Genomic DNA, 72,089 nt, shown 5'->3' with positions numbered 1-72,089 from the left:
ATTATTGAAGGCCAACATAGTTTATTTTGATTTCGTATGCAGTTACTTTGAAAACAGCCACATGTGTTCATATTGTCTCATTATGTGTTTTTCTGGCTCTGAAAGCGTCATATTTGACGGTCTGATGCAGCGACTGTCACTATTTAAGATTCAGCTGTGGTGATTTACCAAACTATGTTAGAATGACAATTCCACTTTAGAAACATTCATTTAAGCGTATTATTGAAGGCCAACATTTTTTTTTTTTTGATTTCGTATGCAGTTACTTTGAAAACAGCCACATGTGTTCATGTTGTCTCATTATGTGTTTCTCTGGCTCTGAAAGCGTCTGATTACAACGAATGTCACTATTTAAGATTCAGCTGTGGTGATTTACCAAACTATGTTAGAATGACAATTCCACTTTAGAAACATTCATTTTTGCATATTATTGAAGGCCAACATAGTTTATTTTGATTTCGTATGCAGTTACTTTGAAAACAGCCACATGTGTTCATATTGTCTCATTATGTGTTTTTCTGGCTCTGAAAGCGTCATATTTGACGGTCTGATGCATCGAATGTCACTATTTAAGATTCAGCTGTGGTGATTTACCAAACTATGTTAGAATGACAATTCCACTTTAGAAACATTCATTTATGCATATTATTGTAGGCCAACATAGTTTATTTTGATTTCGTATGCAGTTACTTTGAAAACAGCCACATGTGTTCATATTGTCTCATTATGTGTTTTTCTGGCTCTGAAAGCGTCATATTTGACGGTCTGATGCAGCGAATGTCACTATTTAAGATTCAGCTGTGGTGATTTACCAAACTATGTTAGAATGACAGTTCCACTTTAGAAACATTCATTTATGCATATTATTGAAGGCCAACATAGGTTATTTTGATTTCGTATGCAGTTACTTTGAAAACAGCCACATGTGTTCATATTGTCTCATTATGTGTTTCTCTGGCTCTGAAAGCGTCTGATTACAACGAATGTCACTATTTAAGATTCAGCTGTGGTGATTTACCAAACTATGTTAGAATGACAATTCCACTTTAGAAACATTCATTTATGCATATTATTGAAGGCCAACATAGTTTATTTTGATTTTGTATGCAGTTACTTTGAAAACAGCCACATGTGTTCATATTGTCTCATTATGTGTTTCTCTGGCTCTGAAAGCGTCTGATTACAACGAATGTCACTATTTAAGATTCAGCTGTGGTGATTTACCAAACTATGTTAGAATGACAATTCCACTTTAGAAACATTCATTTTTGCATATTATTGAAGGCCAACATAGTTTATTTTGATTTCGTATGCAGTTACTTTGAAAACAGCCACATGTGTTCATATTGTCTCATTATGTGTTTTTCTGGCTCTTAAAGCGTCAATTTTGACGGTCTGATGCAGCGAAAGTCACTATTTAAGATTCAGCTGTGGTGATGTATCAAACTATGTCAGAATGACAATTCCACTTTAGAAACATTCACTTGTGCATAGCGTTGAAGGACAACATAATTTATTTTGATTCCGTATGCATTTACTGTGAAAAAAAGAACATGTGTTCATATTATCTTATTATGTGTTTTTCTCGCTTTGAAGCGTCAATTTTGACGGTCTAATGTAACGAATGTCATTATTTAAGATTCAGCTGTGGTGATGTATCAAACTATGTCAGAATGACAATTCCACTTTAGAAACATTCAGTTGTGCATAGTGTTGAAGGACAACATAGTTTTATTTTGATTCCGTATGCATTTACTGTGAAAAAAGGAACATGTGTTCATATTACTATTTATGTGCTTTTCACGCTCTGTAGCGTCAATTTTGACGGTCTAATGTAACGAATGTCATTATTTAAGATTCAGCTGTGGTGATGTATCAAACTATGTCAGAATGACAATTCCACTTTAGAAACATTCAGTTGTGCATATTATTGAAGGACAACATAGTTTATTTTGATTCTGTATGCAGTTACTGTGAAAACAGCCACGTGTTCATATTGTCTTATTATGTCTTTTTCTGGCTCTGAAAGCGTTAATTTTGACGGTCTGATGCAGCGAATGTCACTATTTAAGATTCAGCTATGGTGATTTACCAAACTATGTTAGAATGACAATTCCACTTTAGAAACATTCATTTATGCATATTATTGAAGGCCAACATAGTTTATTTTGATTCCGTATGTAGTTACTTTGAAAACAGCCACATGTGTTCATATTGTCTCATTATGTGTTTTTCTGGCTCTTAAAGCGTCAATTTTGACGGTCTGATGCAGCGAATGTCACTATTTAAGATTCAGCTGTGGTGATGTATCAAACTATGTCAGAATGACAATTCCACTTTAGAAACATTCACTTGTGCATAGCGTTGAAGGACAACATAATTTATTTTGATTCCGTATGCATTTACTGTGAAAAAAAGAACATGTGTTCATATTATCTTATTATGTGTTTTTCTCGCTTTGAAGCGTCAATTTTGACGGTCTAATGTAACGAATGTCATTATTTAAGATTCAGCTGTGGTGATGTATCAAACTATGTCAGAATGACAATTCCACTTTAGAAACATTCAGTTGTGCATAGTGTTGAAGGACAACATAGTTTTATTTTGATTCCGTATGCATTTACTGTGAAAAAAGGAACATGTGTTCATATTACTATTTATGTGCTTTTCACGCTCTGTAGCGTCAATTTTGACGGTCTAATGTAACGAATGTCATTATTTAAGATTCAGCTGTGGTGATGTATCAAACTATGTCAGAATGACAATTCCACTTTAGAAACATTCAGTTGTGCATAGTGTTGAAGGACAACATAGTTTATTTTGATTCCGTATGCATTTACTGTGAAAAAAGGAACATGTGTTCATATTACTGTTTATGTGCTTTTCGCGCTCTGTAGCGTCAATTTTGACGGTCTAATGTAACGAATGTCATTATTTAAGATTCAGCTGTGGTGATTTACCAAACTATGTTAGAATGACAATTCCACTTTAGAAACATTCATTTATGCATATTATTGAAGGCCAACATAGTTTATTTTGATTTCGTATGCAGTTACTTTGAAAACAGCCACATGTGTTCATATTGTCTCATTATGTGTTTTTCTGGCTCTTAAAGCGTCAATTTTGACGGTCTGATGCAGCGAATGTCACTATTTAAGATTCAGCTGTGGTGATGTATCAAACTATGTCAGAATGACAATTCCACTTTAGAAACATTCACTTGTGCATAGCGTTGAAGGACAACATAATTTATTTTGATTCCGTATGCATTTACTGTGAAAAAAGAACATGTGTTCATATTATCTTATTATGTGTTTTTCTCGCTTTGAAGCGTCAATTTTGACGGTCTAATGTAACGAATGTCATTATTTAAGATTCAGCTGTGGTGATGTATCAAACTATGTCAGAATGACAATTCCACTTTAGAAACATTCAGTTGTGCATAGTGTTGAAGGACAACATAGTTTTATTTTGATTCCGTATGCATTTACTGTGAAAAAAGGAACATGTGTTCATGTTACTATTTATGTGCTTTTCACGCTCTGTAGCGTCAATTTTGACGGTCTAATGTAACGAATGTCATTATTTAAGATTCAGCTGTGGTGATGTATCAAACTATGTCAGAATGACAATTCCACTTTAGAAACATTCAGTTGTGCATAGTGTTGAAGGACAACATAGTTTATTTTGATTCCGTATGCATTTACTGTGAAAAAAGGAACATGTGTTCATATTACTGTTTATGTGCTTTTCGCGCTCTGTAGCGTCAATTTTGACGGTCTAATGTAACGAATGTCATTATTTAAGATTCAGCTGTGGTGATGTATCAAACTATGTTAGAATGACAATTCCACTTTAGAAACATTCAGTTGTGCATAGTGTTGAAGGACAACATAATTTATTTTGATTCCGTATGCATTTACTGTGAAAAAAGGAACATGTGTTCATATTACTGTTTATGTGTTTTTCTCGCTTTGAAGCGTCAATTTTGACGGTCTAATGCAGCGAAAGTCACTATTTAAGATTCAGCTGTAGTGATGTATCAAACTATGTCAGAATGACAATTCCACTTTAGAAACATTCAATTGTGCATAGTGTTGAAGGACAACATAATTTATTTTGATTCCGTATGCATTTACTGTGAAAAAAGGAACATGTGTTGATATTATCTTATTATGTGTTTTTCTCGCTTTGAAGCGTCAATTTTGACGGTCTAATGTAACGAATGTCATTATTTAAGATTCAGCTGTGGTGATGTATCAAACTATGTCAGAATGACAATTCCACTTTAGAAACATTCATTTTTGCATATTATTGAAGGCCAACATAGTTTATTTTGATTTCGTATGCAGTTACTTTGAAAACAGCCACATGTGTTCATATTGTCTCATTATGTGTTTTTCTGGCTCTTAAAGCGTCAATTTTGACGGTCTGATGCAGCGAATGTCACTATTTAAGATTCAGCTGTGGTGATGTATCAAACTATGTCAGAATGACAATTCCACTTTAGAAACATTCACTTGTGCATAGCGTTGAAGGACAACATAATTTATTTTGATTCCGTATGCATTTACTGTGAAAAAAGGAACATGTGTTCATATTACTATTTATGTGCTTTTCACGCTCTGTAGCGTCAATTTTGACGGTCTAATGTAACGAATGTCATTATTTAAGATTCAGCTGTGGTGATGTATCAAACTATGTTAGAATGACAATTCCACTTTAGAAACATTCAGTTGTGCATAGTGTTGAAGGACAACATAATTTATTTTGATTCCGTATGCATTTACTGTGAAAAAAGGAACATGTGTTCATATTACTGTTTATGTGTTTTTCTCGCTTTGAAGCGTCAATTTTGACGGTCTAATGCAGCGAAAGTCACTATTTAAGATTCAGCTGTAGTGATGTATCAAACTATGTCAGAATGACAATTCCACTTTAGAAACATTCAATTGTGCATAGTGTTGAAGGACAACATAATTTATTTTGATTCCGTATGCATTTACTGTGAAAAAAGGAACATGTGTTGATATTATCTTATTATGTGTTTTTCTCGCTTTGAAGCGTCAATTTTGACGGTCTAATGTAACGAATGTCATTATTTAAGATTCAGCTGTGGTGATGTATCAAACTATGTCAGAATGACAATTCCACTTTAGAAACATTCAGTTGTGCATAGTGTTAAAGGACAACATAGTTTTATTTTGATTCCGTATGCATTTACTGTGAAAAAAGGAACATGTGTTCATATTACTATTTATGTGCTTTTCACGCTCTGTAGCGTCAATTTTGACGGTCTAATGTAACGAATGTCATTATTTAAGATTCAGCTGTGGTGATTTACCAAACTATGTTAGAATGACAATTCCACTTCAGAAACATTCATTTATGCATATTATTGAAGGACAACATAGTTTATTTTGATTCTGTATGCAGTTACTGTGAAAACAGCCACGTGTTCATATTGTCTTATTATGTCTTTTTCTGGCTCTGAAAGCGTTAATTTTGACGGTCTGATGCAGCGAATGTCACTATTTAAGATTCAGCTGTGGTGATGTATCAAACTATGTCAGAATGACAATTCCACTTTAGAAACATTCATTTATGCATATTATTGTAGGCCAACATAGTTTATTTTGATTTCGTATGCAGTTACTTTGAAAACAGCCACATGTGTTCATATTGTCTCATTATGTGTTTTTCTGGCTCTGAAAGCGTCATATTTGACGGTCTGATGCAGCGAATGTCACTATTTAAGATTCAGCTGTGGTGATTTACCAAACTATGTTAGAATGACAGTTCCACTTTAGAAACATTCATTTATGCATATTATTGAAGGCCAACATAGGTTATTTTGATTTCGTATGCAGTTACTTTGAAAACAGCCACATGTGTTCATATTGTCTCATTATGTGTTTCTCTGGCTCTGAAAGCGTCTGATTACAACGAATGTCACTATTTAAGATTCAGCTGTGGTGATTTACCAAACTATGTTAGAATGACAATTCCACTTTAGAAACATTCATTTATGCATATTATTGAAGGCCAACATAGTTTATTTTGATTTTGTATGCAGTTACTTTGAAAACAGCCACATGTGTTCATATTGTCTCATTATGTGTTTCTCTGGCTCTGAAAGCGTCTGATTACAACGAATGTCACTATTTAAGATTCAGCTGTGGTGATTTACCAAACTATGTTAGAATGACAATTCCACTTTAGAAACATTCATTTTTGCATATTATTGAAGGACAACATAGTTTATTTTGATTCCGTATGCATTTACTGTGAAAAAAGGAACATGTGTTCATATTACTGTTTATGTGCTTTTCGCGCTCTGTAGCGTCAATTTTGACGGTCTAATGTAACGAATGTCATTATTTAAGATTCAGCTGTGGTGATTTACCAAACTATGTTAGAATGACAATTCCACTTTAGAAACATTCATTTATGCATATTATTGAAGGCCAACATAGTTTATTTTGATTTCGTATGCAGTTACTTTGAAAACAGCCACATGTGTTCATATTGTCTCATTATGTGTTTTTCTGGCTCTTAAAGCGTCAATTTTGACGGTCTGATGCAGCGAATGTCACTATTTAAGATTCAGCTGTGGTGATGTATCAAACTATGTCAGAATGACAATTCCACTTTAGAAACATTCACTTGTGCATAGCGTTGAAGGACAACATAATTTATTTTGATTCCGTATGCATTTACTGTGAAAAAAGAACATGTGTTCATATTATCTTATTATGTGTTTTTCTCGCTTTGAAGCGTCAATTTTGACGGTCTAATGTAACGAATGTCATTATTTAAGATTCAGCTGTGGTGATGTATCAAACTATGTCAGAATGACAATTCCACTTTAGAAACATTCAGTTGTGCATAGTGTTGAAGGACAACATAGTTTTATTTTGATTCCGTATGCATTTACTGTGAAAAAAGGAACATGTGTTCATGTTACTATTTATGTGCTTTTCACGCTCTGTAGCGTCAATTTTGACGGTCTAATGTAACGAATGTCATTATTTAAGATTCAGCTGTGGTGATGTATCAAACTATGTCAGAATGACAATTCCACTTTAGAAACATTCAGTTGTGCATAGTGTTGAAGGACAACATAGTTTATTTTGATTCCGTATGCATTTACTGTGAAAAAAGGAACATGTGTTCATATTACTGTTTATGTGCTTTTCGCGCTCTGTAGCGTCAATTTTGACGGTCTAATGTAACGAATGTCATTATTTAAGATTCAGCTGTGGTGATGTATCAAACTATGTTAGAATGACAATTCCACTTTAGAAACATTCAGTTGTGCATAGTGTTGAAGGACAACATAATTTATTTTGATTCCGTATGCATTTACTGTGAAAAAAGGAACATGTGTTCATATTACTGTTTATGTGTTTTTCTCGCTTTGAAGCGTCAATTTTGACGGTCTAATGCAGCGAAAGTCACTATTTAAGATTCAGCTGTAGTGATGTATCAAACTATGTCAGAATGACAATTCCACTTTAGAAACATTCAATTGTGCATAGTGTTGAAGGACAACATAATTTATTTTGATTCCGTATGCATTTACTGTGAAAAAAGGAACATGTGTTGATATTATCTTATTATGTGTTTTTCTCGCTTTGAAGCGTCAATTTTGACGGTCTAATGTAACGAATGTCATTATTTAAGATTCAGCTGTGGTGATGTATCAAACTATGTCAGAATGACAATTCCACTTTAGAAACATTCATTTTTGCATATTATTGAAGGCCAACATAGTTTATTTTGATTTCGTATGCAGTTACTTTGAAAACAGCCACATGTGTTCATATTGTCTCATTATGTGTTTTTCTGGCTCTTAAAGCGTCAATTTTGACGGTCTGATGCAGCGAATGTCACTATTTAAGATTCAGCTGTGGTGATGTATCAAACTATGTCAGAATGACAATTCCACTTTAGAAACATTCACTTGTGCATAGCGTTGAAGGACAACATAATTTATTTTGATTCCGTATGCATTTACTGTGAAAAAAGGAACATGTGTTCATATTACTATTTATGTGCTTTTCACGCTCTGTAGCGTCAATTTTGACGGTCTAATGTAACGAATGTCATTATTTAAGATTCAGCTGTGGTGATGTATCAAACTATGTTAGAATGACAATTCCACTTTAGAAACATTCAGTTGTGCATAGTGTTGAAGGACAACATAATTTATTTTGATTCCGTATGCATTTACTGTGAAAAAAGGAACATGTGTTCATATTACTGTTTATGTGTTTTTCTCGCTTTGAAGCGTCAATTTTGACGGTCTAATGCAGCGAAAGTCACTATTTAAGATTCAGCTGTAGTGATGTATCAAACTATGTCAGAATGACAATTCCACTTTAGAAACATTCAATTGTGCATAGTGTTGAAGGACAACATAATTTATTTTGATTCCGTATGCATTTACTGTGAAAAAAGGAACATGTGTTGATATTATCTTATTATGTGTTTTTCTCGCTTTGAAGCGTCAATTTTGACGGTCTAATGTAACGAATGTCATTATTTAAGATTCAGCTGTGGTGATGTATCAAACTATGTCAGAATGACAATTCCACTTTAGAAACATTCAGTTGTGCATAGTGTTAAAGGACAACATAGTTTTATTTTGATTCCGTATGCATTTACTGTGAAAAAAGGAACATGTGTTCATATTACTATTTATGTGCTTTTCACGCTCTGTAGCGTCAATTTTGACGGTCTAATGTAACGAATGTCATTATTTAAGATTCAGCTGTGGTGATTTACCAAACTATGTTAGAATGACAATTCCACTTCAGAAACATTCATTTATGCATATTATTGAAGGACAACATAGTTTATTTTGATTCTGTATGCAGTTACTGTGAAAACAGCCACGTGTTCATATTGTCTTATTATGTCTTTTTCTGGCTCTGAAAGCGTTAATTTTGACGGTCTGATGCAGCGAATGTCACTATTTAAGATTCAGCTGTGGTGATGTATCAAACTATGTCAGAATGACAATTCCACTTTAGAAACATTCATTTATGCATATTATTGTAGGCCAACATAGTTTATTTTGATTTCGTATGCAGTTACTTTGAAAACAGCCACATGTGTTCATATTGTCTCATTATGTGTTTTTCTGGCTCTGAAAGCGTCATATTTGACGGTCTGATGCAGCGAATGTCACTATTTAAGATTCAGCTGTGGTGATTTACCAAACTATGTTAGAATGACAGTTCCACTTTAGAAACATTCATTTATGCATATTATTGAAGGCCAACATAGGTTATTTTGATTTCGTATGCAGTTACTTTGAAAACAGCCACATGTGTTCATATTGTCTCATTATGTGTTTCTCTGGCTCTGAAAGCGTCTGATTACAACGAATGTCACTATTTAAGATTCAGCTGTGGTGATTTACCAAACTATGTTAGAATGACAATTCCACTTTAGAAACATTCATTTATGCATATTATTGAAGGCCAACATAGTTTATTTTGATTTTGTATGCAGTTACTTTGAAAACAGCCACATGTGTTCATATTGTCTCATTATGTGTTTCTCTGGCTCTGAAAGCGTCTGATTACAACGAATGTCACTATTTAAGATTCAGCTGTGGTGATTTACCAAACTATGTTAGAATGACAATTCCACTTTAGAAACATTCATTTTTGCATATTATTGAAGGACAACATAGTTTATTTTGATTCCGTATGCATTTACTGTGAAAAAAGGAACATGTGTTCATATTACTGTTTATGTGCTTTTCGCGCTCTGTAGCGTCAATTTTGACGGTCTAATGTAACGAATGTCATTATTTAAGATTCAGCTGTGGTGATTTACCAAACTATGTTAGAATGACAATTCCACTTTAGAAACATTCATTTATGCATATTATTGAAGGCCAACATAGTTTATTTTGATTTCGTATGCAGTTACTTTGAAAACAGCCACATGTGTTCATATTGTCTCATTATGTGTTTTTCTGGCTCTTAAAGCGTCAATTTTGACGGTCTGATGCAGCGAATGTCACTATTTAAGATTCAGCTGTGGTGATGTATCAAACTATGTCAGAATGACAATTCCACTTTAGAAACATTCACTTGTGCATAGCGTTGAAGGACAACATAATTTATTTTGATTCCGTATGCATTTACTGTGAAAAAAGAACATGTGTTCATATTATCTTATTATGTGTTTTTCTCGCTTTGAAGCGTCAATTTTGACGGTCTAATGTAACGAATGTCATTATTTAAGATTCAGCTGTGGTGATGTATCAAACTATGTCAGAATGACAATTCCACTTTAGAAACATTCAGTTGTGCATAGTGTTGAAGGACAACATAGTTTTATTTTGATTCCGTATGCATTTACTGTGAAAAAAGGAACATGTGTTCATGTTACTATTTATGTGCTTTTCACGCTCTGTAGCGTCAATTTTGACGGTCTAATGTAACGAATGTCATTATTTAAGATTCAGCTGTGGTGATGTATCAAACTATGTCAGAATGACAATTCCACTTTAGAAACATTCAGTTGTGCATAGTGTTGAAGGACAACATAGTTTATTTTGATTCCGTATGCATTTACTGTGAAAAAAGGAACATGTGTTCATATTACTGTTTATGTGCTTTTCGCGCTCTGTAGCGTCAATTTTGACGGTCTAATGTAACGAATGTCATTATTTAAGATTCAGCTGTGGTGATGTATCAAACTATGTTAGAATGACAATTCCACTTTAGAAACATTCAGTTGTGCATAGTGTTGAAGGACAACATAATTTATTTTGATTCCGTATGCATTTACTGTGAAAAAAGGAACATGTGTTCATATTACTGTTTATGTGTTTTTCTCGCTTTGAAGCGTCAATTTTGACGGTCTAATGCAGCGAAAGTCACTATTTAAGATTCAGCTGTAGTGATGTATCAAACTATGTCAGAATGACAATTCCACTTTAGAAACATTCAATTGTGCATAGTGTTGAAGGACAACATAATTTATTTTGATTCCGTATGCATTTACTGTGAAAAAAGGAACATGTGTTGATATTATCTTATTATGTGTTTTTCTCGCTTTGAAGCGTCAATTTTGACGGTCTAATGTAACGAATGTCATTATTTAAGATTCAGCTGTGGTGATGTATCAAACTATGTCAGAATGACAATTCCACTTTAGAAACATTCATTTTTGCATATTATTGAAGGCCAACATAGTTTATTTTGATTTCGTATGCAGTTACTTTGAAAACAGCCACATGTGTTCATATTGTCTCATTATGTGTTTTTCTGGCTCTTAAAGCGTCAATTTTGACGGTCTGATGCAGCGAATGTCACTATTTAAGATTCAGCTGTGGTGATGTATCAAACTATGTCAGAATGACAATTCCACTTTAGAAACATTCACTTGTGCATAGCGTTGAAGGACAACATAATTTATTTTGATTCCGTATGCATTTACTGTGAAAAAAGGAACATGTGTTCATATTACTATTTATGTGCTTTTCACGCTCTGTAGCGTCAATTTTGACGGTCTAATGTAACGAATGTCATTATTTAAGATTCAGCTGTGGTGATGTATCAAACTATGTTAGAATGACAATTCCACTTTAGAAACATTCAGTTGTGCATAGTGTTGAAGGACAACATAATTTATTTTGATTCCGTATGCATTTACTGTGAAAAAAGGAACATGTGTTCATATTACTGTTTATGTGTTTTTCTCGCTTTGAAGCGTCAATTTTGACGGTCTAATGCAGCGAAAGTCACTATTTAAGATTCAGCTGTAGTGATGTATCAAACTATGTCAGAATGACAATTCCACTTTAGAAACATTCAATTGTGCATAGTGTTGAAGGACAACATAATTTATTTTGATTCCGTATGCATTTACTGTGAAAAAAGGAACATGTGTTGATATTATCTTATTATGTGTTTTTCTCGCTTTGAAGCGTCAATTTTGACGGTCTAATGTAACGAATGTCATTATTTAAGATTCAGCTGTGGTGATGTATCAAACTATGTCAGAATGACAATTCCACTTTAGAAACATTCAGTTGTGCATAGTGTTAAAGGACAACATAGTTTTATTTTGATTCCGTATGCATTTACTGTGAAAAAAGGAACATGTGTTCATATTACTATTTATGTGCTTTTCACGCTCTGTAGCGTCAATTTTGACGGTCTAATGTAACGAATGTCATTATTTAAGATTCAGCTGTGGTGATTTACCAAACTATGTTAGAATGACAATTCCACTTCAGAAACATTCATTTATGCATATTATTGAAGGACAACATAGTTTATTTTGATTCTGTATGCAGTTACTGTGAAAACAGCCACGTGTTCATATTGTCTTATTATGTCTTTTTCTGGCTCTGAAAGCGTTAATTTTGACGGTCTGATGCAGCGAATGTCACTATTTAAGATTCAGCTGTGGTGATGTATCAAACTATGTCAGAATGACAATTCCACTTTAGAAACATTCATTTATGCATATTATTGTAGGCCAACATAGTTTATTTTGATTTCGTATGCAGTTACTTTGAAAACAGCCACATGTGTTCATGTTGTCTCATTATGTGTTTTTCTGGCTCTGAAAGCGTCATATTTGACGGTCTGATGCAGCGAATGTCACTATTTAAGATTCAGCTGTGGTGATTTACCAAACTATGTTAGAATGACAGTTCCACTTTAGAAACATTCATTTATGCATATTATTGAAGGCCAACATAGGTTATTTTGATTTCGTATGCAGTTACTTTGAAAACAGCCACATGTGTTCATATTGTCTCATTATGTGTTTCTCTGGCTCTGAAAGCGTCTGATTACAACGAATGTCACTATTTAAGATTCAGCTGTGGTGATTTACCAAACTATGTTAGAATGACAATTCCACTTTAGAAACATTCATTTATGCATATTATTGAAGGCCAACATAGTTTATTTTGATTTTGTATGCAGTTACTTTGAAAACAGCCACATGTGTTCATATTGTCTCATTATGTGTTTCTCTGGCTCTGAAAGCGTCTGATTACAACGAATGTCACTATTTAAGATTCAGCTGTGGTGATTTACCAAACTATGTTAGAATGACAATTCCACTTTAGAAACATTCATTTTTGCATATTATTGAAGGACAACATAGTTTATTTTGATTCCGTATGCATTTACTGTGAAAAAAGGAACATGTGTTCATATTACTGTTTATGTGCTTTTCGCGCTCTGTAGCGTCAATTTTGACGGTCTAATGTAACGAATGTCATTATTTAAGATTCAGCTGTGGTGATTTACCAAACTATGTTAGAATGACAATTCCACTTTAGAAACATTCATTTATGCATATTATTGAAGGCCAACATAGTTTATTTTGATTTCGTATGCAGTTACTTTGAAAACAGCCACATGTGTTCATATTGTCTCATTATGTGTTTTTCTGGCTCTTAAAGCGTCAATTTTGACGGTCTGATGCAGCGAATGTCACTATTTAAGATTCAGCTGTGGTGATGTATCAAACTATGTCAGAATGACAATTCCACTTTAGAAACATTCACTTGTGCATAGCGTTGAAGGACAACATAATTTATTTTGATTCCGTATGCATTTACTGTGAAAAAAGAACATGTGTTCATATTATCTTATTATGTGTTTTTCTCGCTTTGAAGCGTCAATTTTGACGGTCTAATGTAACGAATGTCATTATTTAAGATTCAGCTGTGGTGATGTATCAAACTATGTCAGAATGACAATTCCACTTTAGAAACATTCAGTTGTGCATAGTGTTGAAGGACAACATAGTTTTATTTTGATTCCGTATGCATTTACTGTGAAAAAAGGAACATGTGTTCATGTTACTATTTATGTGCTTTTCACGCTCTGTAGCGTCAATTTTGACGGTCTAATGTAACGAATGTCATTATTTAAGATTCAGCTGTGGTGATGTATCAAACTATGTCAGAATGACAATTCCACTTTAGAAACATTCAGTTGTGCATAGTGTTGAAGGACAACATAGTTTATTTTGATTCCGTATGCATTTACTGTGAAAAAAGGAACATGTGTTCATATTACTGTTTATGTGCTTTTCGCGCTCTGTAGCGTCAATTTTGACGGTCTAATGTAACGAATGTCATTATTTAAGATTCAGCTGTGGTGATGTATCAAACTATGTTAGAATGACAATTCCACTTTAGAAACATTCAGTTGTGCATAGTGTTGAAGGACAACATAATTTATTTTGATTCCGTATGCATTTACTGTGAAAAAAGGAACATGTGTTCATATTACTGTTTATGTGTTTTTCTCGCTTTGAAGCGTCAATTTTGACGGTCTAATGCAGCGAAAGTCACTATTTAAGATTCAGCTGTAGTGATGTATCAAACTATGTCAGAATGACAATTCCACTTTAGAAACATTCAATTGTGCATAGTGTTGAAGGACAACATAATTTATTTTGATTCCGTATGCATTTACTGTGAAAAAAGGAACATGTGTTGATATTATCTTATTATGTGTTTTTCTCGCTTTGAAGCGTCAATTTTGACGGTCTAATGTAACGAATGTCATTATTTAAGATTCAGCTGTGGTGATGTATCAAACTATGTCAGAATGACAATTCCACTTTAGAAACATTCATTTTTGCATATTATTGAAGGCCAACATAGTTTATTTTGATTTCGTATGCAGTTACTTTGAAAACAGCCACATGTGTTCATATTGTCTCATTATGTGTTTTTCTGGCTCTTAAAGCGTCAATTTTGACGGTCTGATGCAGCGAATGTCACTATTTAAGATTCAGCTGTGGTGATGTATCAAACTATGTCAGAATGACAATTCCACTTTAGAAACATTCACTTGTGCATAGCGTTGAAGGACAACATAATTTATTTTGATTCCGTATGCATTTACTGTGAAAAAAGGAACATGTGTTCATATTACTATTTATGTGCTTTTCACGCTCTGTAGCGTCAATTTTGACGGTCTAATGTAACGAATGTCATTATTTAAGATTCAGCTGTGGTGATGTATCAAACTATGTTAGAATGACAATTCCACTTTAGAAACATTCAGTTGTGCATAGTGTTGAAGGACAACATAATTTATTTTGATTCCGTATGCATTTACTGTGAAAAAAGGAACATGTGTTCATATTACTGTTTATGTGTTTTTCTCGCTTTGAAGCGTCAATTTTGACGGTCTAATGCAGCGAAAGTCACTATTTAAGATTCAGCTGTAGTGATGTATCAAACTATGTCAGAATGACAATTCCACTTTAGAAACATTCAATTGTGCATAGTGTTGAAGGACAACATAATTTATTTTGATTCCGTATGCATTTACTGTGAAAAAAGGAACATGTGTTGATATTATCTTATTATGTGTTTTTCTCGCTTTGAAGCGTCAATTTTGACGGTCTAATGTAACGAATGTCATTATTTAAGATTCAGCTGTGGTGATGTATCAAACTATGTCAGAATGACAATTCCACTTTAGAAACATTCAGTTGTGCATAGTGTTAAAGGACAACATAGTTTTATTTTGATTCCGTATGCATTTACTGTGAAAAAAGGAACATGTGTTCATATTACTATTTATGTGCTTTTCACGCTCTGTAGCGTCAATTTTGACGGTCTAATGTAACGAATGTCATTATTTAAGATTCAGCTGTGGTGATTTACCAAACTATGTTAGAATGACAATTCCACTTCAGAAACATTCATTTATGCATATTATTGAAGGACAACATAGTTTATTTTGATTCTGTATGCAGTTACTGTGAAAACAGCCACGTGTTCATATTGTCTTATTATGTCTTTTTCTGGCTCTGAAAGCGTTAATTTTGACGGTCTGATGCAGCGAATGTCACTATTTAAGATTCAGCTGTGGTGATGTATCAAACTATGTCAGAATGACAATTCCACTTTAGAAACATTCATTTATGCATATTATTGTAGGCCAACATAGTTTATTTTGATTTCGTATGCAGTTACTTTGAAAACAGCCACATGTGTTCATATTGTCTCATTATGTGTTTTTCTGGCTCTGAAAGCGTCATATTTGACGGTCTGATGCAGCGAATGTCACTATTTAAGATTCAGCTGTGGTGATTTACCAAACTATGTTAGAATGACAGTTCCACTTTAGAAACATTCATTTATGCATATTATTGAAGGCCAACATAGGTTATTTTGATTTCGTATGCAGTTACTTTGAAAACAGCCACATGTGTTCATATTGTCTCATTATGTGTTTCTCTGGCTCTGAAAGCGTCTGATTACAACGAATGTCACTATTTAAGATTCAGCTGTGGTGATTTACCAAACTATGTTAGAATGACAATTCCACTTTAGAAACATTCATTTATGCATATTATTGAAGGCCAACATAGTTTATTTTGATTTTGTATGCAGTTACTTTGAAAACAGCCACATGTGTTCATATTGTCTCATTATGTGTTTCTCTGGCTCTGAAAGCGTCTGATTACAACGAATGTCACTATTTAAGATTCAGCTGTGGTGATTTACCAAACTATGTTAGAATGACAATTCCACTTTAGAAACATTCATTTTTGCATATTATTGAAGGCCAACATAGTTTATTTTGATTTCGTATGCAGTTACTTTGAAAACAGCCACATGTGTTCATATTGTCTCATTATGTGTTTTTCTGGCTCTTAAAGCGTCAATTTTGACGGTCTGATGCAGCGAATGTCACTATTTAAGATTCAGCTGTGGTGATGTATCAAACTATGTCAGAATGACAATTCCACTTTAGAAACATTCACTTGTGCATAGCGTTGAAGGACAACATAATTTATTTTGATTCCGTATGCATTTACTGTGAAAAAAAGAACATGTGTTCATATTATCTTATTATGTGTTTTTCTCGCTTTGAAGCGTCAATTTTGACGGTCTAATGTAACGAATGTCATTATTTAAGATTCAGCTGTGGTGATGTATCAAACTATGTCAGAATGACAATTCCACTTTAGAAACATTCAGTTGTGCATAGTGTTGAAGGACAACATAGTTTTATTTTGATTCCGTATGCATTTACTGTGAAAAAAGGAACATGTGTTCATATTACTATTTATGTGCTTTTCACGCTCTGTAGCGTCAATTTTGACGGTCTAATGTAACGAATGTCATTATTTAAGATTCAGCTGTGGTGATGTATCAAACTATGTCAGAATGACAATTCCACTTTAGAAACATTCAGTTGTGCATAGTGTTGAAGGACAACATAGTTTATTTTGATTCCGTATGCATTTACTGTGAAAAAAGGAACATGTGTTCATATTACTGTTTATGTGCTTTTCGCGCTCTGTAGCGTCAATTTTGACGGTCTAATGTAACGAATGTCATTATTTAAGATTCAGCTGTGGTGATTTACCAAACTATGTTAGAATGACAATTCCACTTTAGAAACATTCATTTATGCATATTATTGAAGGCCAACATAGTTTATTTTGATTTCGTATGCAGTTACTTTGAAAACAGCCACATGTGTTCATATTGTCTCATTATGTGTTTTTCTGGCTCTTAAAGCGTCAATTTTGACGGTCTGATGCAGCGAATGTCACTATTTAAGATTCAGCTGTGGTGATGTATCAAACTATGTCAGAATGACAATTCCACTTTAGAAACATTCACTTGTGCATAGCGTTGAAGGACAACATAATTTATTTTGATTCCGTATGCATTTACTGTGAAAAAAGAACATGTGTTCATATTATCTTATTATGTGTTTTTCTCGCTTTGAAGCGTCAATTTTGACGGTCTAATGTAACGAATGTCATTATTTAAGATTCAGCTGTGGTGATGTATCAAACTATGTCAGAATGACAATTCCACTTTAGAAACATTCAGTTGTGCATAGTGTTGAAGGACAACATAGTTTTATTTTGATTCCGTATGCATTTACTGTGAAAAAAGGAACATGTGTTCATGTTACTATTTATGTGCTTTTCACGCTCTGTAGCGTCAATTTTGACGGTCTAATGTAACGAATGTCATTATTTAAGATTCAGCTGTGGTGATGTATCAAACTATGTCAGAATGACAATTCCACTTTAGAAACATTCAGTTGTGCATAGTGTTGAAGGACAACATAGTTTATTTTGATTCCGTATGCATTTACTGTGAAAAAAGGAACATGTGTTCATATTACTGTTTATGTGCTTTTCGCGCTCTGTAGCGTCAATTTTGACGGTCTAATGTAACGAATGTCATTATTTAAGATTCAGCTGTGGTGATGTATCAAACTATGTTAGAATGACAATTCCACTTTAGAAACATTCAGTTGTGCATAGTGTTGAAGGACAACATAATTTATTTTGATTCCGTATGCATTTACTGTGAAAAAAGGAACATGTGTTCATATTACTGTTTATGTGTTTTTCTCGCTTTGAAGCGTCAATTTTGACGGTCTAATGCAGCGAAAGTCACTATTTAAGATTCAGCTGTAGTGATGTATCAAACTATGTCAGAATGACAATTCCACTTTAGAAACATTCAATTGTGCATAGTGTTGAAGGACAACATAATTTATTTTGATTCCGTATGCATTTACTGTGAAAAAAGGAACATGTGTTGATATTATCTTATTATGTGTTTTTCTCGCTTTGAAGCGTCAATTTTGACGGTCTAATGTAACGAATGTCATTATTTAAGATTCAGCTGTGGTGATGTATCAAACTATGTCAGAATGACAATTCCACTTTAGAAACATTCATTTTTGCATATTATTGAAGGCCAACATAGTTTATTTTGATTTCGTATGCAGTTACTTTGAAAACAGCCACATGTGTTCATATTGTCTCATTATGTGTTTTTCTGGCTCTTAAAGCGTCAATTTTGACGGTCTGATGCAGCGAATGTCACTATTTAAGATTCAGCTGTGGTGATGTATCAAACTATGTCAGAATGACAATTCCACTTTAGAAACATTCACTTGTGCATAGCGTTGAAGGACAACATAATTTATTTTGATTCCGTATGCATTTACTGTGAAAAAAGGAACATGTGTTCATATTACTATTTATGTGCTTTTCACGCTCTGTAGCGTCAATTTTGACGGTCTAATGTAACGAATGTCATTATTTAAGATTCAGCTGTGGTGATGTATCAAACTATGTTAGAATGACAATTCCACTTTAGAAACATTCAGTTGTGCATAGTGTTGAAGGACAACATAATTTATTTTGATTCCGTATGCATTTACTGTGAAAAAAGGAACATGTGTTCATATTACTGTTTATGTGCTTTTCGCGCTCTGTAGCGTCAATTTTGACGGTCTAATGTAACGAATGTCATTATTTAAGATTCAGCTGTGGTGATTTACCAAACTATGTTAGAATGACAATTCCACTTTAGAAACATTCATTTATGCATATTATTGAAGGCCAACATAGTTTATTTTGATTTCGTATGCAGTTACTTTGAAAACAGCCACATGTGTTCATATTGTCTCATTATGTGTTTTTCTGGCTCTTAAAGCGTCAATTTTGACGGTCTGATGCAGCGAATGTCACTATTTAAGATTCAGCTGTGGTGATGTATCAAACTATGTCAGAATGACAATTCCACTTTAGAAACATTCACTTGTGCATAGCGTTGAAGGACAACATAATTTATTTTGATTCCGTATGCATTTACTGTGAAAAAAGAACATGTGTTCATATTATCTTATTATGTGTTTTTCTCGCTTTGAAGCGTCAATTTTGACGGTCTAATGTAACGAATGTCATTATTTAAGATTCAGCTGTGGTGATGTATCAAACTATGTCAGAATGACAATTCCACTTTAGAAACATTCAGTTGTGCATAGTGTTGAAGGACAACATAGTTTTATTTTGATTCCGTATGCATTTACTGTGAAAAAAGGAACATGTGTTCATGTTACTATTTATGTGCTTTTCACGCTCTGTAGCGTCAATTTTGACGGTCTAATGTAACGAATGTCATTATTTAAGATTCAGCTGTGGTGATGTATCAAACTATGTCAGAATGACAATTCCACTTTAGAAACATTCAGTTGTGCATAGTGTTGAAGGACAACATAGTTTATTTTGATTCCGTATGCATTTACTGTGAAAAAAGGAACATGTGTTCATATTACTGTTTATGTGCTTTTCGCGCTCTGTAGCGTCAATTTTGACGGTCTAATGTAACGAATGTCATTATTTAAGATTCAGCTGTGGTGATGTATCAAACTATGTTAGAATGACAATTCCACTTTAGAAACATTCAGTTGTGCATAGTGTTGAAGGACAACATAATTTATTTTGATTCCGTATGCATTTACTGTGAAAAAAGGAACATGTGTTCATATTACTGTTTATGTGTTTTTCTCGCTTTGAAGCGTCAATTTTGACGGTCTAATGCAGCGAAAGTCACTATTTAAGATTCAGCTGTAGTGATGTATCAAACTATGTCAGAATGACAATTCCACTTTAGAAACATTCAATTGTGCATAGTGTTGAAGGACAACATAATTTATTTTGATTCCGTATGCATTTACTGTGAAAAAAGGAACATGTGTTGATATTATCTTATTATGTGTTTTTCTCGCTTTGAAGCGTCAATTTTGACGGTCTAATGTAACGAATGTCATTATTTAAGATTCAGCTGTGGTGATGTATCAAACTATGTCAGAATGACAATTCCACTTTAGAAACATTCAGTTGTGCATAGTGTTAAAGGACAACATAGTTTTATTTTGATTCCGTATGCATTTACTGTGAAAAAAGGAACATGTGTTCATATTACTATTTATGTGCTTTTCACGCTCTGTAGCGTCAATTTTGACGGTCTAATGTAACGAATGTCATTATTTAAGATTCAGCTGTGGTGATTTACCAAACTATGTTAGAATGACAATTCCACTTCAGAAACATTCATTTATGCATATTATTGAAGGACAACATAGTTTATTTTGATTCTGTATGCAGTTACTGTGAAAACAGCCACGTGTTCATATTGTCTTATTATGTCTTTTTCTGGCTCTGAAAGCGTTAATTTTGACGGTCTGATGCAGCGAATGTCACTATTTAAGATTCAGCTGTGGTGATGTATCAAACTATGTCAGAATGACAATTCCACTTTAGAAACATTCATTTATGCATATTATTGTAGGCCAACATAGTTTATTTTGATTTCGTATGCAGTTACTTTGAAAACAGCCACATGTGTTCATATTGTCTCATTATGTGTTTTTCTGGCTCTGAAAGCGTCATATTTGACGGTCTGATGCAGCGAATGTCACTATTTAAGATTCAGCTGTGGTGATTTACCAAACTATGTTAGAATGACAGTTCCACTTTAGAAACATTCATTTATGCATATTATTGAAGGCCAACATAGGTTATTTTGATTTCGTATGCAGTTACTTTGAAAACAGCCACATGTGTTCATATTGTCTCATTATGTGTTTCTCTGGCTCTGAAAGCGTCTGATTACAACGAATGTCACTATTTAAGATTCAGCTGTGGTGATTTACCAAACTATGTTAGAATGACAATTCCACTTTAGAAACATTCATTTATGCATATTATTGAAGGCCAACATAGTTTATTTTGATTTTGTATGCAGTTACTTTGAAAACAGCCACATGTGTTCATATTGTCTCATTATGTGTTTCTCTGGCTCTGAAAGCGTCTGATTACAACGAATGTCACTATTTAAGATTCAGCTGTGGTGATTTACCAAACTATGTTAGAATGACAATTCCACTTTAGAAACATTCATTTTTGCATATTATTGAAGGCCAACATAGTTTATTTTGATTTCGTATGCAGTTACTTTGAAAACAGCCACATGTGTTCATATTGTCTCATTATGTGTTTTTCTGGCTCTTAAAGCGTCAATTTTGACGGTCTGATGCAGCGAATGTCACTATTTAAGATTCAGCTGTGGTGATGTATCAAACTATGTCAGAATGACAATTCCACTTTAGAAACATTCACTTGTGCATAGCGTTGAAGGACAACATAATTTATTTTGATTCCGTATGCATTTACTGTGAAAAAAAGAACATGTGTTCATATTATCTTATTATGTGTTTTTCTCGCTTTGAAGCGTCAATTTTGACGGTCTAATGTAACGAATGTCATTATTTAAGATTCAGCTGTGGTGATGTATCAAACTATGTCAGAATGACAATTCCACTTTAGAAACATTCAGTTGTGCATAGTGTTGAAGGACAACATAGTTTTATTTTGATTCCGTATGCATTTACTGTGAAAAAAGGAACATGTGTTCATATTACTATTTATGTGCTTTTCACGCTCTGTAGCGTCAATTTTGACGGTCTAATGTAACGAATGTCATTATTTAAGATTCAGCTGTGGTGATGTATCAAACTATGTCAGAATGACAATTCCACTTTAGAAACATTCAGTTGTGCATAGTGTTGAAGGACAACATAGTTTATTTTGATTCCGTATGCATTTACTGTGAAAAAAGGAACATGTGTTCATATTACTGTTTATGTGCTTTTCGCGCTCTGTAGCGTCAATTTTGACGGTCTAATGTAACGAATGTCATTATTTAAGATTCAGCTGTGGTGATGTATCAAACTATGTTAGAATGACAATTCCACTTTAGAAACATTCAGTTGTGCATAGTGTTGAAGGACAACATAATTTATTTTGATTCCGTATGCATTTACTGTGAAAAAAGGAACATGTGTTCATATTACTGTTTATGTGTTTTTCTCGCTTTGAAGCGTCAATTTTGACGGTCTAATGCAGCGAAAGTCACTATTTAAGATTCAGCTGTAGTGATGTATCAAACTATGTCAGAATGACAATTCCACTTTAGAAACATTCAATTGTGCATAGTGTTGAAGGACAACATAATTTATTTTGATTCCGTATGCATTTACTGTGAAAAAAGGAACATGTGTTCATATTATCTTATTATGTGTTTTTCTCGCTTTGAAGCGTCAATTTTGACGGTCTAATGTAACGAATGTCATTATTTAAGATTCAGCTGTGGTGATGTATCAAACTATGTCAGAATGACAATTCCACTTTAGAAACATTCAGTTGTGCATAGTGTTGAAGGACAACATAGTTTATTTTGATTCCGTATGCATTTACTGTGAAAAAAGGAACATGTGTTCATATTACTGTTTATGTGCTTTTCACGCTCTGTAGCGTCAATTTTGACGGTCTAATGTAACGAATGTCATTATTTAAGATTCAGCTGTGGTGATGTATCAAACTATGTTAGAATGACAATTCCACTTTAGAAACATTCAGTTGTGCATAGTGTTGAAGGACAACATAATTTATTTTGATTCCGTATGCATTTACTGTGAAAAAAGGAACATGTGTTCATATTACTGTTTATGTGTTTTTCTCGCTTTGAAGCGTCAATTTTGACGGTCTAATGCAGCGAAAGTCACTATTTAAGATTCAGCTGTAGTGATGTATCAAACTATGTCAGAATGACAATTCCACTTTAGAAACATTCAATTTTGCATAGTGTTGAAGGACAACATAGTTTATTTTGATTCCGTATGCATTTACTGTGAAAAAAGGAACATGTGTTCATATTATCTTATTATGTGTTTTTCTCGCTCTGAAGCATCAATTTTGACGGTCTAATGCAGCGAAAGTCACTATTTAAGATTCAGCTGTAGTGATGTATCAAACTATGGCAGAATGACAATTCCACTTTAGAAACATTCAATTGTGCATAGTGTTGAAGGACAACATAATTTATTTTGATTCCGTATGCATTTACTGTGAAAAAAGGAACATGTGTTCATATTGCTCTTTATGTGCATTTCTCCCCCTGAAAGCGTCAATTTTGACGGTCTAATGTAACGAATGTCATTATTTAAGATTCAGCTGTGGTGATGTATCAAACTATGTCAGAATGACAATTCCACTTTAGAAACATTCATTTATGCATATTATTGAAGGACAACATAGTTTATTTTGATTCTGTATGCAGTTACTGTGAAAACAGCCACGTATTCATATTGTCTTATTATGTGTTTTTCTGGCTCTGAAAGCGTTAATTTTGACGGTCTAATGCAGCGAATGTCACTATTTAAGATTCAGCTGTGGTGATGTATCAAACTATGTTAGAATAACAATTCCACTTTAGAAACATTCAATTGTGCATAGTGTTGAAGGCCAACATAGTTTATTTTGATTCCGTATGCATTTACTGTGAAAAAAGGAACATGTGTTCATATTACTGTTTATGTGCTTTTCACGCTCTGTAGCGTCAATTTTGACGGTCTAATGTAACGAATGTCATTATTTAAGATTCAGCTGTGGTGATGTATCAAACTATGTTAGAATAACAATTCCACTTTAGAAACATTCAGTTGTGCATAGTGTTGAAGGACAACATAATTTATTTTGATTCCGTATGCATTTACTGTGAAAAAAGGAACATGTGTTCATATTGTCTCATTATGTGTTTTTCTGGCTCTGAAAGCGTTAATTTTGACGGTCTAATGCAGCGAATGTCACTATTTAAGATTCAGCTGTGGTGATTTATCAAAGTATGTTAGAATGACAAACATAGTTTGGTAAATCACCACAGCTGAAGTACATAAAGAGCAATATGAACACAAGTTACTGTTATCACAGTAAATACATACGGAATCAAAATAAACTATGTTGGCCTTCAATACTATGCATAAATGAATGTTTCTAAAGTGGAATTGTCATTCTAACATAGTTTGATAAATCACCACAGCTGAATCTTAAATAGTGACATTCGCTGCATTAGACCGTCAAAATGAACGCTTTCAGAGCGAGAGAAGTACATAAAGAGCAATATGAACACAAGTTACTGTTATCACAGTAAATGCATACGGAATCAAAATAAACTATGTTGGCCTTCAATACTAAGCATAAATGAATGTTTCTAAAGTGGAATTGTCATTCTAACATAGTTTGATAAATCACCACAGCTGAATCTTAAATAGTGACATTCGCTGCATTAGACCGTTGAAATTAACGCTTTGAGAGCGAGAGAAGTACATAAAGAGCAATATGAACACAAGTTACTGTTATCACAGTAAATGCATACGGAATCAAAATAAACTATGTTGGCCTTCAATACTATGCATAAATGAATGTTTCTAAAGTGGAATTGTCATTCTAACATAGTTTGATAAATCACCACAGCTGAATCTTAAATAGTGACATTCGCTGCATTAGACTGTCAAAATTGACGCTTTCAGAGCGATAAAAGCACATAATAAGACAATATGAACACATGTGGCTGTTATCACAGTAAATGCATACGGAATCAAAATAAACTATGTTGGCCTTCAATACTATGCATAAATGAATGTTTCTAAAGTGGAATTGTCATTCTAACATAGTTTGATAAATCACCACAGCTGAATCTTAAATAGTGACATTCGCTGCATTAGACCGTTGAAATTAACGCTTTCAGAGCCAGAAAAACACATAATGAGACAACATGAACACATGTGGCTGTTATCACAGTAAATGCATACGGAATCAAAATAAACTATGTTGGCCTTCAATACTTTGCATAAATGAATGTTTCTAAAGTGGAATTGTCATTCTAACATAGTTTGATAAATCACCACAGCTGAATCTTAAATAGTGACATTCGCTGCATTAGACCGTTGAAATTAACGCTTTGAGAGCGAGAGAAGTACATAAAGAGCAATATGAACACAAGTTACTGTTATCACAGTAAATGCATACGGAATCAAAATAAACTATGTTGGCCTTCAATACTATGCATAAATGAATGTTTCTAAAGTGGAATTGTCATTCTAACATAGTTTGATAAATCACCACAGCTGAATCTTAAATAGTGACATTCGCTGCATTAGACCGTTGAAATTAACGCTTTCAGAGCCAGAAAAACACATAATGAGACAACATGAACACATGTGGCTGTTATCACAGTAAATGCATACGGAATCAAAATAAACTATGTTGGCCTTCAATACTTTGCATAAATGAATGTTTCTAAAGTGGAATTGTCATTCTAACATAGTTTGATAAATCACCACAGCTGAATCTTAAATAGTGACATTCGCTGCATTAGACCGTCAAAATTAACGCTTTGAGAGCGAGAGAAGTACATAAAGAGCAATATGAACACAAGTTACTGTTATCACAGTAAATGCATACGGAATCTAAATAAACTATGTTGGCCTTCAATACTATGCATAAATGAATGTTTCTAAAGTGGAATTGTCATTCTAACATAGTTTGATAAATCACCACAGCTGAATCTTAAATAGTGACATTCGCTGCATTAGACTGTCAAAATTAACGCTTTCAGAGCGAGAGAAGTACATAAAGAGCAATATGAACAATTTTTGTTTTTTTCACAGTAAATGCATACGGAATCAAAATAAACTATATTGGCCTTCAATACTATGCATAAATGAATGTTTCTAAAGTGGAATTGTCATTCTAACATAGTTTGATAAATCACCACAGCTGAATCTTAAATAGTGACATTCGCTGCATTAGACTGTCAAAATTAACGCTTTCAGAGCGAGAGAAGTACATAAAGAGCAATATGAACACAAGTTACTGTTATCACAGTAAAATACACACGGAATCAAAATAAACTATGTTGGCCTTCAATACTAAGCATAAATGAATGTTTCTAAAGTGGAATTGTCATTCTAACATAGTTTGATAAATCACCACAGCTGAATCTTAAATAGTGACATTCGCTGCATTAGACCGTCAAAATTAACGCTTTCAGAGCGAGAGAAGTACATAAAGAGCAATATGAACACAAGTTACTGTTATCACAGTAAATACATACGGAATCAAAATAAACTATGTTGGCCTTCAATACTATGCATAAATGAATGTTTCTAAAGTGGAATTGTCATTCTAACATAGTTTGGTAAATCACCACAGCTGAATCTTAAATAGTGACATTCGCTGCATTAGACCGTCAAAATTAACGCTTTGAGAGCGAGAGAAGTACATAAAGAGCAATATGAACACAAGTTACTGTTATCACAGTAAATGCATACGGAATCTAAATAAACTATGTTGGCCTTCAATACTATGCATAAATGAATGTTTCTAAAGTGGAATTGTCATTCTAACATAGTTTGATAAATCACCACAGCTGAATCTTAAATAGTGACATTCGCTGCATTAGACTGTCAAAATTAACGCTTTCAGAGCGAGAGAAGTACATAAAGAGCAATATGAACAATTTTTGTTTTTTTCACAGTAAATGCATACGGAATCAAAATAAACTATATTGGCCTTCAATACTATACATAAATGAATGTTTCTAAAGTGGAATTGTCATTCTAACATAGTTTGAAAAATCACCACAGCTGAATCTTAAATAGTGACATTCGCTGCATTAGACTGTCAAAATTAACGCTTTCAGAGCGAGAGAAGTACATAAAGAGCAATATGAACACAAGTTACTGTTATCACAGTAAAATACACACGGAATCAAAATAAACTATGTTGGCCTTCAATACTAAGCATAAATGAATGTTTCTAAAGTGGAATTGTCATTCTAACATAGTTTGATAAATCACCACAGCTGAATCTTAAATAGTGACATTCGCTGCATTAGACCGTCAAAATTAACGCTTTCAGAGCGAGAGAAGTACATAAAGAGCAATATGAACACAAGTTACTGTTATCACAGTAAATACATACGGAATCAAAATAAACTATGTTGGCCTTCAATACTATGCATAAATGAATGTTTCTAAAGTGGAATTGTCATTCTAACATAGTTTGATAAATCACCACAGCTGAATCTTAAATAGTGACATTCGCTGCATTAGACCGTTGAAATTAACGCTTTCAGAGCCAGAAAAACACATAATGAGACAACATGAACACATGTGGCTGTTATCACAGTAAATGCATACGGAATCAAAATAAACTATGTTGGCCTTCAATACTTTGCATAAATGAATGTTTCTAAAGTGGAATTGTCATTCTAACATAGATTGATAAATCACCACAGCTGAATCTTAAATAGTGACATTCGCTGCATTAGACTGTCAAAATTAACGCTTTCAGAGCGAGAGAAGTACATAAAGAGCAATATGAACAATTTTTGTTTTTTTCACAGTAAATGCATACGGAATCAAAATAAACTATGTTGGCCTTCAATACTATGCATAAATGAATGTTTCTAAAGTGGAATTGTCATTCTAACATAGTTTGATAAATCACCACAGCTGAATCTTAAATAGTGACATTCGCTGCATTAGACTGTCAAAATTAACGCTTTCAGAGCGAGAGAAGTACATAAAGAGCAATATGAACAATTTTTGTTTTTTTCACAGTAAATGCATACGGAATCAAAATAAACTATGTTGGCCTTCAATACTATGCATAAATGAATGTTTCTAAAGTGGAATTGTCATTCTAACATAGTTTGATAAATCACCACAGCTGAATCTTAAATAGTGACATTCGCTGCATTAGACTGTCAAAATTAACGCTTTCAGAGCGATAAAAGCACATAATAAGACAATATGAACACATGTGGCTGTTATCACAGTAAATGCATACGGAATCAAAATAAACTATGTTGGCCTTCAATACTATGCATAAATGAATGTTTCTAAAGTGGAATTGTCATTCTAACATAGTTTGATAAATCACCACAGCTGAATCTTAAATAGTGACATTCGCTGCATTAGACCGTTGAAATTAACGCTTTCAGAGCCAGAAAAACACATAATGAGACAACATGAACACATGTGGCTGTTATCACAGTAAATGCATACGGAATCAAAATAAACTATGTTGGCCTTCAATACTTTGCATAAATGAATGTTTCTAAAGTGGAATTGTCATTCTAACATAGTTTGATAAATCACCACAGCTGAATCTTAAATAGTGACATTCGCTGCATTAGACCGTTGAAATTAACGCTTTGAGAGCGAGAGAAGTACATAAAGAGCAATATGAACACAAGTTACTGTTATCACAGTAAATGCATACGGAATCAAAATAAACTATGTTGGCCTTCAATACTATGCATAAATGAATGTTTCTAAAGTGGAATTGTCATTCTAACATAGTTTAATAAATCACCACAGCTGAATCTTAAATAGTGACATTCGCTGCATTAGACCGTTGAAATTAACGCTTTCAGAGCCAGAAAAACACATAATGAGACAACATGAACACATGTGGCTGTTATCACAGTAAATGCATACGGAATCAAAATAAACTATGTTGGCCTTCAATACTTTGCATAAATGAATGTTTCTAAAGTGGAATTGTCATTCTAACATAGTTTGATAAATCACCACAGCTGAATCTTAAATAGTGACATTCGCTGCATTAGACTGTCAAAATTAACGCTTTGAGAGCGAGAGAAGTACATAAAGAGCAATATGAACACAAGTTACTGTTATCACAGTAAATGCATACGGAATCAAAATAAACTATGTTGGCCTTCAATACTATGCATAAATGAATGTTTCTAAAGTGGAATTGTCATTCTAACATAGTTTGATAAATCACCACAGCTGAATCTTAAATAGTGACATTCGCTGCATTAGACTGTCAAAATTAACGCTTTCAGAGCGAGAGAAGTACATAAAGAGCAATATGAACAATTTTTGTTTTTTTCACAGTAAATGCATACGGAATCAAAATAAACTATATTGGCCTTCAATACTATACATAAATGAATGTTTCTAAAGTGGAATTGTCATTCTAACATAGTTTGAAAAATCACCACAGCTGAATCTTAAATAGTGACATTCGCTGCATTAGACTGTCAAAATTAACGCTTTCAGAGCGAGAGAAGTACATAAAGAGCAATATGAACACAAGTTACTGTTATCACAGTAAAATACACACGGAATCAAAATAAACTATGTTGGCCTTCAATACTAAGCATAAATGAATGTTTCTAAAGTGGAATTGTCATTCTAACATAGTTTGATAAATCACCACAGCTGAATCTTAAATAGTGACATTCGCTGCATTAGACCGTCAAAATTAACGCTTTCAGAGCGAGAGAAGTACATAAAGAGCAATATGAACACAAGTTACTGTTATCACAGTAAATACATACGGAATCAAAATAAACTATGTTGGCCTTCAATACTATGCATAAATGAATGTTTCTAAAGTGGAATTGTCATTCTAACATAGTTTGATAAATCACCACAGCTGAATCTTAAATAGTGACATTCGCTGCATTAGACTGTCAAAATTAACGCTTTCAGAGCGAGAGAAGTACATAAAGAGCAATATGAACAATTTTTGCTTATTTCACAGTAAATGCATACGGAATCTAAATAAACTATGTTGGCCTTCAATACTATGCATAAATGAATGTTTCTAAAGTGGAATTGTCATTCTAACATAGTTTGATAAATCACCACAGCTGAATCTTAAATAGTGACATTCGCTGCATTAGACTGTCAAAATTAACGCTTTCAGAGCGATAAAAGCACATAATAAGACAATATGAACACATGTGGCTGTTATCACAGTAAATGCATACGGAATCAAAATAAACTATGTTGGCCTTCAATACTATGCATAAATGAATGTTTCTAAAGTGGAATTGTCATTCTAACATAGTTTGATAAATCACCACAGCTGAATCTTAAATAGTGACATTCGCTGCATTAGACTGTCAAAATTAACGCTTTCAGAGCGAGAGAAGTACATAAAGAGCAATATGAACACAAGTTACTGTTATCACAGTAAAATACACACGGAATCAAAATAAACTATGTTGGCCTTCAATACTAAGCATAAATGAATGTTTCTAAAGTGGAATTGTCATTCTAACATAGTTTGATAAATCACCACAGCTGAATCTTAAATAGTGACATTCGCTGCATTAGACCGTCAAAATTAACGCTTTCAGAGCGAGAGAAGTACATAAAGAGCAATATGAACACAAGTTACTGTTATCACAGTAAATACATACGGAATCAAAATAAACTATGTTGGCCTTCAATACTATGCATAAATGAATGTTTCTAAAGTGGAATTGTCATTCTAACATAGTTTGGTAAATCACCACAGCTGAATCTTAAATAGTGACATTCGCTGCATTAGACCGTCAAAATTAACGCTTTGAGAGCGAGAGAAGTACATAAAGAGCAATATGAACACAAGTTACTGTTATCACAGTAAATGCATACGGAATCTAAATAAACTATGTTGGCCTTCAATACTATGCATAAATGAATGTTTCTAAAGTGGAATTGTCATTCTAACATAGTTTGATAAATCACCACAGCTGAATCTTAAATAGTGACATTCGCTGCATTAGACTGTCAAAATTAACGCTTTCAGAGCGAGAGAAGTACATAAAGAGCAATATGAACAATTTTTGTTTTTTTCACAGTAAATGCATACGGAATCAAAATAAACTATATTGGCCTTCAATACTATACATAAATGAATGTTTCTAAAGTGGAATTGTCATTCTAACATAGTTTGAAAAATCACCACAGCTGAATCTTAAATAGTGACATTCGCTGCATTAGACTGTCAAAATTAACGCTTTCAGAGCGAGAGAAGTACATAAAGAGCAATATGAACACAAGTTACTGTTATCACAGTAAAATACACACGGAATCAAAATAAACTATGTTGGCCTTCAATACTAAGCATAAATGAATGTTTCTAAAGTGGAATTGTCATTCTAACATACTTTGATAAATCACCACAGCTGAATCTTAAATAGTGACATTCGCTGCATTAGACCGTCAAAATTAACGCTTTCAGAGCGAGAGAAGTACATAAAGAGCAATATGAACACAAGTTACTGTTATCACAGTAAATACATACGGAATCAAAATAAACTATGTTGGCCTTCAATACTAAGCATAAATGAATGTTTCTAAAGTGGAATTGTCATTCTAACATAGTTTGATAAATCACCACAGCTGAATCTTAAATAGTGACATTCGCTGCATTAGACCGTTGAAATTAACGCTTTCAGAGCCAGAAAAACACATAATGAGACAACATGAACACATGTGGCTGTTATCACAGTAAATGCATACGGAATCAAAATAAACTATGTTGGCCTTCAATACTTTGCATAAATGAATGTTTCTAAAGTGGAATTGTCATTCTAACATAGATTGATAAATCACCACAGCTGAATCTTAAATAGTGACATTCGCTGCATTAGACTGTCAAAATTAACGCTTTCAGAGCGAGAGAAGTACATAAAGAGCAATATGAACAATTTTTGTTTTTTTCACAGTAAATGCATACGGAATCAAAATAAACTATGTTGGCCTTCAATACTATGCATAAATGAATGTTTCTAAAGTGGAATTGTCATTCTAACATAGTTTGATAAATCACCACAGCTGAATCTTAAATAGTGACATTCGCTGCATTAGACTGTCAAAATTAACGCTTTGAGAGCGAGAGAAGTACATAAAGAGCAATATGAACACAAGTTACTGTTATCACAGTAAATGCATACGGAATCAAAATAAACTATGTTGGCCTTCAATACTATGCATAAATGAATGTTTCTAAAGTGGAATTGTCATTCTAACATAGTTTGATAAATCACCACAGCTGAATCTTAAATAGTGACATTCGCTGCATTAGACTGTCAAAATTAACGCTTTCAGAGCGAGAGAAGTACATAAAGAGCAATATGAACAATTTTTGTTTTTTTCACAGTAAATGCATACGGAATCAAAATAAACTATGTTGGCCTTCAATACTATGCATAAAGGAATGTTTCTAAAGTGGAATTGTTATTCTAACATAGTTTGATAAATCACCACAGCTGAATCTTAAATAGTGACATTCGCTGCATTAGACTGTCAAAATTAACGCTTTCAGAGCGAGAGAAGTACATAAAGAGCAATATGAACACAAGTTACTGTTATCACAGTAAAATACACACGGAATCAAAATAAACTATGTTGGCCTTCAATATTAAGCATAAATGAATGTTTCTAAAGTGGAATTGTCATTCTAACATAGTTTGATAAATCACCACAGCTGAATCTTAAATAGTGACATTCGCTGCATTAGACCGTTGAAATTAACGCTTTCAGAGCCAGAAAAACACATAATGAGACAACATGAACACATGTGGCTGTTATCACAGTAAATGCATACGGAATCAAAATAAACTATGTTGGCCTTCAATACTTTGCATAAATGAATGTTTCTAAAGTGGAATTGTCATTCTAACATAGTTTGATAAATCACCACAGCTGAATCTTAAATAGTGACATTCGCTGCATTAGACCGTTGAAATTAACGCTTTGAGAGCGAGAGAAGTACATAAAGAGCAATATGAACACAAGTTACTGTTATCACAGTAAATGCATACGGAATCAAAATAAACTATGTTGGCCTTCAATACTATGCATAAATGAATGTTTCTAAAGTGGAATTGTCATTCTAACATAGTTTGATAAATCACCACAGCTGAATCTTAAATAGTGACATTCGCTGCATTAGACTGTCAAAATTAACGCTTTCAGAGCGAGAGAAGTACATAAAGAGCAATATGAACAATTTTTGTTTTTTTCACAGTAAATGCATACGGAATCAAAATAAACTATGTTGGCCTTCAATACTATGCATAAAGGAATGTTTCTAAAGTGGAATTGTTATTCTAACATAGTTTGATAAATCACCACAGCTGAATCTTAAATAGTGACATTCGCTGCATTAGACTGTCAAAATTAACGCTTTCAGAGCGAGAGAAGTACATAAAGAGCAATATGAACAATTTTTGTTTTTTTCACAGTAAATGCATACGGAATCAAAATAAACTATGTTGGCCTTCAATACTATACATAAATGAATGTTTCTAAAGTGGAATTGTCATTCTAACATAGTTTGAAAAATCACCACAGCTGAATCTTAAATAGTGACATTCGCTGCATTAGACTGTCAAAATTAACGCTTTCAGAGCGAGAGAAGTACATAAAGAGCAATATGAACACAAGTTACTGTTATCACAGTAAAATACACACGGAATCAAAATAAACTATGTTGGCCTTCAATACTAAGCATAAATGAATGTTTCTAAAGTGGAATTGTCATTCTAACATAGTTTGATAAATCACCACAGCTGAATCTTAAATAGTGACATTCGCTGCATTAGACCGTTGAAATTAACGCTTTCAGAGCCAGAAAAACACATAATGAGACAACATGAACACATGTGGCTGTTATCACAGTAAATGCATACGGAATCAAAATAAACTATGTTGGCCTTCAATACTTTGCATAAATGAATGTTTCTAAAGTGGAATTGTCATTCTAACATAGATTGATAAATCACCACAGCTGAATCTTAAATAGTGACATTCGCTGCATTAGACTGTCAAAATTAACGCTTTCAGAGCGAGAGAAGTACATAAAGAGCAATATGAACAATTTTTGTTTTTTTCACAGTAAATGCATACGGAATCAAAATAAACTATGTTGGCCTTCAATACTATGCATAAATGAATGTTTCTAAAGTGGAATTGTCATTCTAACATAGTTTGATAAATCACCACAGCTGAATCTTAAATAGTGACATTCGCTGCATTAGACCGTTGAAATTAACGCTTTCAGAGCCAGAAAAACACATAATGAGACAACATGAACACATGTGGCTGTTATCACAGTAAATGCATACGGAATCAAAATAAACTATGTTGGCCTTCAATACTTTGCATAAATGAATGTTTCTAAAGTGGAATTGTCATTCTAACATAGATTGATAAATCACCACAGCTGAATCTTAAATAGTGACATTCGCTGCATTAGACTGTCAAAATTAACGCTTTCAGAGCGAGAGAAGTACATAAAGAGCAATATGAACAATTTTTGTTTTTTTCACAGTAAATGCATACGGAATCAAAATAAACTATGTTGGCCTTCAATACTATGCATAAATGAATGTTTCTAAAGTGGAATTGTCATTCTAACATAGTTTGATAAATCACCACAGCTGAATCTTAAATAGTGACATTCGCTGCATTAGACTGTCAAAATTAACGCTTTGAGAGCGAGAGAAGTACATAAAGAGCAATATGAACACAAGTTACTGTTATCACAGTAAATGCATACGGAATCAAAATAAACTATGTTGGCCTTCAATACTATGCATAAATGAATGTTTCTAAAGTGGAATTGTCATTCTAACATAGTTTGATAAATCACCACAGCTGAATCTTAAATAGTGACATTCGCTGCATTAGACTGTCAAAATTAACGCTTTCAGAGCGAGAGAAGTACATAAAGAGCAATATGAACAATTTTTGTTTTTTTCACAGTAAATGCATACGGAATCAAAATAAACTATGTTGGCCTTCAATACTATGCATAAAGGAATGTTTCTAAAGTGGAATTGTTATTCTAACATAGTTTGATAAATCACCACAGCTGAATCTTAAATAGTGACATTCGCTGCATTAGACTGTCAAAATTAACGCTTTCAGAGCGAGAGAAGTACATAAAGAGCAATATGAACACAAGTTACTGTTATCACAGTAAAATACACACGGAATCAAAATAAACTATGTTGGCCTTCAATATTAAGCATAAATGAATGTTTCTAAAGTGGAATTGTCATTCTAACATAGTTTGATAAATCACCACAGCTGAATCTTAAATAGTGACATTCGCTGCATTAGACCGTTGAAATTAACGCTTTCAGAGCCAGAAAAACACATAATGAGACAACATGAACACATGTGGCTGTTATCACAGTAAATGCATACGGAATCAAAATAAACTATGTTGGCCTTCAATACTTTGCATAAATGAATGTTTCTAAAGTGGAATTGTCATTCTAACATAGTTTGATAAATCACCACAGCTGAATCTTAAATAGTGACATTCGCTGCATTAGACCGTTGAAATTAACGCTTTGAGAGCGAGAGAAGTACATAAAGAGCAATATGAACACAAGTTACTGTTATCACAGTAAATGCATACGGAATCAAAATAAACTATGTTGGCCTTCAATACTATGCATAAATGAATGTTTCTAAAGTGGAATTGTCATTCTAACATAGTTTGATAAATCACCACAGCTGAATCTTAAATAGTGACATTCGCTGCATTAGACTGTCAAAATTAACGCTTTCAGAGCGAGAGAAGTACATAAAGAGCAATATGAACAATTTTTGTTTTTTTCACAGTAAATGCATACGGAATCAAAATAAACTATGTTGGCCTTCAATACTATGCATAAAGGAATGTTTCTAAAGTGGAATTGTTATTCTAACATAGTTTGATAAATCACCACAGCTGAATCTTAAATAGTGACATTCGCTGCATTAGACTGTCAAAATTAACGCTTTCAGAGCGAGAGAAGTACATAAAGAGCAATATGAACAATTTTTGTTTTTTTCACAGTAAATGCATACGGAATCAAAATAAACTATGTTGGCCTTCAATACTATACATAAATGAATGTTTCTAAAGTGGAATTGTCATTCTAACATAGTTTGAAAAATCACCACAGCTGAATCTTAAATAGTGACATTCGCTGCATTAGACTGTCAAAATTAACGCTTTCAGAGCGAGAGAAGTACATAAAGAGCAATATGAACACAAGTTACTGTTATCACAGTAAAATACACACGGAATCAAAATAAACTATGTTGGCCTTCAATACTAAGCATAAATGAATGTTTCTAAAGTGGAATTGTCATTCTAACATAGTTTGATAAATCACCACAGCTGAATCTTAAATAGTGACATTCGCTGCATTAGACCGTTGAAATTAACGCTTTCAGAGCCAGAAAAACACATAATGAGACAACATGAACACATGTGGCTGTTATCACAGTAAATGCATACGGAATCAAAATAAACTATGTTGGCCTTCAATACTTTGCATAAATGAATGTTTCTAAAGTGGAATTGTCATTCTAACATAGATTGATAAATCACCACAGCTGAATCTTAAATAGTGACATTCGCTGCATTAGACTGTCAAAATTAACGCTTTCAGAGCGAGAGAAGTACATAAAGAGCAATATGAACAATTTTTGTTTTTTTCACAGTAAATGCATACGGAATCAAAATAAACTATGTTGGCCTTCAATACTATGCATAAATGAATGTTTCTAAAGTGGAATTGTCATTCTAACATAGTTTGATAAATCACCACAGCTGAATCTTAAATAGTGACATTCGCTGCATTAGACCGTTGAAATTAACGCTTTCAGAGCCAGAAAAACACATAATGAGACAACATGAACACATGTGGCTGTTATCACAGTAAATGCATACGGAATCAAAATAAACTATGTTGGCCTTCAATACTTTGCATAAATGAATGTTTCTAAAGTGGAATTGTCATTCTAACATAGATTGATAAATCACCACAGCTGAATCTTAAATAGTGACATTCGCTGCATTAGACTGTCAAAATTAACGCTTTCAGAGCGAGAGAAGTACATAAAGAGCAATATGAACAATTTTTGTTTTTTTCACAGTAAATGCATACGGAATCAAAATAAACTATGTTGGCCTTCAATACTATGCATAAATGAATGTTTCTAAAGTGGAATTGTCATTCTAACATAGTTTGATAAATCACCACAGCTGAATCTTAAATAGTGACATTCGCTGCATTAGACTGTCAAAATTAACGCTTTGAGAGCGAGAGAAGTACATAAAGAGCAATATGAACACAAGTTACTGTTATCACAGTAAATGCATACGGAATCAAAATAAACTATGTTGGCCTTCAATACTATGCATAAATGAATGTTTCTAAAGTGGAATTGTCATTCTAACATAGTTTGATAAATCACCACAGCTGAATCTTAAATAGTGACATTCGCTGCATTAGACTGTCAAAATTAACGCTTTCAGAGCGAGAGAAGTACATAAAGAGCAATATGAACAATTTTTGTTTTTTTCACAGTAAATGCATACGGAATCAAAATAAACTATGTTGGCCTTCAATACTATGCATAAAGGAATGTTTCTAAAGTGGAATTGTTATTCTAACATAGTTTGATAAATCACCACAGCTGAATCTTAAATAGTGACATTCGCTGCATTAGACTGTCAAAATTAACGCTTTCAGAGCGAGAGAAGTACATAAAGAGCAATATGAACACAAGTTACTGTTATCACAGTAAAATACACACGGAATCAAAATAAACTATGTTGGCCTTCAATATTAAGCATAAATGAATGTTTCTAAAGTGGAATTGTCATTCTAACATAGTTTGATAAATCACCACAGCTGAATCTTAAATAGTGACATTCGCTGCATTAGACCGTTGAAATTAACGCTTTCAGAGCCAGAAAAACACATAATGAGACAACATGAACACATGTGGCTGTTATCACAGTAAATGCATACGGAATCAAAATAAACTATGTTGGCCTTCAATACTTTGCATAAATGAATGTTTCTAAAGTGGAATTGTCATTCTAACATAGTTTGATAAATCACCACAGCTGAATCTTAAATAGTGACATTCGCTGCATTAGACCGTTGAAATTAACGCTTTGAGAGCGAGAGAAGTACATAAAGAGCAATATGAACACAAGTTACTGTTATCACAGTAAATGCATACGGAATCAAAATAAACTATGTTGGCCTTCAATACTATGCATAAATGAATGTTTCTAAAGTGGAATTGTCATTCTAACATAGTTTGATAAATCACCACAGCTGAATCTTAAATAGTGACATTCGCTGCATTAGACTGTCAAAATTAACGCTTTCAGAGCGAGAGAAGTACATAAAGAGCAATATGAACAATTTTTGTTTTTTTCACAGTAAATGCATACGGAATCAAAATAAACTATGTTGGCCTTCAATACTATGCATAAAGGAATGTTTCTAAAGTGGAATTGTTATTCTAACATAGTTTGATAAATCACCACAGCTGAATCTTAAATAGTGACATTCGCTGCATTAGACTGTCAAAATTAACGCTTTCAGAGCGAGAGAAGTACATAAAGAGCAATATGAACAATTTTTGTTTTTTTCACAGTAAATGCATACGGAATCAAAATAAACTATGTTGGCCTTCAATACTATACATAAATGAATGTTTCTAAAGTGGAATTGTCATTCTAACATAGTTTGAAAAATCACCACAGCTGAATCTTAAATAGTGACATTCGCTGCATTAGACTGTCAAAATTAACGCTTTCAGAGCGAGAGAAGTACATAAAGAGCAATATGAACACAAGTTACTGTTATCACAGTAAAATACACACGGAATCAAAATAAACTATGTTGGCCTTCAATACTAAGCATAAATGAATGTTTCTAAAGTGGAATTGTCATTCTAACATAGTTTGATAAATCACCACAGCTGAATCTTAAATAGTGACATTCGCTGCATTAGACCGTTGAAATTAACGCTTTCAGAGCCAGAAAAACACATAATGAGACAACATGAACACATGTGGCTGTTATCACAGTAAATGCATACGGAATCAAAATAAACTATGTTGGCCTTCAATACTTTGCATAAATGAATGTTTCTAAAGTGGAATTGTCATTCTAACATAGATTGATAAATCACCACAGCTGAATCTTAAATAGTGACATTCGCTGCATTAGACTGTCAAAATTAACGCTTTCAGAGCGAGAGAAGTACATAAAGAGCAATATGAACAATTTTTGTTTTTTTCACAGTAAATGCATACGGAATCAAAATAAACTATGTTGGCCTTCAATACTATGCATAAATGAATGTTTCTAAAGTGGAATTGTCATTCTAACATAGTTTGATAAATCACCACAGCTGAATCTTAAATAGTGACATTCGCTGCATTAGACCGTTGAAATTAACGCTTTCAGAGCCAGAAAAACACATAATGAGACAACATGAACACATGTGGCTGTTATCACAGTAAATGCATACGGAATCAAAATAAACTATGTTGGCCTTCAATACTTTGCATAAATGAATGTTTCTAAAGTGGAATTGTCATTCTAACATAGATTGATAAATCACCACAGCTGAATCTTAAATAGTGACATTCGCTGCATTAGACTGTCAAAATTAACGCTTTCAGAGCGAGAGAAGTACATAAAGAGCAATATGAACAATTTTTGTTTTTTTCACAGTAAATGCATACGGAATCAAAATAAACTATGTTGGCCTTCAATACTATGCATAAATGAATGTTTCTAAAGTGGAATTGTCATTCTAACATAGTTTGATAAATCACCACAGCTGAATCTTAAATAGTGACATTCGCTGCATTAGACTGTCAAAATTAACGCTTTGAGAGCGAGAGAAGTACATAAAGAGCAATATGAACACAAGTTACTGTTATCACAGTAAATGCATACGGAATCAAAATAAACTATGTTGGCCTTCAATACTATGCATAAATGAATGTTTCTAAAGTGGAATTGTCATTCTAACATAGTTTGATAAATCACCACAGCTGAATCTTAAATAGTGACATTCGCTGCATTAGACTGTCAAAATTAACGCTTTCAGAGCGAGAGAAGTACATAAAGAGCAATATGAACAATTTTTGTTTTTTTCACAGTAAATGCATACGGAATCAAAATAAACTATGTTGGCCTTCAATACTATGCATAAAGGAATGTTTCTAAAGTGGAATTGTTATTCTAACATAGTTTGATAAATCACCACAGCTGAATCTTAAATAGTGACATTCGCTGCATTAGACTGTCAAAATTAACGCTTTCAGAGCGAGAGAAGTACATAAAGAGCAATATGAACACAAGTTACTGTTATCACAGTAAAATACACACGGAATCAAAATAAACTATGTTGGCCTTCAATATTAAGCATAAATGAATGTTTCTAAAGTGGAATTGTCATTCTAACATAGTTTGATAAATCACCACAGCTGAATCTTAAATAGTGACATTCGCTGCATTAGACCGTTGAAATTAACGCTTTCAGAGCCAGAAAAACACATAATGAGACAACATGAACACATGTGGCTGTTATCACAGTAAATGCATACGGAATCAAAATAAACTATGTTGGCCTTCAATACTTTGCATAAATGAATGTTTCTAAAGTGGAATTGTCATTCTAACATAGTTTGATAAATCACCACAGCTGAATCTTAAATAGTGACATTCGCTGCATTAGACCGTTGAAATTAACGCTTTGAGAGCGAGAGAAGTACATAAAGAGCAATATGAACACAAGTTACTGTTATCACAGTAAATGCATACGGAATCAAAATAAACTATGTTGGCCTTCAATACTATGCATAAAGGAATGTTTCTAAAGTGGAATTGTTATTCTAACATAGTTTGATAAATCACCACAGCTGAATCTTAAATAGTGACATTCGCTGCATTAGACTGTCAAAATTAACGCTTTCAGAGCGAGAGAAGTACATAAAGAGCAATATGAACAATTTTTGTTTTTTTCACAGTAAATGCATACGGAATCAAAATAAACTATGTTGGCCTTCAATACTATACATAAATGAATGTTTCTAAAGTGGAATTGTCATTCTAACATAGTTTGATAAATCACCACAGCTGAATCTTAAATAGTGACATTCGCTGCATTAGACTGTCAAAATTAACGCTTTCAGAGCGAGAGAAGTACATAAAGAGCAATATGAACAATTTTTGTTTTTTTCACAGTAAATGCATACGGAATCAAAATAAACTATGTTGGCCTTCAATACTATACATAAATGAATGTTTCTAAAGTGGAATTGTCATTCTAACATAGTTTGAAAAATCACCACAGCTGAATCTTAAATAGTGACATTCGCTGCATTAGACTGTCAAAATTAACGCTTTCAGAGCGAGAGAAGTACATAAAGAGCAATATGAACACAAGTTACTGTTATCACAGTAAAATACACACGGAATCAAAATAAACTATGTTGGCCTTCAATACTAAGCATAAATGAATGTTTCTAAAGTGGAATTGTCATTCTAACATAGTTTGATAAATCACCACAGCTGAATCTTAAATAGTGACATTCGCTGCATTAGACCGTTGAAATTAACGCTTTCAGAGCCAGAAAAACACATAATGAGACAACATGAACACATGTGGCTGTTATCACAGTAAATGCATACGGAATCAAAATAAACTATGTTGGCCTTCAATACTTTGCATAAATGAATGTTTCTAAAGTGGAATTGTCATTCTAACATAGATTGATAAATCACCACAGCTGAATCTTAAATAGTGACATTCGCTGCATTAGACTGTCAAAATTAACGCTTTCAGAGCGAGAGAAGTACATAAAGAGCAATATGAACAATTTTTGTTTTTTTCACAGTAAATGCATACGGAATCAAAATAAACTATGTTGGCCTTCAATACTATGCATAAATGAATGTTTCTAAAGTGGAATTGTCATTCTAACATAGTTTGATAAATCACCACAGCTGAATCTTAAATAGTGACATTCGCTGCATTAGACTGTCAAAATTAACGCTTCAGAGCGAGAGAAGTACATAAAGAGCAATATGAACACAAGTTACTGTTATCACAGTAAATACATACGGAATCAAAATAAACTATGTTGGCCTTCAATACTATGCATAAATGAATGTTTCTAAAGTGGAATTGTCATTCTAACATAGTTTGATAAATCACCACAGCTGAATCTTAAATAGTGACATTCGCTGCATTAGACTGTCAAAATTAACGCTTTCAGAGCGAGAGAAGTACATAAAGAGCAATATGAACACAAGTTACTGTTATCACAGTAAAATACACACGGAATCAAAATAAACTATGTTGGCCTTCAATACTAAGCATAAATGAATGTTTCTAAAGTGGAATTGTCATTCTAACATAGTTTGATAAATCACCACAGCTGAATCTTAAATAGTGACATTCGCTGCATTAGACCGTTGAAATTAACGCTTTCAGAGCCAGAAAAACACATAATGAGACAACATGAACACATGTGGCTGTTATCACAGTAAATGCATACGGAATCAAAATAAACTATGTTGGCCTTCAATACTTTGCATAAATGAATGTTTCTAAAGTGGAATTGTCATTCTAACATAGATTGATAAATCACCACTGCTGAATCTTAAATAGTGACATTCGCTGCATTAGACTGTCAAAATTAACGCTTTCAGAGCGAGAGAAGTACATAAAGAGCAATATGAACAATTTTTGTTTTTTTCACAGTAAATGCATACGGAATCAAAATAAACTATGTTGGCCTTCAATACTATGCATAAATGAATGTTTCTAAAGTGGAATTGTCATTCTAACATAGTTTGATAAATCACCACAGCTGAATCTTAAATAGTGACATTCGCTGCATTAGACTGTCAAAATTAACGCTTCAGAGCGAGAGAAGTACATAAAGAGCAATATGAACACAAGTTACTGTTATCACAGTAAATACATACGGAATCAAAATAAACTATGTTGGCCTTCAATACTATGCATAAATGAATGTTTCTAAAGTGGAATTGTCATTCTAACATAGTTTGATAAATCACCACAGCTGAATCTTAAATAGTGACATTCGCTGCATTAGACTGTCAAAATTAACGCTTTCAGAGCGAGAGAAGTACATAAAGAGCAATATGAACAATTTTTGTTTTTTTCACAGTAAATGCATACGGAATCAAAATAAACTATGTTGGCCTTCAATACTATGCATAAATGAATGTTTCTAAAGTGGAATTGTCATTCTAACATAGTTTGATAAATCACCACAGCTGAATCTTAAATAGTGACATTCGCTGCATTAGACCGTTGAAATTAACGCTTTCAGAGCCAGAAAAATACATAATGAGACAACATGAACACATGTGGCTGTTATCACAGTAAATGCATACGGAATCAAAATAAACTATGTTGGCCTTCAATACTTTGCATAAATGAATGTTTCTAAAGTGGAATTGTCATTCTAACATAGTTTGATAAATCACCACAGCTGAATCTTAAATAGTGACATTCGCTGCATTAGACCGTTAAAATTAACGCTTTGAGAGCGAGAGAAGTACATAAAGAGCAATATGAACACAAGTTACTGTTATCACAGTAAATGCATACGGAATCTAAATAAACTATGTTGGCCTTCAATACTATGCATAAATGAATGTTTCTAAAGTGGAATTGTCATTCTAACATAGTTTGATAAATCACCACAGCTGAATCTTAAATAGTGACATTCGCTGCATTAGACTGTCAAAATTAACGCTTTCAGAGCGAGAGAAGTACATAAAGAGCAATATGAACACAAGTTACTGTTATCACAGTAAAATACACACGGAATCAAAATAAACTATGTTGGCCTTCAATACTAAGCATAAATGAATGTTTCTAAAGTGGAATTGTCATTCTAACATAGTTTGATAAATCACCACAGCTGAATCTTAAATAGTGACATTCGCTGCATTAGACCGTTGAAATTAACGCTTTCAGAGCCAGAAAAACACATAATGAGACAACATGAACACATGTGGCTGTTATCACAGTAAATGCATACGGAATCAAAATAAACTATGTTGGCCTTCAATACTTTGCATAAATGAATGTTTCTAAAGTGGAATTGTCATTCTAACATAGATTGATAAATCACCACTGCTGAATCTTAAATAGTGACATTCGCTGCATTAGACTGTCAAAATTAACGCTTTCAGAGCGAGAGAAGTACATAAAGAGCAATATGAACAATTTTTGTTTTTTTCACAGTAAATGCATACGGAATCAAAATAAACTATGTTGGCCTTCAATACTATGCATAAATGAATGTTTCTAAAGTGGAATTGTCATTCTAACATAGTTTGATAAATCACCACAGCTGAATCTTAAATAGTGACATTCGCTGCATTAGACTGTCAAAATTAACGCTTCAGAGCGAGAGAAGTACATAAAGAGCAATATGAACACAAGTTACTGTTATCACAGTAAATACATACGGAATCAAAATAAACTATGTTGGCCTTCAATACTATGCATAAATGAATGTTTCTAAAGTGGAATTGTCATTCTAACATAGTTTGATAAATCACCACAGCTGAATCTTAAATAGTGACATTCGCTGCATTAGACTGTCAAAATTAACGCTTTCAGAGCGAGAGAAGTACATAAAGAGCAATATGAACAATTTTTGTTTTTTTCACAGTAAATGCATACGGAATCAAAATAAACTATGTTGGCCTTCAATACTATGCATAAATGAATGTTTCTAAAGTGGAATTGTCATTCTAACATAGTTTGATAAATCACCACAGCTGAATCTTAAATAGTGACATTCGCTGCATTAGACCGTTGAAATTAACGCTTTCAGAGCCAGAAAAATACATAATGAGACAACATGAACACATGTGGCTGTTATCACAGTAAATGCATACGGAATCAAAATAAACTATGTTGGCCTTCAATACTTTGCATAAATGAATGTTTCTAAAGTGGAATTGTCATTCTAACATAGTTTGATAAATCACCACAGCTGAATCTTAAATAGTGACATTCGCTGCATTAGACCGTTAAAATTAACGCTTTGAGAGCGAGAGAAGTACATAAAGAGCAATATGAACACAAGTTACTGTTATCACAGTAAATGCATACGGAATCTAAATAAACTATGTTGGCCTTCAATACTATGCATAAATGAATGTTTCTAAAGTGGAATTGTCATTCTAACATAGTTTGATAAATCACCACAGCTGAATCTTAAATAGTGACATTCGCTGCATTAGACTGTCAAAATTAACGCTTTCAGAGCGAGAGAAGTACATAAAGAGCAATATGAACAATTTTTGTTTTTTTCACAGTAAATGCATACGGAATCAAAATAAACTATGTTGGCCTTCAATACTATACATAAATGAATGTTTCTAAAGTGGAATTGTCATTCTAACATAGTTTGAAAAATCACCACAGCTGAATCTTAAATAGTGACATTCGCTGCATTAGACTGTCAAAATTAACGCTTTCAGAGCGAGAGAAGTACATAAAGAGCAATATGAACACAAGTTACTGTTATCACAGTAAAATACACACGGAATCAAAATAAACTATGTTGGCCTTCAATACTAAGCATAAATGAATGTTTCTAAAGTGGAATTGTCATTCTAACATAGTTTGATAAATCACCACAGCTGAATCTTAAATAGTGACATTCGCTGCATTAGACCGTTGAAATTAACGCTTTCAGAGCCAGAAAAACACATAATGAGACAACATGAACACATGTGGCTGTTATCACAGTAAATACATACGGAATCAAAATAAACTATGTTGGCCTTCAATACTTTGCATAAATGAATGTTTCTAAAGTGGAATTGTCATTCTAACATAGATTGATAAATCACCACAGCTGAATCTTAAATAGTGACATTCGCTGCATTAGACTGTCAAAATTAACGCTTTGAGAGCGAGAGAAGTACATAAAGAGCAATATGAACACAAGTTACTGTTATCACAGTAAATGCATACGGAATCAAAATAAACTATGTTGGCCTTCAATACTATGCATAAATGAATGTTTCTAAAGTGGAATTGTCATTCTAACATAGTTTGATAAATCACCACAGCTGAATCTTAAATAGTGACATTCGCTGCATTAGACCGTTGAAATTAACGCTTTCAGAGCCAGAAAAATACATAATGAGACAACATGAACACATGTGGCTGTTATCACAGTAAATGCATACGGAATCAAAATAAACTATGTTGGCCTTCAATACTTTGCATAAATGAATGTTTCTAAAGTGGAATTGTCATTCTAACATAGTTTGATAAATCACCACAGCTGAATCTTAAATAGTGACATTCGCTGCATTAGACCGTTAAAATTAACGCTTTGAGAGCGAGAGAAGTACATAAAGAGCAATATGAACACAAGTTACTGTTATCACAGTAAATGCATACGGAATCTAAATAAACTATGTTGGCCTTCAATACTATGCATAAATGAATGTTTCTAAAGTGGAATTGTCATTCTAACATAGTTTGATAAATCACCACAGCTGAATCTTAAATAGTGACATTCGCTGCATTAGACTGTCAAAATTAACGCTTTCAGAGCGAGAGAAGTACATAAAGAGCAATATGAACACAAGTTACTGTTATCACAGTAAAATACACACGGAATCAAAATAAACTATGTTGGCCTTCAATACTAAGCATAAATGAATGTTTCTAAAGTGGAATTGTCATTCTAACATAGTTTGATAAATCACCACAGCTGAATCTTAAATAGTGACATTCGCTGCATTAGACCGTTGAAATTAACGCTTTCAGAGCCAGAAAAACACATAATGAGACAACATGAACACATGTGGCTGTTATCACAGTAAATGCATACGGAATCAAAATAAACTATGTTGGCCTTCAATACTTTGCATAAATGAATGTTTCTAAAGTGGAATTGTCATTCTAACATAGATTGATAAATCACCACTGCTGAATCTTAAATAGTGACATTCGCTGCATTAGACTGTCAAAATTAACGCTTTCAGAGCGAGAGAAGTACATAAAGAGCAATATGAACAATTTTTGTTTTTTTCACAGTAAATGCATACGGAATCAAAATAAACTATGTTGGCCTTCAATACTATGCATAAATGAATGTTTCTAAAGTGGAATTGTCATTCTAACATAGTTTGATAAATCACCACAGCTGAATCTTAAATAGTGACATTCGCTGCATTAGACTGTCAAAATTAACGCTTCAGAGCGAGAGAAGTACATAAAGAGCAATATGAACACAAGTTACTGTTATCACAGTAAATACATACGGAATCAAAATAAACTATGTTGGCCTTCAATACTATGCATAAATGAATGTTTCTAAAGTGGAATTGTCATTCTAACATAGTTTGATAAATCACCACAGCTGAATCTTAAATAGTGACATTCGCTGCATTAGACTGTCAAAATTAACGCTTTCAGAGCGAGAGAAGTACATAAAGAGCAATATGAACAATTTTTGTTTTTTTCACAGTAAATGCATACGGAATCAAAATAAACTATGTTGGCCTTCAATACTATGCATAAATGAATGTTTCTAAAGTGGAATTGTCATTCTAACATAGTTTGATAAATCACCACAGCTGAATCTTAAATAGTGACATTCGCTGCATTAGACCGTTGAAATTAACGCTTTCAGAGCCAGAAAAATACATAATGAGACAACATGAACACATGTGGCTGTTATCACAGTAAATGCATACGGAATCAAAATAAACTATGTTGGCCTTCAATACTTTGCATAAATGAATGTTTCTAAAGTGGAATTGTCATTCTAACATAGTTTGATAAATCACCACAGCTGAATCTTAAATAGTGACATTCGCTGCATTAGACCGTTAAAATTAACGCTTTGAGAGCGAGAGAAGTACATAAAGAGCAATATGAACACAAGTTACTGTTATCACAGTAAATGCATACGGAATCTAAATAAACTATGTTGGCCTTCAATACTATGCATAAATGAATGTTTCTAAAGTGGAATTGTCATTCTAACATAGTTTGATAAATCACCACAGCTGAATCTTAAATAGTGACATTCGCTGCATTAGACTGTCAAAATTAACGCTTTCAGAGCGAGAGAAGTACATAAAGAGCAATATGAACAATTTTTGTTTTTTTCACAGTAAATGCATACGGAATCAAAATAAACTATGTTGGCCTTCAATACTATACATAAATGAATGTTTCTAAAGTGGAATTGTCATTCTAACATAGTTTGAAAAATCACCACAGCTGAATCTTAAATAGTGACATTCGCTGCATTAGACTGTCAAAATTAACGCTTTCAGAGCGAGAGAAGTACATAAAGAGCAATATGAACACAAGTTACTGTTATCACAGTAAAATACACACGGAATCAAAATAAACTATGTTGGCCTTCAATACTAAGCATAAATGAATGTTTCTAAAGTGGAATTGTCATTCTAACATAGTTTGATAAATCACCACAGCTGAATCTTAAATAGTGACATTCGCTGCATTAGACCGTTGAAATTAACGCTTTCAGAGCCAGAAAAACACATAATGAGACAACATGAACACATGTGGCTGTTATCACAGTAAATACATACGGAATCAAAATAAACTATGTTGGCCTTCAATACTTTGCATAAATGAATGTTTCTAAAGTGGAATTGTCATTCTAACATAGATTGATAAATCACCACAGCTGAATCTTAAATAGTGACATTCGCTGCATTAGACTGTCAAAATTAACGCTTTGAGAGCGAGAGAAGTACATAAAGAGCAATATGAACACAAGTTACTGTTATCACAGTAAATGCATACGGAATCAAAATAAACTATGTTGGCCTTCAATACTATGCATAAATGAATGTTTCTAAAGTGGAATTGTCATTCTAACATAGTTTGATAAATCACCACAGCTGAATCTTAAATAGTGACATTCGCTGCATTAGACCGTTGAAATTAACGCTTTCAGAGCCAGAAAAATACATAATGAGACAACATGAACACATGTGGCTGTTATCACAGTAAATGCATACGGAATCAAAATAAACTATGTTGGCCTTCAATACTTTGCATAAATGAATGTTTCTAAAGTGGAATTGTCATTCTAACATAGTTTGATAAATCACCACAGCTGAATCTTAAATAGTGACATTCGCTGCATTAGACCGTTAAAATTAACGCTTTGAGAGCGAGAGAAGTACATAAAGAGCAATATGAACACAAGTTACTGTTATCACAGTAAATGCATACGGAATCTAAATAAACTATGTTGGCCTTCAATACTATGCATAAATGAATGTTTCTAAAGTGGAATTGTCATTCTAACATAGTTTGATAAATCACCACAGCTGAATCTTAAATAGTGACATTCGCTGCATTAGACTGTCAAAATTAACGCTTTCAGAGCGAGAGAAGTACATAAAGAGCAATATGAACAATTTTTGTTTTTTTCACAGTAAATGCATACGGAATCAAAATAAACTATGTTGGCCTTCAATACTATACATAAATGAATGTTTCTAAAGTGGAATTGTCATTCTAACATAGTTTGAAAAATCACCACAGCTGAATCTTAAATAGTGACATTCGCTGCATTAGACTGTCAAAATTAACGCTTTCAGAGCGAGAGAAGTACATAAAGAGCAATATGAACACAAGTTACTGTTATCACAGTAAAATACACACGGAATCAAAATAAACTATGTTGGCCTTCAATACTAAGCATAAATGAATGTTTCTAAAGTGGAATTGTCATTCTAACATAGTTTGATAAATCACCACAGCTGAATCTTAAATAGTGACATTCGCTGCATTAGACCGTTGAAATTAACGCTTTCAGAGCCAGAAAAACACATAATGAGACAACATGAACACATGTGGCTGTTATCACAGTAAATACATACGGAATCAAAATAAACTATGTTGGCCTTCAATACTTTGCATAAATGAATGTTTCTAAAGTGGAATTGTCATTCTAACATAGATTGATAAATCACCACAGCTGAATCTTAAATAGTGACATTCGCTGCATTAGACTGTCAAAATTAACGCTTTGAGAGCGAGAGAAGTACATAAAGAGCAATATGAACACAAGTTACTGTTATCACAGTAAATGCATACGGAATCAAAATAAACTATGTTGGCCTTCAATACTATGCATAAATGAATGTTTCTAAAGTGGAATTGTCATTCTAACATAGTTTGATAAATCACCACAGCTGAATCTTAAATAGTGACATTCGCTGCATTAGACTGTCAAAATTAACGCTTTCAGAGCGAGAGAAGTACATAAAGAGCAATATGAACAATTTTTGTTTTTTTCACAGTAAATGCATACGGAATCAAAATAAACTATGTTGGCCTTCAATACTATGCATAAAGGAATGTTTCTAAAGTGGAATTGTTATTCTAACATAGTTTGATAAATCACCACAGCTGAATCTTAAATAGTGACATTCGCTGCATTAGACTGTCAAAATTAACGCTTTCAGAGCGAGAGAAGTACATAAAGAGCAATATGAACAATTTTTGTTTTTTTCACAGTAAATGCATACGGAATCAAAATAAACTATGTTGGCCTTCAATACTATACATAAATGAATGTTTCTAAAGTGGAATTGTCATTCTAACATAGTTTGAAAAATCACCACAGCTGAATCTTAAATAGTGACATTCGCTGCATTAGACTGTCAAAATTAACGCTTTCAGAGCGAGAGAAGTACATAAAGAGCAATATGAACACAAGTTACTGTTATCACAGTAAAATACACACGGAATCAAAATAAACTATGTTGGCCTTCAATACTAAGCATAAATGAATGTTTCTAAAGTGGAATTGTCATTCTAACATAGTTTGATAAATCACCACAGCTGAATCTTAAATAGTGACATTCGCTGCATTAGACCGTTGAAATTAACGCTTTCAGAGCCAGAAAAACACATAATGAGACAACATGAACACATGTGGCTGTTATCACAGTAAATGCATACGGAATCAAAATAAACTATGTTGGCCTTCAATACTTTGCATAAATGAATGTTTCTAAAGTGGAATTGTCATTCTAACATAGATTGATAAATCACCACTGCTGAATCTTAAATAGTGACATTCGCTGCATTAGACTGTCAAAATTAACGCTTTCAGAGCGAGAGAAGTACATAAAGAGCAATATGAACAATTTTTGTTTTTTTCACAGTAAATGCATACGGAATCAAAATAAACTATGTTGGCCTTCAATACTATGCATAAATGAATGTTTCTAAAGTGGAATTGTCATTCTAACATAGTTTGATAAATCACCACAGCTGAATCTTAAATAGTGACATTCGCTGCATTAGACTGTCAAAATTAACGCTTCAGAGCGAGAGAAGTACATAAAGAGCAATATGAACACAAGTTACTGTTATCACAGTAAATACATACGGAATCAAAATAAACTATGTTGGCCTTCAATACTATGCATAAATGAATGTTTCTAAAGTGGAATTGTCATTCTAACATAGTTTGATAAATCACCACAGCTGAATCTTAAATAGTGACATTCGCTGCATTAGACTGTCAAAATTAACGCTTTCAGAGCGAGAGAAGTACATAAAGAGCAATATGAACACAAGTTACTGTTATCACAGTAAAATACACACGGAATCAAAATAAACTATGTTGGCCTTCAATACTAAGCATAAATGAATGTTTCTAAAGTGGAATTGTCATTCTAACATAGTTTGATAAATCACCACAGCTGAATCTTAAATAGTGACATTCGCTGCATTAGACCGTTGAAATTAACGCTTTCAGAGCCAGAAAAACACATAATGAGACAACATGAACACATGTGGCTGTTATCACAGTAAAATACACACGGAATCAAAATAAACTATGTTGGCCTTCAATACTAAGCATAAATGAATGTTTCTAAAGTGGAATTGTCATTCTAACATAGTTTGATAAATCACCACAGCTGAATCTTAAATAGTGACATTCGCTGCATTAGACCGTTGAAATTAACGCTTTCAGAGCCAGAAAAACACATAATGAGACAACATGAACACATGTGGCTGTTATCACAGTAAATGCATACGGAATCAAAATAAACTATGTTGGCCTTCAATACTTTGCATAAATGAATGTTTCTAAAGTGGAATTGTCATTCTAACATAGATTGATAAATCACCACTGCTGAATCTTAAATAGTGACATTCGCTGCATTAGACTGTCAAAATTAACGCTTTCAGAGCGAGAGAAGTACATAAAGAGCAATATGAACAATTTTTGTTTTTTTCACAGTAAATGCATACGGAATCAAAATAAACTATGTTGGCCTTCAATACTATGCATAAATGAATGTTTCTAAAGTGGAATTGTCATTCTAACATAGTTTGATAAATCACCACAGCTGAATCTTAAATAGTGACATTCGCTGCATTAGACTGTCAAAATTAACGCTTCAGAGCGAGAGAAGTACATAAAGAGCAATATGAACACAAGTTACTGTTATCACAGTAAATACATACGGAATCAAAATAAACTATGTTGGCCTTCAATACTTTGCATAAATGAATGTTTCTAAAGTGGAATTGTCATTCTAACATAGTTTGATAAATCACCACAGCTGAATCTTAAATAGTGACATTCGCTGCATTAGACTGTCAAAATTAACGCTTTCAGAGCGAGAGAAGTACATAAAGAGCAATATGAACACAAGTTACTGTTATCACAGTAAAATACACACGGAATCAAAATAAACTATGTTGGCCTTCAATACTAAGCATAAATGAATGTTTCTAAAGTGGAATTGTCATTCTAACATAGTTTGATAAATCACCACAGCTGAATCTTAAATAGTGACATTCGCTGCATTAGACCGTTGAAATTAACGCTTTCAGAGCCAGAAAAACACATAATGAGACAACATGAACACATGTGGCTGTTATCACAGTAAATGCATACGGAATCAAAATAAACTATGTTGGCCTTCAATACTTTGCATAAATGAATGTTTCTAAAGTGGAATTGTCATTCTAACATAGTTTGATAAATCACCACAGCTGAATCTTAAATAGTGACATTCGCTGCATTAGACTGTCAAAATTAACGCTTTCAGAGCGAGAGAAGTACATAAAGAGCAATATGAACACAAGTTACTGTTATCACAGTAAATGCATACGGAATCAAAATAAACTATGTTGGCCTTCAATACTATGCATAAATGAATGTTTCTAAAGTGGAATTGTCATTCTAACATAGTTTGATAAATCACCACAGCTGAATCTTAAATAGTGACATTCGCTGCATTAGACTGTCAAAATTAACGCTTTCAGAGCGAGAGAAGTACATAAAGAGCAATATGAACAATTTTTGTTTTTTTCACAGTAAATGCATACGGAATCAAAATAAACTATGTTGGCCTTCAATACTATACATAAATGAATGTTTCTAAAGTGGAATTGTCATTCTAACATAGTTTGAAAAATCACCACAGCTGAATCTTAAATAGTGACATTCGCTGCATTAGACTGTCAAAATTAACGCTTTCAGAGCGAGAGAAGTACATAAAGAGCAATATGAACACAAGTTACTGTTATCACAGTAAAATACACACGGAATCAAAATAAACTATGTTGGCCTTCAATACTTTGCATAAATGAATGTTTCTAAAGTGGAATTGTCATTCTAACATAGTTTGATAAATCACCACAGCTGAATCTTAAATAGTGACATTCGCTGCATTAGACCGTTGAAATTAACGCTTTCAGAGCCAGAAAAACACATAATGAGACAACATGAACACATGTGGCTGTTATCACAGTAAATGCATACGGAATCAAAATAAACTATGTTGGCCTTCAATACTTTGCATAAATGAATGTTTCTAAAGTGGAATTGTCATTCTAACATAGATTGATAAATCACCACTGCTGAATCTTAAATAGTGACATTCGCTGCATTAGACTGTCAAAATTAACGCTTTCAGAGCGAGAGAAGTACATAAAGAGCAATATGAACAATTTTTGTTTTTTTCACAGTAAATGCATACGGAATCAAAATAAACTATGTTGGCCTTCAATACTATGCATAAATGAATGTTTCTAAAGTGGAATTGTCATTCTAACATAGTTTGATAAATCACCACAGCTGAATCTTAAATAGTGACATTCGCTGCATTAGACTGTCAAAATTAACGCTTCAGAGCGAGAGAAGTACATAAAGAGCAATATGAACACAAGTTACTGTTATCACAGTAAATACATACGGAATCAAAATAAACTATGTTGGCCTTCAATACTTTGCATAAATGAATGTTTCTAAAGTGGAATTGTCATTCTAACATAGTTTGATAAATCACCACAGCTGAATCTTAAATAGTGACATTCGCTGCATTAGACTGTCAAAATTAACGCTTTCAGAGCGAGAGAAGTACATAAAGAGCAATATGAACACAAGTTACTGTTATCACAGTAAAATACACACGGAATCAAAATAAACTATGTTGGCCTTCAATACTAAGCATAAATGAATGTTTCTAAAGTGGAATTGTCATTCTAACATAGTTTGATAAATCACCACAGCTGAATCTTAAATAGTGACATTCGCTGCATTAGACCGTTGAAATTAACGCTTTCAGAGCCAGAAAAACACATAATGAGACAACATGAACACATGTGGCTGTTATCACAGTAAATGCATACGGAATCAAAATAAACTATGTTGGCCTTCAATACTTTGCATAAATGAATGTTTCTAAAGTGGAATTGTCATTCTAACATAGTTTGATAAATCACCACAGCTGAATCTTAAATAGTGACATTCGCTGCATTAGACTGTCAAAATTAACGCTTTCAGAGCGAGAGAAGTACATAAAGAGCAATATGAACACAAGTTACTGTTATCACAGTAAATGCATACGGAATCTAAATAAACTATGTTGGCCTTCAATACTATGCATAAATGAATGTTTCTAAAGTGGAATTGTCATTCTAACATAGTTTGATAAATCACCACAGCTGAATCTTAAATAGTGACATTCGCTGCATTAGACTGTCAAAATTAACGCTTTCAGAGCGAGAGAAGTACATAAAGAGCAATATGAACAATTTTTGTTTTTTTCACAGTAAATGCATACGGAATCAAAATAAACTATGTTGGCCTTCAATACTATACATAAATGAATGTTTCTAAAGTGGAATTGTCATTCTAACATAGTTTGAAAAATCACCACAGCTGAATCTTAAATAGTGACATTCGCTGCATTAGACTGTCAAAATTAACGCTTTCAGAGCGAGAGAAGTACATAAAGAGCAATATGAACACAAGTTACTGTTATCACAGTAAAATACACACGGAATCAAAATAAACTATGTTGGCCTTCAATACTAAGCATAAATGAATGTTTCTAAAGTGGAATTGTCATTCTAACATAGTTTGATAAATCACCACAGCTGAATCTTAAATAGTGACATTCGCTGCATTAGACCGTTGAAATTAACGCTTTCAGAGCCAGAAAAACACATAATGAGACAACATGAACACATGTGGCTGTTATCACAGTAAATGCATACGGAATCAAAATAAACTATGTTGGCCTTCAATACTTTGCATAAATGAATGTTTCTAAAGTGGAATTGTCATTCTAACATAGATTGATAAATCACCACTGCTGAATCTTAAATAGTGACATTCGCTGCATTAGACTGTCAAAATTAACGCTTTCAGAGCGAGAGAAGTACATAAAGAGCAATATGAACAATTTTTGTTTTTTTCACAGTAAATGCATACGGAATCAAAATAAACTATGTTGGCCTTCAATACTATGCATAAATGAATGTTTCTAAAGTGGAATTGTCATTCTAACATAGTTTGATAAATCACCACAGCTGAATCTTAAATAGTGACATTCGCTGCATTAGACTGTCAAAATTAACGCTTCAGAGCGAGAGAAGTACATAAAGAGCAATATGAACACAAGTTACTGTTATCACAGTAAATACATACGGAATCAAAATAAACTATGTTGGCCTTCAATACTATGCATAAATGAATGTTTCTAAAGTGGAATTGTCATTCTAACATAGTTTGATAAATCACCACAGCTGAATCTTAAATAGTGACATTCGCTGCATTAGACTGTCAAAATTAACGCTTTCAGAGCGAGAGAAGTACATAAAGAGCAATATGAACACAAGTTACTGTTATCACAGTAAAATACACACGGAATCAAAATAAACTATGTTGGCCTTCAATACTAAGCATAAATGAATGTTTCTAAAGTGGAATTGTCATTCTAACATAGTTTGATAAATCACCACAGCTGAATCTTAAATAGTGACATTCGCTGCATTAGACCGTTGAAATTAACGCTTTCAGAGCCAGAAAAACACATAATGAGACAACATGAACACATGTGGCTGTTATCACAGTAAATGCATACGGAATCAAAATAAACTATGTTGGCCTTCAATACTTTGCATAAATGAATGTTTCTAAAGTGGAATTGTCATTCTAACATAGATTGATAAATCACCACAGCTGAATCTTAAATAGTGACATTCGCTGCATTAGACTGTCAAAATTAACGCTTTCAGAGCGAGAGAAGTACATAAAGAGCAATATGAACAATTTTTGTTTTTTTCACAGTAAATGCATACGGAATCAAAATAAACTATGTTGGCCTTCAATACTATGCATAAATGAATGTTTCTAAAGTGGAATTGTCATTCTAACATAGTTTGATAAATCACCACAGCTGAATCTTAAATAGTGACATTCGCTGCATTAGACTGTCAAAATTAACGCTTTCAGAGCGAGAGAAGTACATAAAGAGCAATATGAACACAAGTTACTGTTATCACAGTAAAATACACACGGAATCAAAATAAACTATGTTGGCCTTCAATACTAAGCATAAATGAATGTTTCTAAAGTGGAATTGTCATTCTAACATAGTTTGATAAATCACCACAGCTGAATCTTAAATAGTGACATTCGCTGCATTAGACCGTTGAAATTAACGCTTTCAGAGCCAGAAAAACACATAATGAGACAACATGAACACATGTGGCTGTTATCACAGTAAATGCATACGGAATCAAAATAAACTATGTTGGCCTTCAATACTTTGCATAAATGAATGTTTCTAAAGTGGAATTGTCATTCTAACATAGATTGATAAATCACCACAGCTGAATCTTAAATAGTGACATTCGCTGCATTAGACTGTCAAAATTAACGCTTTGAGAGCGAGAGAAGTACATAAAGAGCAATATGAACACAAGTTACTGTTATCACAGTAAATGCATACGGAATCAAAATAAACTATGTTGGCCTTCAATACTATGCATAAATGAATGTTTCTAAAGTGGAATTGTCATTCTAACATAGTTTGATAAATCACCACAGCTGAATCTTAAATAGTGACATTCGCTGCATTAGACTGTCAAAATTAACGCTTTCAGAGCGAGAGAAGTACATAAAGAGCAATATGAACAATTTTTGTTTTTTTCACAGTAAATGCATACGGAATCAAAATAAACTATGTTGGCCTTCAATACTATGCATAAAGGAATGTTTCTAAAGTGGAATTGTTATTCTAACATAGTTTGATAAATCACCACAGCTGAATCTTAAATAGTGACATTCGCTGCATTAGACTGTCAAAATTAACGCTTTCAGAGCGAGAGAAGTACATAAAGAGCAATATGAACACAAGTTACTGTTATCACAGTAAAATACACACGGAATCAAAATAAACTATGTTGGCCTTCAATATTAAGCATAAATGAATGTTTCTAAAGTGGAATTGTCATTCTAACATAGTTTGATAAATCACCACAGCTGAATCTTAAATAGTGACATTCGCTGCATTAGACCGTTGAAATTAACGCTTTCAGAGCCAGAAAAACACATAATGAGACAACATGAACACATGTGGCTGTTATCACAGTAAATGCATACGGAATCAAAATAAACTATGTTGGCCTTCAATACTTTGCATAAATGAATGTTTCTAAAGTGGAATTGTCATTCTAACATAGATTGATAAATCACCACAGCTGAATCTTAAATAGTGACATTCGCTGCATTAGACTGTCAAAATTAACGCTTTCAGAGCGAGAGAAGTACATAAAGAGCAATATGAACAATTTTTGTTTTTTTCACAGTAAATGCATACGGAATCAAAATAAACTATGTTGGCCTTCAATACTATGCATAAATGAATGTTTCTAAAGTGGAATTGTCATTCTAACATAGTTTGATAAATCACCACAGCTGAATCTTAAATAGTGACATTCGCTGCATCAGACCGTTGAAATTAACGCTTTCAGAGCCAGAAAAACACATAATGAGACAACATGAACACATGTGGCTGTTATCACAGTAAATGCATACGGAATCAAAATAAACTATGTTGGCCTTCAATACTTTGCATAAATGAATGTTTCTAAAGTGGAATTGTCATTCTAACATAGTTTGATAAATCACCACAGCTGAATCTTAAATAGTGACATTCGCTGCATTAGACTGTCAAAATTAACGCTTTCAGAGCGAGAGAAGTACATAAAGAGCAATATGAACACAAGTTACTGTTATCACAGTAAATGCATACGGAATCTAAATAAACTATGTTGGCCTTCAATACTATGCATAAATGAATGTTTCTAAAGTGGAATTGTCATTCTAACATAGTTTGATAAATCACCACAGCTGAATCTTAAATAGTGACATTCGCTGCATTAGACTGTCAAAATTAACGCTTTCAGAGCGAGAGAAGTACATAAAGAGCAATATGAACAATTTTTGTTTTTTTCACAGTAAATGCATACGGAATCAAAATAAACTATGTTGGCCTTCAATACTATACATAAATGAATGTTTCTAAAGTGGAATTGTCATTCTAACATAGTTTGAAAAATCACCACAGCTGAATCTTAAATAGTGACATTCGCTGCATTAGACTGTCAAAATTAACGCTTTCAGAGCGAGAGAAGTACATAAAGAGCAATATGAACACAAGTTACTGTTATCACAGTAAAATACACACGGAATCAAAATAAACTATGTTGGCCTTCAATACTAAGCATAAATGAATGTTTCTAAAGTGGAATTGTCATTCTAACATAGTTTGATAAATCACCACAGCTGAATCTTAAATAGTGACATTCGCTGCATTAGACCGTTGAAATTAACGCTTTCAGAGCCAGAAAAACACATAATGAGACAACATGAACACATGTGGCTGTTATCACAGTAAATGCATACGGAATCAAAATAAACTATGTTGGCCTTCAATACTTTGCATAAATGAATGTTTCTAAAGTGGAATTGTCATTCTAACATAGATTGATAAATCACCACTGCTGAATCTTAAATAGTGACATTCGCTGCATTAGACTGTCAAAATTAACGCTTTCAGAGCGAGAGAAGTACATAAAGAGCAATATGAACAATTTTTGTTTTTTTCACAGTAAATGCATACGGAATCAAAATAAACTATGTTGGCCTTCAATACTATGCATAAATGAATGTTTCTAAAGTGGAATTGTCATTCTAACATAGTTTGATAAATCACCACAGCTGAATCTTAAATAGTGACATTCGCTGCATTAGACTGTCAAAATTAACGCTTTCAGAGCGAGAGAAGTACATAAAGAGCAATATGAACACAAGTTACTGTTATCACAGTAAAATACACACGGAATCAAAATAAACTATGTTGGCCTTCAATACTAAGCATAAATGAATGTTTCTAAAGTGGAATTGTCATTCTAACATAGTTTGATAAATCACCACAGCTGAATCTTAAATAGTGACATTCGCTGCATTAGACCGTTGAAATTAACGCTTTCAGAGCCAGAAAAACACATAATGAGACAACATGAACACATGTGGCTGTTATCACAGTAAATGCATACGGAATCAAAATAAACTATGTTGGCCTTCAATACTTTGCATAAATGAATGTTTCTAAAGTGGAATTGTCATTCTAACATAGATTGATAAATCACCACAGCTGAATCTTAAATAGTGACATTCGCTGCATTAGACTGTCAAAATTAACGCTTTCAGAGCGAGAGAAGTACATAAAGAGCAATATGAACAATTTTTGTTTTTTTCACAGTAAATGCATACGGAATCAAAATAAACTATGTTGGCCTTCAATACTATGCATAAATGAATGTTTCTAAAGTGGAATTGTCATTCTAACATAGTTTGATAAATCACCACAGCTGAATCTTAAATAGTGACATTCGCTGCATTAGACTGTCAAAATTAACGCTTTCAGAGCGAGAGAAGTACATAAAGAGCAATATGAACAATTTTTGTTTTTTTCACAGTAAATGCATACGGAATCAAAATAAACTATGTTGGCCTTCAATACTATGCATAAATGAATGTTTCTAAAGTGGAATTGTCATTCTAACATAGTTTGATAAATCACCACAGCTGAATCTTAAATAGTGACATTCGCTGCATTAGACCGTTGAAATTAACGCTTTCAGAGCCAGAAAAACACATAATGAGACAACATGAACACATGTGGCTGTTATCACAGTAAATGCATACGGAATCAAAATAAACTATGTTGGCCTTCAATACTTTGCATAAATGAATGTTTCTAAAGTGGAATTGTCATTCTAACATAGATTGATAAATCACCACAGCTGAATCTTAAATAGTGACATTCGCTGCATTAGACTGTCAAAATTAACGCTTTCAGAGCGAGAGAAGTACATAAAGAGCAATATGAACACATGTGGCTGTTATCACAGTAAATGCATACGGAATCAAAATAAACTATGTTGGCCTTCAATACTATGCATAAATGAATGTTTCTAAAGTGGAATTGTCATTCTAACATAGTTTGATAAATCACCACAGCTGAATCTTAAATAGTGACATTCGCTGCATTAGACTGTCAAAATTAACGCTTTCAGAGCGATAAAAGCACATAATAAGACAATATGAACACATGTGGCTGTTATCACAGTAAATGCATACGGAATCAAAATAAACTATGTTGGCCTTCAATACTATGCATAAATGAATGTTTCTAAAGTGGAATTGTCATTCTAACATAGTTTGATAAATCACCACAGCTGAATCTTAAATAGTGACATTCGCTGCATTAGACCGTTGAAATTAACGCTTTCAGAGCCAGAAAAACACATAATGAGACAACATGAACACATGTGGCTGTTATCACAGTAAATGCATACGGAATCAAAATAAACTATGTTGGCCTTCAATACTATGCATAAATGAATGTTTCTAAAGTGGAATTGTCATTCTAACATAGTTTGATAAATCACCACAGCTGAATCTTAAATAGTGACATTCGCTGCATTAGACTGTCAAAATTAACGCTTTGAGAGCGAGAGAAGTACATAAAGAGCAATATGAACAATTTTTGTTTTTTTCACAGTAAATGCATACGGAATCAAAATAAACTATGTTGGCCTTCAATACTATGCATAAATGAATGTTTCTAAAGTGGAATTGTCATTCTAACATAGTTTGATAAATCACCACAGCTGAATCTTAAATAGTGACATTCGCTGCATTAGACTGTCAAAATTAACGCTTTCAGAGCGAGAGAAGTACATAAAGAGCAATATGAACAATTTTTGTTTTTTTCACAGTAAATGCATACGGAATCTAAATAAACTATGTTGGCCTTCAATACTATGCATAAATGAATGTTTCTAAAGTGGAATTGTCATTCTAACATAGTTTGATAAATCACCACAGCTGAATCTTAAATAGTGACATTCGCTGCATTAGACTGTCAAAATTAACGCTTCAGAGCGAGAGAAGTACATAAAGAGCAATATGAACACAAGTTACTGTTATCACAGTAAATACATACGGAATCAAAATAAACTATGTTGGCCTTCAATACTATGCATAAATGAATGTTTCTAAAGTGGAATTGTCATTCTAACATAGTTTGATAAATCACCACAGCTGAATCTTAAATAGTGACATTCGCTGCATTAGACTGTCAAAATTAACGCTTTCAGAGCGAGAGAAGTACATAAAGAGCAATATGAACACAAGTTACTGTTATCACAGTAAAATACACACGGAATCAAAATAAACTATGTTGGCCTTCAATACTAAGCATAAATGAATGTTTCTAAAGTGGAATTGTCATTCTAACATAGTTTGATAAATCACCACAGCTGAATCTTAAATAGTGACATTCGCTGCATTAGACCGTTGAAATTAACGCTTTCAGAGCCAGAAAAACACATAATGAGACAACATGAACACATGTGGCTGTTATCACAGTAAATGCATACGGAATCAAAATAAACTATGTTGGCCTTCAATACTTTGCATAAATGAATGTTTCTAAAGTGGAATTGTCATTCTAACATAGTTTGATAAATCACCACAGCTGAATCTTAAATAGTGACATTCGCTGCATTAGACCGTTAAAATTAACGCTTTGAGAGCGAGAGAAGTACATAAAGAAGAATATGAACACAAGTTACTGTTATCACAGTAAATGCATACGGAATCTAAATAAACTATGTTGGCCTTCAATACTATGCATAAATGAATGTTTCTAAAGTGGAATTGTCATTCTAACATAGTTTGATAAATCACCACAGCTGAATCTTAAATAGTGACATTCGCTGCATTAGACTGTCAAAATTAACGCTTTCAGAGCGAGAGAAGTACATAAAGAGCAATATGAACAATTTTTGTTTTTTTCACAGTAAATGCATACGGAATCAAAATAAACTATGTTGGCCTTCAATACTATGCATAAATGAATGTTTCTAAAGTGGAATTGTCATTCTAACATAGTTTGATAAATCACCACAGCTGAATCTTAAATAGTGACATTCGCTGCATTAGACCGTTGAAATTAACGCTTTCAGAGCCAGAAAAACACATAATGAGACAACATGAACACATGTGGCTGTTATCACAGTAAATGCATACGGAATCAAAATAAACTATGTTGGCCTTCAATACTTTGCATAAATGAATGTTTCTAAAGTGGAATTGTCATTCTAACATAGATTGATAAATCACCACAGCTGAATCTTAAATAGTGACATTCGCTGCATTAGACTGTCAAAATTAACGCTTTCAGAGCGAGAGAAGTACATAAAGAGCAATATGAACACAAGTTACTGTTATCACAGTAAATGCATACGGAATCTAAATAAACTATATTGGCCTTCAATACTATGCATAAATGAATGTTTCTAAAGTGGAATTGTCATTCTAACATAGTTTGATAAATCACCACAGCTGAATCTTAAATAGTGACATTCGCTGCATTAGACTGTCAAAATTAACGCTTTCAGAGCGAGAGAAGTACATAAAGAGCAATATGAACAATTTTTGTTTTTTTCACAGTAAATGCATACGGAATCAAAATAAACTATGTTGGCCTTCAATACTATACATAAATGAATGTTTCTAAAGTGGAATTGTCATTCTAACATAGTTTGAAAAATCACCACAGCTGAATCTTAAATAGTGACATTCGCTGCATTAGACTGTCAAAATTAACGCTTTCAGAGCGAGAGAAGTACATAAAGAGCAATATGAACACAAGTTACTGTTATCACAGTAAAATACACACGGAATCAAAATAAACTATGTTGGCCTTCAATACTAAGCATAAATGAATGTTTCTAAAGTGGAATTGTCATTCTAACATAGTTTGATAAATCACCACAGCTGAATCTTAAATAGTGACATTCGCTGCATTAGACCGTTGAAATTAACGCTTTCAGAGCCAGAAAAACACATAATGAGACAACATGAACACATGTGGCTGTTATCACAGTAAATGCATACGGAATCAAAATAAACTATGTTGGCCTTCAATACTTTGCATAAATGAATGTTTCTAAAGTGGAATTGTCATTCTAACATAGATTGATAAATCACCACTGCTGAATCTTAAATAGTGACATTCGCTGCATTAGACTGTCAAAATTAACGCTTTCAGAGCGAGAGAAGTACATAAAGAGCAATATGAACAATTTTTGTTTTTTTCACAGTAAATGCATACGGAATCAAAATAAACTATGTTGGCCTTCAATACTATGCATAAATGAATGTTTCTAAAGTGGAATTGTCATTCTAACATAGTTTGATAAATCACCACAGCTGAATCTTAAATAGTGACATTCGCTGCATTAGACTGTCAAAATTAACGCTTTCAGAGCGAGAGAAGTACATAAAGAGCAATATGAACACAAGTTACTGTTATCACAGTAAAATACACACGGAATCAAAATAAACTATGTTGGCCTTCAATACTAAGCATAAATGAATGTTTCTAAAGTGGAATTGTCATTCTAACATAGTTTGATAAATCACCACAGCTGAATCTTAAATAGTGACATTCGCTGCATTAGACCGTTGAAATTAACGCTTTCAGAGCCAGAAAAACACATAATGAGACAACATGAACACATGTGGCTGTTATCACAGTAAATGCATACGGAATCAAAATAAACTATGTTGGCCTTCAATACTTTGCATAAATGAATGTTTCTAAAGTGGAATTGTCATTCTAACATAGATTGATAAATCACCACAGCTGAATCTTAAATAGTGACATTCGCTGCATTAGACTGTCAAAATTAACGCTTTCAGAGCGAGAGAAGTACATAAAGAGCAATATGAACAATTTTTGTTTTTTTCACAGTAAATGCATACGGAATCAAAATAAACTATGTTGGCCTTCAATACTATGCATAAATGAATGTTTCTAAAGTGGAATTGTCATTCTAACATAGTTTGATAAATCACCACAGCTGAATCTTAAATAGTGACATTCGCTGCATTAGACTGTCAAAATTAACGCTTTCAGAGCGAGAGAAGTACATAAAGAGCAATATGAACAATTTTTGTTTTTTTCACAGTAAATGCATACGGAATCAAAATAAACTATGTTGGCCTTCAATACTATACATAAATGAATGTTTCTAAAGTGGAATTGTCATTCTAACATAGTTTGAAAAATCACCACAGCTGAATCTTAAATAGTGACATTCGCTGCATTAGACTGTCAAAATTAACGCTTTCAGAGCGAGAGAAGTACATAAAGAGCAATATGAACACAAGTTACTGTTATCACAGTAAAATACACACGGAATCAAAATAAACTATGTTGGCCTTCAATACTAAGCATAAATGAATGTTTCTAAAGTGGAATTGTCATTCTAACATAGTTTGATAAATCACCACAGCTGAATCTTAAATAGTGACATTCGCTGCATTAGACCGTTGAAATTAACGCTTTCAGAGCCAGAAAAACACATAATGAGACAACATGAACACATGTGGCTGTTATCACAGTAAATGCATACGGAATCAAAATAAACTATGTTGGCCTTCAATACTTTGCATAAATGAATGTTTCTAAAGTGGAATTGTCATTCTAACATAGTTTGATAAATCACCACAGCTGAATCTTAAATAGTGACATTCGCTGCATTAGACCGTTAAAATTAACGCTTTGAGAGCGAGAGAAGTACATAAAGAGCAATATGAACACAAGTTACTGTTATCACAGTAAATGCATACGGAATCTAAATAAACTATGTTGGCCTTCAATACTATGCATAAATGAATGTTTCTAAAGTGGAATTGTCATTCTAACATAGTTTGATAAATCACCACAGCTGAATCTTAAATAGTGACATTCGCTGCATTAGACTGTCAAAATTAACGCTTTCAGAGCGAGAGAAGTACATAAAGAGCAATATGAACAATTTTTGTTTTTTTCACAGTAAATGCATACGGAATCAAAATAAACTATGTTGGCCTTCAATACTATACATAAATGAATGTTTCTAAAGTGGAATTGTCATTCTAACATAGTTTGAAAATCACCACAGCTGAATCTTAAATAGTGACATTCGCTGCATTAGACTGTCAAAATTAACGCTTTCAGAGCGAGAGAAGTACATAAAGAGCAATATGAACACAAGTTACTGTTATCACAGTAAAATACACACGGAATCAAAATAAACTATGTTGGCCTTCAATACTAAGCATAAATGAATGTTTCTAAAGTGGAATTGTCATTCTAACATAGTTTGATAAATCACCACAGCTGAATCTTAAATAGTGACATTCGCTGCATTAGACCGTTGAAATTAACGCTTTCAGAGCCAGAAAAACACATAATGAGACAACATGAACACATGTGGCTGTTATCACAGTAAATGCATACGGAATCAAAATAAACTATGTTGGCCTTCAATACTTTGCATAAATGAATGTTTCTAAAGTGGAATTGTCATTCTAACATAGATTGATAAATCACCACAGCTGAATCTTAAATAGTGACATTCGCTGCATTAGACTGTCAAAATTAACGCTTTCAGAGCGAGAGAAGTACATAAAGAGCAATATGAACAATTTTTGTTTTTTTCACAGTAAATGCATACGGAATCAAAATAAACTATGTTGGCCTTCAATACTATGCATAAATGAATGTTTCTAAAGTGGAATTGTCATTCTAACATAGTTTGATAAATCACCACAGCTGAATCTTAAATAGTGACATTCGCTGCATTAGACTGTCAAAATTAACGCTTCAGAGCGAGAGAAGTACATAAAGAGCAATATGAACACAAGTTACTGTTATCACAGTAAATACATACGGAATCAAAATAAACTATGTTGGCCTTCAATACTATGCATAAATGAATGTTTCTAAAGTGGAATTGTCATTCTAACATAGTTTGATAAATCACCACAGCTGAATCTTAAATAGTGACATTCGCTGCATTAGACCGTTGAAATTAACGCTTTCAGAGCCAGAAAAACACATAATGAGACAACATGAACACATGTGGCTGTTATCACAGTAAATGCATACGGAATCAAAATAAACTATGTTGGCCTTCAATACTTTGCATAAATGAATGTTTCTAAAGTGGAATTGTCATTCTAACATAGATTGATAAATCACCACAGCTGAATCTTAAATAGTGACATTCGCTGCATTAGACTGTCAAAATTAACGCTTTCAGAGCGAGAGAAGTACATAAAGAGCAATATGAACAATTTTTGTTTTTTTCACAGTAAATGCATACGGAATCAAAATAAACTATGTTGGCCTTCAATACTATGCATAAATGAATGTTTCTAAAGTGGAATTGTCATTCTAACATAGTTTGATAAATCACCACAGCTGAATCTTAAATAGTGACATTCGCTGCATTAGACTGTCAAAATTAACGCTTCAGAGCGAGAGAAGTACATAAAGAGCAATATGAACACAAGTTACTGTTATCACAGTAAATACATACGGAATCAAAATAAACTATGTTGGCCTTCAATACTATGCATAAATGAATGTTTCTAAAGTGGAATTGTCATTCTAACATAGTTTGATAAATCACCACAGCTGAATCTTAAATAGTGACATTCGCTGCATTAGACCGTTGAAATTAACGCTTTCAGAGCCAGAAAAACACATAATGAGACAACATGAACACATGTGGCTGTTATCACAGTAAATGCATACGGAATCAAAATAAACTATGTTGGCCTTCAATACTTTGCATAAATGAATGTTTCTAAAGTGGAATTGTCATTCTAACATAGATTGATAAATCACCACAGCTGAATCTTAAATAGTGACATTCGCTGCATTAGACTGTCAAAATTAACGCTTTCAGAGCGAGAGAAGTACATAAAGAGCAATATGAACAATTTTTGTTTTTTTCACAGTAAATGCATACGGAATCTAAATAAACTATGTTGGCCTTCAATACTATGCATAAATGAATGTTTCTAAAGTGGAATTGTCATTCTGACATAGTTTGATAAATCACCACAGCTGAATCTTAAATAGTGACATTCGCTGCATTAGACTGTCAAAATTAACGCTTCAGAGCGAGAGAAGTACATAAAGAGCAATATGAACACAAGTTACTGTTATCACAGTAAAATACACACGGAATCAAAATAAACTATGTTGGCCTTCAATACTATGCATAAATGAATGTTTCTAAAGTGGAATTGTCATTCTAACATAGTTTGATAAATCACCACAGCTGAATCTTAAATAGTGACATTCGCTGCATTAGACCGTTGAAATTAACGCTTTCAGAGCCAGAAAAACACATAATGAGACAACATGAACACATGTGGCTGTTATCACAGTAAATGCATACGGAATCAAAATAAACTATGTTGGCCTTCAATACTTTGCATAAATGAATGTTTCTAAAGTGGAATTGTCATTCTAACATAGTTTGATAAATCACCACAGCTGAATCTTAAATAGTGACATTCGCTGCATTAGACCGTTGAAATTAACGCTTTGAGAGCGAGAGAAGTACATAAAGAGCAATATGAACACAAGTTACTGTTATCACAGTAAATGCATACGGAATCAAAATAAACTATGTTGGCCTTCAATACTATGCATAAATGAATGTTTCTAAAGTGGAATTGTCATTCTAACATAGTTTGATAAATCACCACAGCTGAATCTTAAATAGTGACATTCGCTGCATTAGACTGTCAAAATTAACGCTTTCAGAGCGAGAGAAGTACATAAAGAGCAATATGAACAATTTTTGTTTTTTTCACAGTAAATGCATACGGAATCAAAATAAACTATGTTGGCCTTCAATACTATGCATAAATGAATGTTTCTAAAGTGGAATTGTCATTCTAACATAGTTTGATAAATCACCACAGCTGAATCTTAAATAGTGACATTCGCTGAATTAGACCGTCAAAATTAACGCTTTCAGAGCGAGAGAAGTACATAAAGAGCAATATGAACACAAGTTACTGTTATCACAGTAAATACATACGGAATCAAAATAAACTATGTTGGCCTTCAATACTATGCATAAATGAATGTTTCTAAAGTGGAATTGTCATTCTAACATAGTTTGATAAATCACCACAGCTGAATCTTAAATAGTGACATTCGCTGCATTAGACCGTTGAAATTAACGCTTTCAGAGCCAGAAAAACACATAATGAGACAACATGAACACATGTGGCTGTTATCACAGTAAATGCATACGGAATCAAAATAAACTATGTTGGCCTTCAATACTTTGCATAAATGAATGTTTCTAAAGTGGAATTGTCATTCTAACATAGATTGATAAATCACCACAGCTGAATCTTAAATAGTGACATTCGCTGCATTAGACTGTCAAAATTAACGCTTTCAGAGCGAGAGAAGTACATAAAGAGCAATATGAACAATTTTTGTTTTTTTCACAGTAAATGCATACGGAATCTAAATAAACTATGTTGGCCTTCAATACTATGCATAAATGAATGTTTCTAAAGTGGAATTGTCATTCTGACATAGTTTGATAAATCACCACAGCTGAATCTTAAATAGTGACATTCGCTGCATTAGACTGTCAAAATTAACGCTTCAGAGCGAGAGAAGTACATAAAGAGCAATATGAACACAAGTTACTGTTATCACAGTAAAATACACACGGAATCAAAATAAACTATGTTGGCCTTCAATACTATGCATAAATGAATGTTTCTAAAGTGGAATTGTCATTCTAACATAGTTTGATAAATCACCACAGCTGAATCTTAAATAGTGACATTCGCTGCATTAGACCGTTGAAATTAACGCTTTCAGAGCCAGAAAAACACATAATGAGACAACATGAACACATGTGGCTGTTATCACAGTAAATGCATACGGAATCAAAATAAACTATGTTGGCCTTCAATACTATGCATAAATGAATGTTTCTAAAGTGGAATTGTCATTCTAACATAGTTTGATAAATCACCACAGCTGAATCTTAAATAGTGACATTCGCTGCATTAGACCGTCAAAATTAACGCTTTGAGAGCGAGAGAAGTACATAAAGAGCAATATGAACACAAGTTACTGTTATCACAGTAAATGCATACGGAATCAAAATAAACTATGGTGGCCTTCAATACTATGCATAAATGAATGTTTCTAAAGTGGAATTGTCATTCTAACATAGTTTGATAAATCACCACAGCTGAATCTTAAATAGTGACATTCGCTGCATTAGACTGTCAAAATTAACGCTTTCAGAGCGAGAGAAGTACATAAAGAGCAATATGAACACAAGTTACTGTTATCACAGTAAAATACACACGGAATCAAAATAAACTATGTTGGCCTTCAATACTAAGCATAAATGAATGTTTCTAAAGTGGAATTGTCATTCTAACATAGTTTGATAAATCACCACAGCTGAATCTTAAATAGTGACATTCGCTGCATTAGACCGTTGAAATTAACGCTTTCAGAGCCAGAAAAACACATAATGAGACAACATGAACACATGTGGCTGTTATCACAGTAAATGCATACGGAATCAAAATAAACTATGTTGGCCTTCAATACTTTGCATAAATGAATGTTTCTAAAGTGGAATTGTCATTCTAACATAGTTTGATAAATCACCACAGCTGAATCTTAAATAGTGACATTCGCTGCATTAGACCGTTAAAATTAACGCTTTGAGAGCGAGAGAAGTACATAAAGAGCAATATGAACACAAGTTACTGTTATCACAGTAAATGCATACGGAATCTAAATAAACTATGTTGGCCTTCAATACTATGCATAAATGAATGTTTCTAAAGTGGAATTGTCATTCTAACATAGTTTGATAAATCACCACAGCTGAATCTTAAATAGTGACATTCGCTGCATTAGACTGTCAAAATTAACGCTTTCAGAGCGAGAGAAGTACATAAAGAGCAATATGAACAATTTTTGTTTTTTTCACAGTAAATGCATACGGAATCAAAATAAACTATGTTGGCCTTCAATACTATGCATAAATGAATGTTTCTAAAGTGGAATTGTCATTCTAACATAGTTTGATAAATCACCACAGCTGAATCTTAAATAGTGACATTCGCTGCATTAGACCGTTGAAATTAACGCTTTCAGAGCCAGAAAAACACATAATGAGACAACATGAACACATGTGGCTGTTATCACAGTAAATGCATACGGAATCAAAATAAACTATGTTGGCCTTCAATACTTTGCATAAATGAATGTTTCTAAAGTGGAATTGTCATTCTAACATAGATTGATAAATCACCACAGCTGAATCTTAAATAGTGACATTCGCTGCATTAGACTGTCAAAATTAACGCTTTCAGAGCGAGAGAAGTACATAAAGAGCAATATGAACAATTTTTGTTTTTTTCACAGTAAATGCATACGGAATCAAAATAAACTATGTTGGCCTTCAATACTATGCATAAATGAATGTTTCTAAAGTGGAATTGTCATTCTAACATAGTTTGATAAATCACCACAGCTGAATCTTAAATAGTGACATTCGCTGCATTAGACTGTCAAAATTAACGCTTTCAGAGCGATAAAAGCACATAATAAGACAATATGAACACATGTGGCTGTTATCACAGTAAATGCATACGGAATCAAAATAAACTATGTTGGCCTTCAATACTATGCATAAATGAATGTTTCTAAAGTGGAATTGTCATTCTAACATAGTTTGATAAATCACCACAGCTGAATCTTAAATAGTGACATTCGCTGCATTAGACCGTTGAAATTAACGCTTTCAGAGCCAGAAAAACACATAATGAGACAACATGAACACATGTGGCTGTTATCACAGTAAATGCATACGGAATCAAAATAAACTATGTTGGCCTTCAATACTTTGCATAAATGAATGTTTCTAAAGTGGAATTGT

This window comes from Chaetodon trifascialis, chromosome 15, assembly GCF_039877785.1.
Source record: "Chaetodon trifascialis isolate fChaTrf1 chromosome 15, fChaTrf1.hap1, whole genome shotgun sequence".
NCBI lineage: Eukaryota > Metazoa > Chordata > Actinopteri > Chaetodontiformes > Chaetodontidae > Chaetodon > Chaetodon trifascialis.
This window is presented reverse-complemented; position numbering follows the sequence as displayed.